The sequence below is a fragment of the Rhinoderma darwinii genome, chromosome 4 (genome assembly GCF_050947455.1).
Source record: "Rhinoderma darwinii isolate aRhiDar2 chromosome 4, aRhiDar2.hap1, whole genome shotgun sequence".
Lineage (NCBI taxonomy): Eukaryota > Metazoa > Chordata > Amphibia > Anura > Rhinodermatidae > Rhinoderma > Rhinoderma darwinii.
In genome coordinates this window covers 168,726,604-168,798,692 of record NC_134690.1, presented here as the reverse complement: position 1 = coordinate 168,798,692, position 72,089 = coordinate 168,726,604, and positions in this window count along the sequence as shown.

Below are 72,089 nucleotides of genomic sequence, written 5' to 3'. Positions count from 1 at the left end.
GGCATTGAGCCGGAAGCAGCGGGAGGAGTAACATAGAACAAGCAAGCTCCCCGTTGCCCGTGCTTTTAGAGATGGCAGAAGCCCTCATGTTAGAGCGGCTGCGTGCCGCTGCTGTGCACCACGGTCCCGGATGGCTAGAGGAGACCGTGGCTGCCATAACGAGGATCCCGGACGCCGTTTCGCCACGTCGGGCACGGTGTTCGGGGTCTGTTGAAAAGGACAGGCTCCCCTCCCCCGGCCCCCTTACGAGCATGGCTATGGCGGCGGGGGGGGAGTCGGCAACAACCGCTCCTGCGCTGGGCAGGCAGAGAGCGGTGCCAGGGGTGACGGCGACGCAGGCTGGGTCGACCCGTCCCTCTCGGCGGTCCCGACCTCCAGAGCGCCTCAGTCCGGAGGTAGTCCCGCGGACACGGCGTCGCAGAGGGAGCCCGATCCCGGACGCCGCAGGCCAGGCAGCTGGGAGGACCGCCCCTTCCCAGGCCCTGCGTCCTGGCAGGAATCCCAGGCCGCGACGGGGTCCGGCGGTAAGCAGGGAGTCGCAGGCTGGGCTCCCTGTCACCCCTCCCCCATCAGATGGAAGATTTGGAGGACAAGGTACGGCCGCCCCGCATGGTGATGTTCCGGCCAGGGGGCAGGCTTCGTCAGGATCGTCTAGACGGACGCCTAGATCTGCAGCGACGTCGAGGCAACAGGTCCGGTCGGAAGTCTGGGTCCCGGCGGTCGGGCGGCAGGTTGCCGGCCCATCGGTCAGCGCGTCCTCATCCCCGTTCCGAAGATGTCGTTGGGAGGGACAGTCGTCGGCGAGAGAAGAACTGGAGGAAGGTGAACTGGACGTGTATCGTCGAGGTCAGGATGGTCCGGCTGACGGGAACACAGCGCCTGTGCAGCCCGGTGAGTGTATAACTCCATCATTGTCTTATCCAGCGATTTTTATGTCGGGTGTCGGCGGGGGGGCTGCTAGCATTGTATCGGGGGCCGGTAGTGGCGCGGGCGGACGCGACGGAGCGGGTTTGGCAGACTTAGTGGGTTGCTTACGGGAGCTGGTGGGGCGCCTGGATAGGGCCGCGGCGCCGGTAGTAACGGAAGTGTCTCCTGCGGTAGTTTGGGAAGGCCCCAGGGACGTGGGATCGTTACAGGCGCGTCCTGTGGTGGCGGTTAGAGAGGCGGTCGCGGTGTCGGTACAGACCGAGGCACAGAAGGACGGCGATCGAGTGCGTATGGACGATCGTGCTCGGGGGGAGGTGTATGTTTGTTTTGAGGGTCCGTTGGGGGCGCATTTAAAGCAGGAGGTGCGTGATCGGATCTGGAAAGACGAATATGTTGACATTTTTTCTCTCTTGCCGCTGGCTAAATTTAATTTGGATAAGAGCAAGCGGGATGAGAGTAAAAAGGACGAGGAGGAACGGCGGCGGTATAGGCTGATCCCGCAGACGTTCGTTAATTGGTCGCAGGCATTCGCCATATTGGCTAGTGTGATAGGGGAAAAGGCGCCGGAAAATTGTTCGGCGTTGTTTTGTTATTTTGATGCCATTGGGGAGGCTCATAGGGCGTATGGGGGTCAGGCGTGGCTGAGATATGATGAGCAATTCCGTCAGCGGAAGGCGGTTCGGCCGGCGATTCGGTGGGACCAGAAGGATATTGCTCTCTGGTTACGGGTTACGGCTCCGGTTAGGCAGCCCTTTCCCGGGAGCAGTGGCCAGGGAGGCCAGTCTAGTCAGAGTGGACAAAGCAGCGGGGGAAAGGCTGGGTTTTGCTGGCAATTTAATGAAGGTCAGTGCAAGTTCGGGGCCACGTGCAAGTTCAAGCACGTGTGCTCCGAGTGTAATGGTGCATCACACGGGGCGGCAAAATGTCTGCGAAAAAAGAGGTCAGGGAACCAGCACGGGGCTGGTCAAGGGGGTGTCGCCGGTGAGGGTGGAAAGGATGGCCCCTTATCTAAATGAGTATCCGGATAGGGCGGCAGCTAAGTTGCTTTATGAAGGGTTTCGTGTTGGTTTTGTTATTCCTCCACCTCCTTATGAGGTTCCGGTTACGCGGAGGAATTTAAAATCGGCTTACTTGCATGCGGAAGTCGTGTCGGAAAAGTTGTTTAAAGAAGTTTCGTTGGGTCGCATGTCGGGGCCATTTGTTGAGTCGCCGGTAAAAGATTTAGTTGTGTCCCCTTTGGGTATTGTCCCTAAACGGGAGCACGGAAAGTTTCGTTTGATTCAACATTTATCGTATCCCAAAGGTTCGTCGGTAAATGACGGGATTGATCATGAGTTGTGTTCCGTAGTTTATACCTCATTCGATAAGGCGGTGGGGTTAGTGCGGGCTGCGGGTCCGGGGGCGCTGCTAGCAAAAACCGACATCGAGGCGGCGTTCAGGTTGTTGCCGGTCCATCCAGAAAGCCAACGGCTGTTGGGTTGTTTTTGGAATGGGGCCTTTTACGTGGATCGGTGCCTTCCGATGGGGTGTTCTCTTTCTTGTGCATACTTCGAGGCGTTTAGTAGCTTCGTGGAGTGGGTAACGAGGGGAGTATCCGAGGTCGATTCGTTGATCCATTACTTAGATGATTTTTTGTGCGTTGGCCCGGGGGGTTCGCCGGTTTGCGGTAATTTGCTTCATGCACTACAGAAGGTGGCGAGGGATTTTGGGATCCCTTTGGCGCCGGAGAAAACGGAGGGCCCGGTAGCGACGATTTGTTTCTTGGGAATCGAAATAGACTCGGTGGCGATGGAATGTCGGCTCCCGGCGGATAAGTTGGGTGCTTTGAGGCTGGAGGTTCGACGGGCTTGTAGAATGAAGAAAATAACGCTGAGGGAGCTTCAGTCGCTGCTGGGGAAGTTGAATTTCGCCTGCCGGATTATGCCGATGGGGAGGGTGTTTGGTAGGAGGTTGGCGGTGGCAACGGCGGGAGTGCGCGCGCCGCATCATTTTGTGCGGCTCAAGGAGGAGCACCGAGCTGATCTTCAGGTTTGGGATGACTTCTTGGGCCAGTACAATGGTCGCTCGCTATGGATGGCCCCTGCGCAGGATACGAGTGATTTGAATATTTTTACGGATGCGGCTGGGGCGGGTGGTTTTGGAGCTTACGGGGGAGGTCCGTGGTGCGCGGGTCAATGGCCGGCTAGCTGGGTGTCCAGTGGACTCACGCGGAATCTGGCCCTGCTCGAGCTGTTCCCCATCGTGGTGGCGGCTACCATTTGGGGGGACAGGCTCAGGGATAAGAAGGTCCGCTTTTACTGTGACAACATGGGGGTGGTGCTTGCCATTAATAACATCACGGCGTCCTCTCCTCCGGTAGTTCAATTGTTGCGACATTTAGTGTTGGTGTGTCTGTCATTGAACGCGTGGGTGGTGGCGGTGCATGTCCCGGGTGTTCGGAATTGTATCGCTGATGCTCTTTCTCGCTCGCAGTGGGACCGGTTTCGGCAATTGGCACCGGGAGCGGAACGTCTCGGTTTGGCTTGTCCGGAGCATCTTTGGGATCTGGTATCGGTCCCGTAGAGCAGCTGTTACAAAGGTCTTTGGCGCGCGCGACGTGGAGTGCGTATGCTGCTTGTTGGAGGCAGTGGGAGGAGTGGGTGAGAGAGTTGGGTGACGTCAATACGGATAGAGACAGGTTGGTGGCACTTTTGTACTGGTTAGGGGACACCTGGGAGGCGGGGTTTTCAGTAGCGAAGGTGAACCGGTTCATATCTGCAGTGGCGTTTGGGTTTAAGTTGCGGGGCTTTCGGGATGTATCGAAGGAATTTCTGGTATCGCAGGCTTTGAAGGGGTTGCGCCGAGGTAGGGTGGAGGCGGATAGTAGAAGGCCGGTGTCGTTTGCTTTGCTTAGCTCGTTGGGCGGTTCATTAGCATCGGTATGTCGTTCTTCAGATGAAATGGATTTGTTTCGATTGGCTTTTTCGTTAGCGTTCTTTGGAGCATTTCGAATAGGTGAGTTGGTGTCGCCAAGTACTAAACGGGCAGGGGGGCTGAGATCTGGGGAGGTGAGCCTATTTGCAGATCGGCTAGAGGTATGGTTGCGTCGATCTAAAACTGACCAAGTAGGGAAGGGTAAGCTGATAGTTTTGTTCGCTCTCCCGGGGTCGGTCATGTGCCCTGTAGAGTGCATGCGGGGTTTTACGCAAAACGGGGGGTCTCCAGATTTGCCTTTGTTACGTCATGTGGACGGGTCGTTTTTGTCCAGGTTTCAGTTTGGAGCTGTATTTAAAAAATGTTTGACGGCGGTTGGGGTTGCGGCAGGCTCATATTCATCTCATTCCTTCAGGATTGGCGCAGCAACGGAAGCGGGGCGCTGGGGGTTGGATGATGAAGGGGTGAGGCGTATTGGTCGTTGGGAGTCTAAAAGGTTTAAGTCCTATGTCCGCCCCCATATGTTATGATTGGGGTTGTTTACGCTTTACAAATGTTATATTGGTGGTGCCTAATTGTTTTTTCCGTTTCAGATTCGCCTCCTTGTCTGGTGTGGTTGATGGGTCATTCGTACGTGCACTGGGGGGCTTTGAGGGCGGACGTCCGCCCGGATGGTCGCCAGTTGCGCATTCCGCGACAGGATGCGGTTGTGCATTGGCTGGGTTTTAGAGGTATGTCGTGGAACAGGGTGTTGGCGGAATTCCAGACATATGTGCGGCTTGATAGGGTTCCGGAGGTTTTAGTGTTGCACGTGGGTGGGAATGACTTAGGAGTCCGCCCTTTTCGTGAGTTGGTGCGGGATATCAAACATGATATGTTGTGTTTGTGGGTATCTTATCCCAAGTTGGTGGTAGTGTGGTCGGACATAGTCCCAAGAAAGCATTGGCGGTTAGCTAGATCGGTGGAGAGAGTCAATAAGGCTCGCATAAAAGTTAACCGGGCGGTGTCCCGTTTTGTGGCAAAGAACGGGGGCATTTGCGTGAGGCATAGGGATTTGGAGTCAGGAGTGGGGAATTTCTGGAGAAGTGACGGGGTTCATCTGACCGAGGTTGGCATTGATCTTTGGAGCTTGGCGATAGCAGAAGGCATAGAAAGGGCGGTGGTGGTGTGGAGGAACTCACAGGCTTAAGGTGGTCAAGGCCTGTTTCGCTGTGGCGGGGGGAGTCCTTGAGGCCAGTCAGTACAAAATGGTGGGGGGGTCGCATCGGGGGTATGCGTCCCCCAAAAAAGGTACATGGTTGAAGACTTCATCGGGTGTTATCCCTTTGAAGTGGTCTTCTGGTAGAAGGTATATCACTTGAAGGCTTCATCGGGTGTTATCCCTTTGAAGTGGACTTCTAGTGGTCGGTATATCACTTGAGGGCTTCATCGGGTGTTATCCCCTTGAAGTGGACTTCTAGTGGTTGGAGCCATCTGCAGAGGTGAACGGTGCTTCCGAGCTGGTTTACGGCTGGAGGTAATTGGTGGTTTGCAGATGGCTAATTCGGTGTGTTCTTAAAAGGAACATCTGAAGGGGCTTCAAGGACTTCCTCTGCTCGGGTTAATGTTAACGTTTAATTGTTATTTATGATTCTGACCCATGTTGGGTCATGTGAATTATTAGGAGGAATTCTCTGGTGGATTCCTAACTAGTTATCCGAATGTTTCGGATTTAAATTGTTTTTATAAAACTGTGAAATTAATAAACGGCTGCTGTGGCCATTTCACATCCAACCTCGGTGTCATGTGTCTTTACTAAGTGGGGGTGGGGGGATAGTATGGTCTAAGGTTAACACACGACTCTACCTAGGCAGGTCATGTAGTACAACACTGGCTGCTGGGAGGCAGAACTACATCAACCATTAATTGGGTATTCTCCCGCTTAAAAAACCCTGAAATAAACACAGTTAGAAACATAAATACTTTTGCTGGATGGGGATTAGCCATAGCTTTTATTATTATTAACTCCACAAAATGAACCCAACATTATATGGCACATTTGATAGTTAAGCAAAACATTATAGCTATGACACGGTTTGCCGGCCGCTGGGCTCTCAACAGGCAAGTCTGCCTTCGAAGCTCTGCCTCGCATCACCAGAACATTCCCAGACTGCCGGCTTAAATTCAAGTTGACCTACTATAAAAATCACTACAAAAAGAGAGATTTGTAAAAAAATTAATAAATGTATTGAACATCATAAAATACCCAACAACAGTGTATTAAATTAAAGGAGAGAGGGAGGGATAGCTTGCCTCCAGGAGCCCAGAAGGAAGAAGCTAATGCCAGATGAGAGGGGGCATAAATACTCCCCTTAGGGAGGGGGGAGAGCACAATACTATTGGACAACCCACAAGGTCATTAACAAAGACATTAAAAATAATTAGGCCTAACACCGATCTTTGTGATACCTCACTGCTGACTTCAGCACATTTTCAGTAAGTACCATTTATAAAGACGCTTTGTTTTCTGTCCCTTAACCAATTCTTTAATGATCACCGGTTCAAAAAAAATTCTATATATATCTCAAAAGTAAAAAAAACAAAGACCTTTTCATATTTTTCCTTTTAAAGTAATGTAAAAAATAAACAAAATTGGTATAGTGGTGTCCATAAAAGTCCGAATGATTATAATTTACGGTGAATGTTGTAAAAAAAAAAATTAAAAAAAATTGTTGTTTGGTTAGCTTAGCTCACAAATTTTTTTTACTAAAAAGTGATGTGAAAGTTCTATGTACCAAAGATGTACCAGTAAAAACTAGAGCTTGTCCTGCAAAAAATGAACCCCCACACCACTAAATCGACCAAAAAATAAAAAGTTGTGTCTCTCAGAATGTGGTGAAACAAAACAATTTTTTTTTTTATTATTTTTTTAACAAATAGCTTTTTCTTTGTAAAACTAGCACTGTATGCATATAGCAACATATATATAACCTCTGGTAGTCTCCCTAAATACCCTCAAATAAATTAGCCACCGACACTTAAACTTCTTTGAAAATGGGGTTGACCCGGGGGTCGGCCACAGCTTTATTAACACAATATAAATTTAAAATAACATTTGACAAAAATATAAACTCTAAATGACCTTAACAAAGGTCAGTGAACAACCCATATGCCTGCCTATACCAAGGACATGTAGATAATTCCCCTTCTACTACCGCCATACGGTGAAGGTGTATTCCTCAACTACACGGCTCACCGACCCCCAACAAAAACAGAGTCTGCTCAACCTCGTCCTGCAACCCCGACAAGAAAATATCGAAACCAATGTCCGTCAGGTGCACCTCATCCGGCAGCAACAATCCCCTGTTGTCACCTTCCAACTCCCAATAACGAACCACCACACAACCTCTAGCTCGGACGAACCGAGACACCCTTGTATTTAAGAGCCGCCTCCCTCGTTCAATGGCATTCACATCCCAAGCCCCATGCCACACCAACCGAGGAACAATCTCTGACCACACTAGCACCAACCGGGGGAAAAAAGAAGCAAACCTCTCCAAATCCGACTGGATCAGCAAAATCAACTCCCCCAACCTAACTGAACACAAATCATTCCCACCCAAATTCACAACCAAAACTGTTGGTACCAGCCAATGCCGGCTGATGTCGAACACTTCGGGCAGCGCCTGCAACCAGCGCAGGCCTCTCCAGTAAAATTCGGCTTTTCCAAAGCCCATCGATCTTCCACCAGGGCAGCCCGACGCTCCGCCCAGAACACATATGAGTGCCCGACAAGCCACACCGAGGGTCTTGGACCTAAAATTAAATCTGAATTAATGCAAAATAAGATCAGGGTGAACATAACCAGCAAAACAATCCGACTTCCACCTACCAATGCGCCTCACTGCCGCATCAGATAACCCCAATTTACTGGCCATAGTGGCCGTCCCAATACCCACCTGAACCAGAGCCTTACAGAAAATAGAGGAAAACTGGAACCTAGTAAGCAGCTTACCATCCAAATGCGATAAAAAGTGAACCCCCAATCTACGCACCCCAAGGAAAGCCGATACCGCAGCAACCGGACAAGCCACACCCGGGACTGCCCGAAGCGAAACCCAACAACCCCGCCCGAACACATCCGTCTTAGATCGACGTATACGTAACCGAACCCCCACCAGAGAAACCACTACATCCTCGAAAAGAAGAACCCCGGCACGGGCCGCTCCCATCGGAACTAGCTCAGAAATACGCAGAGCCCCGAAAAAACACAACGAAAAAGCCACCGAAAATAAAACGGATTCGTAATGGCAAGAACAGATCGACGGTAGCACGACTATAAGTTCCTGCAATAAAGAAAAGGACACAGGACGACGCAACTCCCTCCTGGAGGCCAACTTCTTCCAACCCTTCAATGCTTGCAAAATAAAAAGGGACTTAGTAACATCCGGCCACCCCTGTAACTTAGAAAAGAAAGCAACCCCGGCCAGATGCCGCTGAGCTACCACCCCTGAAACACCACGCTCACGCAAAGCAGTCAAATTTTCAAGCGTTACAGTCGTTCGCAGCATCGGATCCTCCCCAACAAGTCTATCACCCGCACTGCTCAACCATTCCTTCCACGCATTACCGTAAGTAGTCCATGTAGAGGGCGCAAGGGACGACCTCACCAACGGCACTAACTCCGATCCAGCAGCCTCCACAAGAACTCCGGGCAGCAGGCCCACTCCAGATCCGCCTGCGGGCAAAGGGAGCGAAAAGCCTGCCAATGAAAACAAGATAAAGCATCAGCAACAACATTATGAACACCTGGAATATGCCGAGCTCGAAAATGGATGTTACACTGCAAGCAACGCAAAACACCAAATGACGGAGCAAAGCCAAAACCGGACCTAAGGAAGAAGTAAGTTGGTTAACCACAAAAACAACACTCATAATATCAGACCAAAACACCACAGACCTGTTGGAAAGGTGCGCCCCGCACAATTCAACGGCGACAACTATGGGAAAGAGCTCCAACAACGTCAAATTTGCACACCAACCCTTGTCCCGCCAGGAATCAGGCCAAGCTTTAGCGCACCACGCCAAACCCAGCAAGGCACCAAATCTCCCACCGCACCAGCCGCGTCCGTAAACAACTCCAGATCAACGCTGGAAATCGAAGGCGCCCTCCAAGACGTACGCCCATTATAATCCTCCAAGAAGGTGCGCCAGATGCGCAAATCCGCCTTAACAGAACTACAAATCCGAACATAATGAGAAGGCACCGAAACGCCCATTGTAGCTAAGGACAATCTCCTGGCAAACACCCGACCCATGGGCATAATACGACACGCAAAGACCAACAAACCCAACAAAGATTGAATCTGCCGCAACTCCAACTTCCGCACAGCCAAAGCCATATCGCAATTTCACCACCTTCTCTGCCGGTAGGGCGAAAGACCATAGCAACCGAATCGATTTTGATGCCCAGAAAACACAACACCGACACCAGGTCCTCCGTCTGCTCTTCAGAAAGGGGGACCCCAAAACGCTGAGCCAGAAATTTAAAAGACCTCAACAAAAACTGACACTACCCAGAGGAAACGGGCCCCACAAACAAAAATCATCCAGTTAATGAGTCACTGATCCCGAACCCGTGAGATCCCGCACTGACCATTCCAAAAATGAGCTAAACACCTCAAAATAATAACAAGAAATCGAACAGCCCATAGGCAAACACATGTCATAATAGAAAAATTCCTCCAAAGCGCAGCCCAACAAATGAAAACAATCCGCATGAACAGGCAACAAACGAAACGCGGACGCAATATCGGACTTGGCCATAAGGGCACCCAACCCCGCCCGACACACCAAGTTGACTACCCGATCAAAGGAAACATAGGAGATCTCGCCAACCCGCTGTCGATCCTGTCATTCACCGATCGCCCCTTCGGATGGGACAGATGATGAATCAGGGGCGACACCCTAATGGATGATTAGGAAAGGGCAAAGCAGAAAATGGGCTGGCCATCCAGCCAAGCTCCACTTCTTTTACCACCTTTTCCCTAATGGCATCTGGAAACTCCACAGTCGGCTTCAAATTCCGGGACATAACCGGGTCAGCCTGCGCCGTAAAAGGAATAAAGAAACCAAAACAAAAACCAACTCTAAGCAGGGCGGCTTCCGCCATCTTGGGATACCAGTTTAACCACGGGAGCATCGCGGACACGCGCACCGGCGTCCTCCCCTCGACCAACACCCGCAGGGCGGGCGACCGCCGCAACCCGACGGGATCACCTAACCGCTGCATGGGAGCCTCCACACAAGGAGCACTCGTGCCGGAATTTACAAGAGGCATAAAATCTACAGTATCCCTCATTAAAGAGCCAACAGGCCCCTGCTCTATGGACACCCACGACCCCCCCCCTGCTAACCCCACCCCCACTGGAAGGGGAAGAGGCGGGGCAGCGGGCTGAAAGGGCCACTGCGCCATCATCAAGCGCAACCAAACATCAGTGGCTTTGGTATCCCAACCAACCTCCGGCCTCTGAGCCAGCCACCTATGGAACTCCTCATCGTTCCGCCACCAAGCCGTGCCACCATGCGATTTATACGCACTAAAAATAGTGTTCAAATAAACAAACAATTGCACCGCACATTCAGGCGGAGCCTTACTAAACATCCCCCCAAAATAGCAAAGGCCTGCACCCAATTATTAAAAGACCGCACGACCTTAGGCTTCTCCAACACCCCCCGCTCGAGTCGACGCTCCTCATCGACCGTCGACGACTCCCCCGACAAAAGAGACCAAATGTCAATTTAATCATTCTTACCGATTTTCTCACGCACCTCATCAGACACATGAGCACCCAGGGGAGACACACTAGAAAAATAAGAATCTCCGAAAGCAGGGACCGAAGGAGTGGACATAGAAGTGGACGCCTCCGCTGTGGACCTCACAACCACGGCCTGCGACGACGGCAAAGAAACGGCCCCCGCCACCAGAGATTGCACAGCAGACAATAAATCAGTGACAGACATGTTATCAGCATTCCAAGCCCGAAGGCAGGCATACTCACCGTGTCCAGTAGAAGGCGCACCTCCCGGCGCGGATGGAACCACTTCGGCAGGCGTGGCAACTGGGACCACCGAAACCACAGCCGGCGTAGGGGGCGCGACCCCTGGCCCCCCGACCGAGGAACGGCGACTCCGAGTACCCCGGTCGGACCCATCGCAAAAACTCCTGCTACTGCTACTCACTGCCCCTCCAACTACCCCGGGAGACGTCCGATGAAAATGAGTCAGAAGGAGACCACCTATACCTCCGAGAGTGACGACACCGATGCCACCGCGACCTACTGCTACTAGACCCCTGGCGCTGACCCGATCCAGCCCTACTAGCCCCATGCCGGCTATGAGAGCGCTGTGTGTGAGGTGAACCGGCCTGCAAAGAAGAGCCCGGGCCACCACCGAATGCCTGGGCAGGATGGGCACCACATAAGCGGGAGGGGCCGCCGCCTGATGGGCCATCCGCCTGTGCGATTGTCCCGAGAAAAAGAGCTCCGAGTCTTCTTGGGAGCCCTCATCCTCAGTCTGGGGGAAGTCCTGCCAATCAGCACCATCTCCTCCGGCCCCCCCCCCCCCCACCGCCTCTCCTAGCTCCACTGCCCTGCCCTCTGAGGCAAAGATAAGCGGAACGCTAAATGCTGGAGAGGCCGCCGCCGCTGCTAAAATCGAGGCCGAGGCTAAGGCCTGTCCCACGGAGCTCCGACCATCCAGTGGGCGGGGCCTAAGACCCACCACACCTGTGGCACCCTGGGCCCCTTTGGCCGGAGGAACCACATCCCCCACAACAGCCCCCTGCACCCCCGCTAACGGAAGCATCGGGGCGGGAGGAGGAAGCATTGAAGGCGGGGGATGGTCAGCATCGCGTGCAGCACCGGAAGCCATCGCCGGCGGCCACAACCTACCAGAAGCAGAAGGAGAGAGACGAGCCGGCGGACGAGAGGTTCTGGCCAAACGCCGCCAACTATCCACGGGAGAGGGTGCCAAGACAGCCGTCTCCCAAAGGAGCAACTGCAGCCAGTCACTCCCTTTCGCAGCAATCGTGGCGCGCAGCTCCTGAAGAAGCTCCTGATGTTCCATCGCAGAAATTCCGGAAAAGAGGCCGACCATCAAGGTAAGCGACCCTATATACCCTAGTCGTATTGAGCTGCAGAATAAAGTTAAGTTGTCGTTTTTACCGCACGGTGAAAGCCGTAATACGAAAACCCAAAAAACAATGGAGGAATTTCAGTTTTGTCCAATTCCACACAACAAAGATTTTTTCAGGACATTATTTGGTACTTTAGATGGTGCCAACAGAAACTACAACTCCTTCCGCAATAAATAAGCCCTCACACCCCTGCATTGACAGAAAAATAAAAAAAGTTATGGCTGTTGGAAGGCGGGGAGTGAAAAACTTAAATGAAAAAGCAAAAATGGCTTTGTCCCGAAAGGGTTCAATTACTGTAGATTCTCATAATTAAAGGCTATGTAAACCTTTGAAAGGCAAATTTTATTTTATTTTTAATAAAAATGTGTATCAGTGTGTTTTGGGTAACTTTGTAAATACTTCTTATAAAAAATTTGTTTTACTTTTTGGGATATAGCTGCTCTGTAGTCTCTATACAGAGCAGCTGTATCTAGCGCTATTAAATTAATCCGCAGACCCGACGGGTTCAGTGTCAGCGGGTCCTGCGTGTCTCTGACACGCAGGATGCACCTGTAAATTATTAAATCTAAGAACTTACTTTTGCTGGATGGGCGTTAGCCACAGCTTTCATTATAAAACACCAAATTAACCCAACATTATAAAGCACATCTGATGATTAAGCAATATAGCTAATGAAACGGTATGCCTTCGAAGCTCCTTTTAACATTACCACAACATTCTAAGACCACCACAGAGGAGTACCTGTAATCCTACACAGGGTTCTGACCCCAACCCAGAAAAAACACAGTGCCTGCTCAATATTCTCCTGTAAACCTGAAAGACAAATATCCAAACCAATATCGGTGAGATGGACACCATCCGGTCTCATAAGCCAGCTGTTGAACCCCTCTAATTGACGGTGGCAGACCACCACTTCGGGGCGTGGGCAGACAAATCGAGATGTTACATCTTGTCCTCTCTACTGCCTCTGCATCCCTGGTACCCTGCCACAGCACATGAAGAATGATCTCTGACCAGACTAGAATCAGCTCTGTAAAAAATTAAGAGGATCTTTCCAAGTCTTAGTGCATGAGGTCATCAGCTTGGACATGCCCAAGAAGCAGAGATCATTGTCTCCAGCGTGAATAACGGAACTGTTGGCTTCCTTACTTATATCGCCCACCTCTGGAAGTAATTGTGACCATCTCAAACAACAAATGCCCCTCAAGAAAAACTCAGAACCCCAAAGTCTGGCTACTGGGTATGCATTCCGCCCACTCTGCAGACTAAAAGATGTGAGAGCATCCCAAGATCCAAACAGTAAGCTTGACAAAACCTAAAGAAAAGAAAACTAGAAAAAAAAATGTCACAATAATAAATCAAAGCTTATTTAACCAGTAAAAAAAGATGAACATCAGTGACCAATGCTCATCACCTCGGCCTTTGATGAACCCACCCTGGCGGCTAATATAACTGTGCTAATGCAGAAAGAATTAGTTCCGGCATAACGTCCGCTAATTCCAAGCAATGGTTAAAAATCATGTGGAATTGATACCTTCTAAACGGGAGAAGGAGGAAATTACTAGCTAATCCTGATGCACCAAAGATTGCCAGGCTAAAACTGACAGAAAATAGGGCAGACTCAAAAGGGGACATACATTCTCTACGTTCTGACATCCTGTAACTAACTGACACAGCAAGGGGTATTATATTGTGCGTCAGCACTCTCTTCTTCTAACCCTTGAGTGCTTGTCTCATTAAAGTTATATCCCCCAAACTAGCAGCTGAAAATATAAAGTGACGCCTGATAAGCGTAGTTCACATCACCGTTCGCTTTCCGTTCCGGGGTTCCGTCTGAGGTTTCCGTCGGGTGAACCCCGCAACGGAAAGTGAAAGCACAGCTTCCGTTTCAGTCACCATTGATATCAATGGTGACGGAAACATCGCTAATGGTTTCCATTCGTCACCATTCCGGCAGGTTTCCGGTTTTCCGACAGAATCAATAGCAGAGTCGACTACGCTATTGGTTCAGTCGGAAAATCGGAAACCTGCCGGAATGGTGACGAACGGAAACCATTAGCGATGTTTCCGTCACCATTGATATCAATGGTGACTGAAACGGAAGCTGTGGTTTCAATTTCACTTTCCATTGCGGGGTTCACCCGACAGAAACCTCCGACGGAACCCCGGAACGGAAAGCGAATGGTGATGTGAACTACGCTTATCAGGCGTATAATTCCGGAAACACCAGTTACTCATAGATGCAATAGAAAATCTCCTAAGACCTCCAAACGGGATGCTTCATGCGAAGCTATGTCCCTACTAACCACCAAAGCCAACTACTCGGCACACGACTTACAATGTTGTTGTCAAATAGCAAGAGTGACTGATGAACTGATGAAAGAAATTAAGTGGGGATAATCAAATCTCACAGGTGCATTGGGCAAGGCCATTTGCCATGGTTTTGTGATGCAGTAATTGGCCGCATGCGTTGTTTCATATACGGTTTTTAATCACTCCTCAACCGCTACATGTGCATTTTATATTTTACTACAGACTTTAAAGGCAATGCAAACATTTGAAGCCAATAATTGTTAATAAATCAATGTTTTATTTCATTTTAAACAGCTTTTTAATTGTTGTTTTGTTTTAAAAAAATTCTTACTTTTCAGATACAGCTTCTATGTATTCTGTATACATAGAAGAGGTATCTTGCCATTAAAGCTAAATCCGTCAGGTCTGCAGGACTGACAGCTTAAATGAACGCTGGCCGGGGTGTCTCTGACATGCAGGATCCAGCTGATAACATTCACATCTAAGTTTATAATTTATCTGTGTAATCAGGGCAACGATCCGCAAGTGCTCATTCATCGGCTAATTGGCTTGTTTACGCGGCCAATAAAATGGTCGCTACTCGACAGCACATCACCCTGTGTAAACAGGGAGATGTGCTGCCGACATAATGGAAATGTATGGGAATGAAATGTTGTAGTAACTATCGCTCATCCCCATACATTAAAAATTATTACTCCTTGTGTAAGGAGCAAAAGAACGCAGATCGACAAGCTGTTTCGTGGATCAGCACTCATTTTCATGGCCCATGTCGGGCCGTGTAAAAGGACCCTGGAGAAATGCATTAGTTGAAGGGGTTTCTATGTTTCTTTTCTGATAAATCTTGTATGTGCATAAAATGCATATGATACACTAACGTTGCTGTTTCCTGGCTGTTCCACCACTGATGGTTTTCTGTGTCCCCTGATGCTTCTTTATTTATAATCTGGGGTCACATCTGTCTTCTATAACACTGTCTCATCACGCTGTAGTAATGTGGGATTGTGAGGGACGATACTCAATGGTACTAGGTTATAAAAAAAAAAATAGCATCAGGGGACCCAGAAAACCATCAGTGGTGGAACAGCCAGGAAACAGCAATGTTAGTGTATGAGCTTTATAAAATAAAATGTGTGATCTCAGCATGAAAACTTTACCAAAAGGCTCTGTCGCCTTTTAATGACGGCTGTATATATTTTTTTCGTGGGGGGGTAAGCATATATCTTGGGGCTTGTGTCCCTGATCTTTTAAGACCCTAGCAACATCCCTGGTTGAGGTACTAATAGTGCAAGACTTAATGACGGAGCAAACTGAGGATGAGATAGGAAGGAGAAAGGCTGTTAATATAGTTAATAATGCTAAAGTTGTCAGTCCAAAAATGGAGCTGAGCGAATCGATTCTACACTAATCAAATTCGTTACAAATTTCTCCAAAAAATCGGATTTTAGTGACTCCAAAACTTGGAATCACTCAAACTGGCATCCGCCATTTTACAGGTCAGAAGAAGACAAGAGGACAGAGAAGAAGGATCACATGCAGGGATAGAGCTAAAGGCTCATGGGCCCCGATGCAAAGGTCCTTCTTGGGCCCCCCCAAACTTCTCATGGCCGACGACCCGCAGCTTTTAGCTGCATCGCTGGGTCTCCTAAGTGACCCAACGATGCAGCACTAGCAGCCAGGGGCATCACTAAGGTCTTGAAACGTCAGGCGAAATAGCCCCAATACATATACCCCCTCAAAAAAAATGTGTGTGCGTGTATGTATATGTGTATATAGGAGACAGCATATCTATAGCACCACGACCCTATAGCTATGGATTGGATTAGATGCATTGGCTCAGCAGACTTTATCACATATGATAGGCTTAGATACAGTGGCTCAGCAGACAGTATCATACATGATAGTATTAGATATAGGGCCCAGCTCACTGACATTGTGTCTCCAGCGCTGGATCCAGGAAAGGTAAGTATAAGAATTGTTTTGCTTTTTTATGAGTTACTAATTATTATTATGTGTTTGTGTTATTTTACAAGTTCGGTTTTTGGACTACTTTGGATTCGACGACTACAGCATTTTTTTTATTCTCAATAAAATGGTTAATGAGGGTTGTGTGGGATATTTATTTTAATAAAATATTTTTTCTATGTCTTTGAATTTTTCTAAACTTCATTACTACCACCTTAGTAATGGCCGCTGGCTGATTGACAACGTCCATTACTAAGGTGGGGCTCAACGTCAGATAAGAAGAGGGGTACCGGGAAGAGCTGGGTACGATCCAGTACCCGACCATCTGTAGTGATGGAGGCGTACTAGCGCGGCCGCAGGCTGGTATTATTAGGCTGGGAAAGCCCAAAATCAGTGGTCTTTCCCACCCTGGTTGTAAAGGATCTGCCAGGCACAACTTCTGTGTATACACCCATAGGTAATCAGTCTGCACTGTCAACATGATTGGGTCTCATTCATTCCCCTCGCCGAATTTTCCCTTAATAACCGGGTCAGTAACTCATCAGGGGTCTCCCCCTTTTTCTGTAATTTTGGGTTTAATCCACGGTTCTCCTCCGTTTCACCTGGTAGTTCCAACAATCCCGAGGTAGAGGTCGTTCATCGGGAACTGTGCACAGTCTGGGCCCAGATTCAGAAGAACCTAGAGGCGTCCCAGAGCGTACAAAAAACTCAGGCTGATAGAAGACTTTCTGCTAACCCCTTGTTTATGGTCGGGGATCTGGTGTGGTTATCGTCTAGGAACTTGCACCTTAAGGTCCCGTCCAAGAAGTTTGCTCCCCGGTTTATTGGGCCGTATAAGGTCATTGAAGTCCTCAATCCTGTCTCCTTCCGACTGGAGTTGCCCCCATCTTTTCGAATACACGACGTGTTTCATGCCTCCCTCCTTAAACGCTGCTCCCCGTCCTTGGCTCCCTCGAGGAAACCTCCTGTTCCCGTTCTCACCCCTGAGGGGGTGGAATTCGAGGTGGCCAAGATTGTGGACAGCAAGATGGTCCAAGGCTCCCTCCAGTACCTGGTCCATTGGAGAGGATACGGGCCTGAGGAGAGGACTTGGGTACCCGCCCGGGATGTTCACGCTGGGGTATTGGTCAGGAAGTTCCACCTTCGTTTCCCCAATAAACCAGGTCCACTTAGAAAGGGTCCGGTGGCCCCTCATAAAAGGGGGGGTACTGTAAAGGATCTGCCAGGCACAAATTCTGTGTATACGCCCATAGGTAATCAGTCTGCACCTGAGTCCATGTCTCTGAGACTGACTCCATCTTCCACCACTCTGGATGGCAGGCTTAGGAGTGGGAGAGCCTATCGCAGCCTGGCCAGACGGAGCTAGCTTCCGCCCTCTGTGTATTTATTCCTGCCTTTCCTGTTCCTCCTTTGCTTGTGATTCTTCTCGTGTGGTTTCCTGGCCCAGCTACAGCTTCTACTATTTGATCCTGCTCCATACTGACCCTGGCTTACTGACTACTCTCCTGCTCTGCGTTTGGTACCTCGTGCACTCCTGGTTTGACTCGGCTCGTTCACCACTCTTGTTGCTCACGGTGTTGCCGTGGGCAACTGCCCCATTTCCCTTAGCTTTGTGTACCCTTGTCTGTTAGTCTCGTGCACTTACTGAGCGTAAGGACCGCCGCCCAGTTGTACCCCGTCACCTAGGGTGGGTCGTTGCAAGTAGGCAGGGACAGAGTGGCGGGTAGATTAGGGCTCACTTGTCCGTTTCCCTACCCCCATCATTACATAATCACAAGCCCATATACCTAGTCTACCCTGGTCCCTGACACTACTATGGACCCCCTTGAGACCCTGGCCCAGCAAATGCAGGGTCTCTCCCTACAGGTCCAGGCCCTGGCTCAGAGGGTCAACCAGCCTGACGCTACCATGGTAGTGCCCCTCACCTCACCTCTTGAACCCCACCTCAAGTTGCCTGACTAGTTCTCAGGGGACCGGAGGACTTTTCTCTCCTTTCGGGAGAGTTGTAGGCTCTACTTTCGCTTAAAGCCTCACTCCTCAGGTTCTGAGAGCCAGCGGGTGGGTATAATTATGTCCCGGCTCCAGGAAGGGCCCCAAGAGTGGGCCTTCTCCTTGGCTCCTGACGCCCCTGAACTTTCCTCCGTTGATCGTTTCTTTTCTGCTCTCGGACTCATTTATGACGAGACTGACAGGACTGCCTTTGCCGAGAGTCAGCTGGTGACCTTACGTCAGGGTAAGAGACCTGTTGAGGAGTATTGTTCTGACTTTAGGAAGTGGTGCGTAACTTATCGGTCATCGCTAAGCCTCTTACGGACCTCACTCGCAAAGGTGCTGATCTCCTCCACTGGCCTCCTGAGGCTGTCCAGGCTTTTGAGGTCCTTAAGAAGTGCTTTATCTCGGCCCCTGTGCTGGTTCAGCCCAACCAAATGGAGCCATTTATCGTGGAAGTTGACGCATCCGAGGTGGGAGTGGGGGCTGTCTTGTCCCAGGGTACCAGGTCCCTCACCCATCTCCGTCCCTGTGCCTACTTCTCCAGGAAGTTTTCGCCCACTGAGAGTAACTATGATATTGGCAACCGCGAACTCTTAGCCATTAAATGGGCATTTGAAGAGTGGCGCCACTTCCTGGAGGGGGCTAGGCACCAGGTAACGGTCCTTACCGACCACAAGAATCTGGTTTTCCTAGAATCTGCCCGGAGGCTAAACCCGAGACAAGCTCGATGGGCGCTATTTTTTACCAGATTCAACTTTTTGGTTACCTATAGGGCTGGGTCTAAAAATATTAAGGCCGATGCACTGTCGCGTAGCTTCATGGCCAGCCCTCCTTCGGAGGAAGATCCTGCTTGTATTTTGCCTCCTGGTATAATCATTTATTCTATTGATTCTGATTTAGTCTCTGAAATTGCGGCTGATCAAGGTTCAGCTCCCGGGAACCTGCCTGAGGACAAGCTGTTTGTTCCCCTGCAATTCCGGCTAAGGGTACTTAGGGAAAATCATGACTCCGCACTATCTGGTCATCCAGGCGTCCTGGGTACCAAACACCTCATTGCCAGAAACTATTGGTGGCCTGGGTTGCTTAAAGACGTTAAGGCCTACGTCGCCACTTGTGAGGTTTGTGCTAGGTCCAAGACTCCCAGGTCCCGACCAGCGGGCTTACTACGTTCTTTGCCCATTCCCCAGAGACCTTGGACCCATATCTCCATGGATTTTATCACCGATTTGCCTCCATCTCAAGGCAAGTCGGTGGTGTGGGTTGTAGTAGACCGCTTCAGTAAGATGTGCCACTTTGTGCCCCTCAAGAAACTACCCAATGCCAAGATGTTAGCTACCTTGTTTGTCAAACACATCCTGCGTCTCCATGGGGTCCCTGTCAATATTGTTTCAGACAGAGGGGTACAATTTGTTTCATTGTTTTGGAGGGCCTTCTGTAAAAAGTTGGAGATTGATCTGTCCTTCTCCTCTGCCTTCCATCCTGAGACTAATGGCCAAACTGAGAGGACTAATCAATCTCTAGAACAATATCTAAGGTTTTTTATCTCTGACTGTCAACATGATTGGGTCTCATTCATTCCCCTCGCCGAATTTTCCCTTAATAACCGGGTCAGTAACTCGTCAGGGGTCTCCCCCTTTTTCTGTAATTTTTGGTTTAATCCACGGTTCTCCTCCGTTTCACCTGGTAGTTCCAACAATCCCGAGGTAGAGGTCATTCATCGGGAACTGTGCACAGTCTGGGCCCAGGTTCAGAAGAACCTAGAGGCGTCCCAGAGCGTACAAAAAACTCAGGCTGATAGAAGACTTTCTGCTAACCCCTTGTTTATGGTCGAGGATCTGGTGTGGTTATCGTCTAGGAACTTGCGCCTTAAGGTCCCGTTCAAGAAGTTTGCTCCCCGGTTTATTGGGCCGTATAAGGTCATTGAAGTCCTCAATCCTGTCTCCTTCCAACTGGAGTTGCCCCCATCTTTTCGAATACACGATGTGTTTCATGCCTCCCTCCTTAAACGCTGCTCCCCGTCCTTGGCTCCCTCGAGGAAACCCCCTGTTCCCGTTCTCACCCCTGAGGGGGTGGAATTCGAGGTGGCCAAGATTGTGGACAGCAAGATGGTCCAAGGCTCCCTCCAGTATCTGGTCCATTGGAGAGGATACGGGCCTGAGGAGAGGACTTGGGTACCCGCCCGGGATGTTCACGCTGGGGTATTGGTCAGGAAGTTCCACCTTCGTTTCCCCAATAAACCAGGTCCACTTAGAAAGGGTCCGGTGGCCCCTCATAAAAGGGGGGGTACTGTAAAGGATCTGCCAGGCACAAATTCTGTGTATACGCCCATAGGTAATCAGTCTGCACCTGAGTCCATGTCTCTGAGACTGACTCCATCTTCCACCACTCTGGATGGCAGGCTTAGGAGTGGGAGAGCCTATCGCAGCCTGGCCAGACGGAGCTAGCTTCCGCCCTCTGTCTATTTATTCCTGCCTTTCCTGTTCCTCCTTTGCTTGTGATTCTTCTCGTGTGGTTTCCTGGCCCAGCTACAGCTTCTACTATTTGATCCTGCTCCATACTGACCCTGGCTTACTGACTACTCTCCTGCTCTGCGTTTGATACCTCGTGCACTCCTGGTTTGACTCGGCTCGTTCACCACTCTTGTTGCTCACGGTATTGCCGTGGGCAACTGCCCCATTTCCCTTAGCTTTGTGTACCCTTGTCTGTTTGTCTCGTGCACTTACTGAGCGTAGGGACCGCCGCCCAGTTGTACCCCGTCACCTAGGGCGGGTTGTTGCAAGTAGGCAGGGACAGAGTGGCGGGTAGATTAGGGCTCAATTGTCCGTTTCCCTACCCCCATCATTACACTGGTAATGCTAGCCTGCTGCTATGTTGTATTTAGCTGCTTATAAAAATGGGGGAACCCCACATCGTACGTAAAATTACAAAATGATGTGGGGTCTGCCCCATTTTTCATAACCAGCCAGATACTACACAACAGCAGCAGCCTATCATTACCAGGGTGGGAAGGGCCACAGTGTTTGGCCTTTCCCAGCCTAATAATACCAGCCTGCGGCCACCCCAAGGCCCGACCATCACTGCAGATGGTCGGGTACTGGATCGTACCCGACACTCTTCCCAGTACCCAAGGGGTCGGTGGGTACCGGGGTAATAATGGGGGTTAGTGTTAGCCTTTTCACCAGCTAAGACTAAGCCCCGCCTTAGTAATGGACACTGTCAATCACTTAGCGGCCATTACTAAGGCGGTAGTAATAAAGTTTAAAAAAAATACAAAGACATAGAAAAAATAGGTTTATTGAAATAAAAAAACCCACACAACCCTCATTAACCATTTTATTAATAGTAAAAAAAAAAAAGCTGTCATCGAAGTAGTTCTCGAATCTGACGTAGTCCAACGACCAAACCAGTAAAAAAATATAAACACAAAAAAAACACATTAGTAAGGGCCTGTTCACATCACCGCTGCCCTTCCATTGAGGGGTTCCGTCTGAGGTTTCCATCGGGTAGCCCCTCAACGGAAAGGCAAACCGAAACCTCAGCTTCTGTTTCCTTAACCATTGATCTCAATGGTGAAGGAAATGTTTATAAAGGTTTCTGTTTGTCACCGTAGTGACAAGGTTCCGTTGTTCTTGATGCAACCAATATCGCAGTCAACTGCGCTATTGATTCAGTCAAAACAACAGAACCCTGTCACAACGGTGACAAACGGAAAGCTTTAGCAACGTTTCCGCCACCATTGAGATCAATGGTGAAGGAAACGGAAGCTGAGGTTACAGTTTGCCTTTCCGTTGAGGGTTTACACGACGGAAAAGTCAAACGGAACACCTCAACGGAAGGGCACCGGTGATGTGAACACAGCCTAACACATATGGTAGGCTTTGATACAAGGCCCATTTGCATGTGTGTTACTGTTTGTTGGACCCTGTATCTAAGCCTACCACATGGTAGGCTACTCATTGATGGCCTATCCTCGGGATAGGCTATCAATAGCTGATGGGTCGGGGTCCAACTCCCGGGACCCCCTGCCAATCAGCTGTTTTGAATTTCCCTTACTTTCTATCACTGTGAATCGCTGACACGTCCATGTCGGCAATTCACAGTGTGAGAAAGTGACCTGAGTGAAGAGGAAGTAGCGCTCGTACCCCTTTCAAAACAGCTGATTCGCGGGGGTCCCGGGAGTCGGACCTCAACCTATCAGCTCCAGCAGACAGTGGTATTAAACTTACCCTCCTCTTCGGCCGTAGAAGAGGTCCTGATTCCCTCCAGGGTCGGGATGTTGTGCGCAGCTCATAGCTTTGTGACGGCATGCGCTGCACACAGCGCTGTGATGTCAGGACCTCCGCTGCGCTCCAGAATGAGGAAGGCAAGTACTGTCAGTTACTATAGTAACGAGGGCCCGTATAGTTTATTACATAGGCCCCAGTTACTATAGTAACTTTTCATTGATGTGGTGCGGGTTGCCGCGGGCTCCCTGGCAATTGCGACCGCTGCGACCCCTATAGTTATGCCACTGATCACATCACCGCAGGCTGCGGCCTGGCGGACTACTCCACAATGTCTTGCAGGAAGGCAGCTCTCCCTCTAGCACAGCCAATCATGAGAGATATAGGTGTGAGTCACTTATGACCCAGTGGATGACAGTCTTATAATATAAATCATAGCCAACATAAATAGCCCAAAAAGAAAATGCTGCTGCTTTGTGGCTGGCGATACAGATAGGAGAGGCAGGATATCAGACAGAGAGTGTAAAACTCAGAATACAGATAGATAGTGGATTAGTGTCATAAGTGTGTTTCATAATAAGGAGAAGAGTATAGATAGCTAGATTTACATTATTTGACAGCAGGTTAGATTTTAGAGAGAGATAGAAGTCAGTCAGTGTGTTAGTTATACAGGTGAGGTAAGCCATTGCTGTGAGTGAGTGCTGTTGTAGCTATTTCTTACTTTCATTTGTGAATCATCAATCTTCATCATATCATTAACAAATCAATAATATCAATAATATTAAACTTGGTGCTGATAGCATGCCTTTGCCTTCTGAAATAGATGTCTTGGACATGACGTCACTCATTGTTTTGCATATATCTAATAGTGGCACCAAAAAATTGGCGTTTTGTTCTGCGTCAAGCAGTTATAAGCACCATTATACATCAGTCTGTGTCCAAGTGACAATAGTATTTCAAATAAATAGATTTGAATTTTAATTTAAATCCTGGTGCTGATAGTGTGCCACTGCCTGCTGATATAGACATCACATCGCTCAGTGTTTTGCATATGTCTAATAGTGGCACAAAAAATTGGCGAATTGGTTTGTGTCAAGAATTTGTACAACACGCTTATACTTCAAACCGTGTCCACGTGACAATTTTTTTTAAATAAATAGAGTAAAAAGCCATTGCTTCTTCAAAAAGAGAACGATCAGGCACATTGTCACTGGCACGTGCAGTGGTGGATAATATATCATATATATTTTTTCTTTAATATAACACCAAACCTGTTGCTACTACCCAAAAAGGGATAATTTGTGGACTGCTTGTTAAAAAGCCATTGCTTCTTCCAATACCACCGTGTGTGTATAAACACCGACATGCATCTACCCCACAAAGGGATCATTTTTGGAAACGTTTTTTTAATTTTAAAAAGCATGAAAAATGAGACAGTGCAGTGTGTTTTTAAACAGGATGTTTGTTACCACCATAGCCATATATGCTGATGTCAGTTTGACATTACTAATGCTGTCTTGGCGTTAAAGAGCTTGAAAGGGGTTGGATACATTCCTAGAGTACCTCATAGTGTCATATATGACTTTTCAGGACAATAGGGGCACTTTCGATATGCGACTAATTTATTCAGACCAGATTGAATCCGACGGCTATTTCGACCTAATTGCTCCTGAAACAAAATTTGGGAAATTCGCTCATCTTAACCAGGAACAAATATGCTGATTGGTTTCCTCAAATTTCAACAATAACAATTATAGGGAAAAGTTCTATCAATTGGCTGACCGTGTAATGCACGGACAAAACTAGTCCTCCAGAAGGGGAGCTGCTCTTTTTAGTGGATCTCACTGCTCTGGCTACATTCATTCTAAAGTATCCAAGGTAGTAGTTGAAGGATTAGAAACTTGCTAGAAACTCCAAATTACATCAAGTCAGGCACCAAGGCGCCGCATGCATCACTGTTCTGCCCATCAAATCTGATAGAATTTAAGACAGGTGCTTCAAATGAAGCCTTCTATGCAAATGTGAACGGAGCGAAGACAGTCACAATTTAACTCAGGCTGGATTCCCACAGTGCAGATTTGTTGCAGATTTTTCATGCGTTTTTTAAGCCAAAACCAGGAACAGCCTCTAAACAGAAGAAATATATTTTTTTTAAAAAGGGCCTTATAGGTCCGCTCTCCTGGATCCAATTCTGGTTTTGACTTACAAAATGAAGTCAAAATCTGTAGCAAATCTGCACTGTGGGAACCCAACCTAAGGCCTCATGCACACGACCGTAAAAACTCCCGTTATTACGGGTCGTAATTACGACCCGTAATAACGGGCTCATAGACTTCTATTGGCCACGGGTACCTTCCCGTTTTCTTAAGGGAAGGTGCCCGTGCCGTTAAAAAAGATAGAACATGTCCTATTTCAGGCCGTAATAACGGCACGGACAGTCCATAGAAGCCTATGGAGCTCCCGTAATGACGGGTGGCTACATGTGTGCACCCGTCATTACGGCAGCGTTGCTAAGCGACGTCAGTAAATAGTCACTGTCCAGGGAGCTGAAAGAGTTAACTGATCGGCAGTAACTCTTTCAGCACCCTGGACAGTGACTACCGATCAGAATAAAGAGCAACCTGTAAAAAATAAAAATAAAATACGTTCATACTTACCGAGAACTTCCTGCTTCCTCCAGTCCGGTCTCCCGGCCGTTGCCTTGGTGACGCGTCCCTCTCGACATCCGGCCCGATGTCCTGGCCGTCCCTGGATGACGTTTCAGCCCATGTGACCGCTGCAGCCAATCACAGGTCAATCACAGGCTGCAGCGGTCACATGGACTGCCGCGTCATCCAGGGATGTCGGGCTGGATGTGAAGAGAGGGACGCGTCACCAAGACAACGGCCGGGTAAGTATGAATTTCTTTAACTTTTATTACAGAAAGGGCTGTCCCTTCTCTCTATCCTGCACTGATAGAGAGAAGGGGCTGCCGATTAGTGCAGTGCTATTTTGCCGCCAAAAACGTGCCCGTAAATACGGGTGGAATACGGGTGACACCGGACCCATATTTACGGGCACGGGTCCGTAAATACTGGTGCAAAACGGGTCGAATACGTGTGACACCGGACCCGTATTTACGCCAGTATTTACGGGTGGGAAAAAATACGGTCGTGTGCATGAGGCCTTACTCTGATACAATGTTTTCTGCTCCCAAACTTCCCTGAATTTTTCTAAAAACAAACATTAGCAACTGCGGTAATGTAATTTCTCATCAGAGATTACACCAGGATTGCTCCCATTATGCTTTACAGATCATTCTGTGCTCCACTTTATACTTACAACATGTACAGACACTGTCACAGAGCAGAGGAATGATAAAGCTTTAGGCGAAATTGAGTTTTTCTCCCCAGATCTAAATAAATTAAATGGCTGTCAAGAAGCACATGGTAGAACAGCACATTTCTGAATGAGGGTTAGTAGAATCTTGATCCTTTTTTAAAAAGCCTAGGAACCTAATAAATCTAAATGAATGAAATGTAAATCACTGCATGTGAATGATTTCCCTGCCTAAAATGAAAATAATTATTCATGTATTTTACGCCCCAGAGATAGAGGAATATAGTTGTGACATGTACCAAAAGGCACATTGTGTGTACTGAAGTGAGAAAGGAAGTTACAGCATTAATGCAAAACTACAATGAGAGGAGGGCTATCTCTAGAAGCGGCTATATGGGAAGTGAGAGGGTGGCAATGTGACTGGCATGTGGGTAGAGATGAAGGAGCAGCTACAGGCAGCCTGCACACTAAGGGCATGGCCCCACGTAGCGGTTTTCCTCCGCAACTGTCTGCATCAATGCCGCACAGAATCTGCGTTGCAGATTCTGTGGCGGATCTGCCCAAAATGTGCAGTAAATTGATGCGGACTAGCTGCTGCGTATTGCGGTAAAAGTACTTCCCTTCTCTCTATCAGTGCAGGATAGAGAGAAGGGACAGCACTTTCCCTAGTGAAAGTAAAAGAATTTCATACTTATCGGCCGTTGTCTTGGTGACGCGTCCCTCTTTCGGCATCCAGCCCGACCTCCCTGGATGACGCGGCAGTCCATGTGACCGCTGCAGCCTGTGATTGGCTGCAGCCGTCACTTAGACTGAAACGTCATCCTGGGAAGCCGGACTGGAGAAAGACGCAGGGAGTTCTCGGTAAGTATGAACTTCAATTTTTTTTTACAGGTTGCTGTATATTGGGATCGGTAGTCACTGTCCAGGGTGCAGAAACAGTTACTGCCGATCGCTTAACTCTTTCAGCACCCTGAACAGTGACTATTTACTGACGTCGCCTAGCAACGCTCCCGTAATTACGGGTGCACACACATAGTCACCCGTAATTACGGGAGCCCCATTGACTTCCTCAGTCTGGCTGTAGACCTAGAAATACACAGGTCCAGCCAGAATGAAGAAATGTCATGTAAAAAAAGCAATACGCATCCGCAGCACACATAACATGTGCATGACATCTGCGGACTTCATTGCGGAATTTAGAATCTCCATTGAAGTCAATGGAGAACTTCCGCGATGAGTCCGCAACCAGTCCGCCACTGGTCCGCAACATCTATTGTATGCTGCGGACACCAAATTCCGCACCGCAGCCTATGCTCCGCAGCGGAATTTTCAGCCTCGTCTAAACGAAGCCTACTAAAAAGTAGTGGAAGGCAATGGAGAAACGGGTCCGCTGCGGATTAACGCTGCGGAGTGTCCGCAGCGGAATTCAAGAGCAATTCCGTAACGTGGGGCTTTGCCCTAAGGCTGGATTCACACGAGCATGTTCGGTCCGTAAAGGACGGAACGTATTTCGGCCGCAAGTCCCGGACTGAACACACTGCAGGGAGCCGGGCTCCTAGCATCATAGTTATGTACGACGCTAGGAGTCCCTACCTCGCTGCGGAACAACTGTCCCGTACTGTAATCATGTTTTCAGTACAGGACAATAGTTCCACGGAGAGGCAGGGACTCCTAGCATCGTACATAACTATGATGCTAGGAGCCCGGCTCCCTCCAGTGTGTTTGGTCCGGGACTTGCGGCCGAAATACGTTCCGTCCTTTACGGACCAAACATGCTCGTGTGAATCCAGCCTCAGGCTGAATTCACATGACCTGGTTAAGTAGAGTCGTGTGATATTGTACCTTCTTACCTTTTCTTCTATTCCCCTAACCCAAGAAAGACACGTGGCAACCGAGGTTGGATATGTATGGCCACAGCAGCTGTTTATTGATTTTACAACTTAAAAGCATGAAAATTGAATCCGAAACATTTGGATAAAACACAAGGAATTCTCCCAAAGAATTCCTCCAATAATTCACATGACCCTACACGGGTCAGTATGCAAATAAAACATCAATAATAATAACATAAATAATTAATTAATCATAAATAACATAAAGTACACCAGGGGAAGTCCTTGAAGTTATTTCCTGTTTACATCGAGTTAGCCATCTGCAACCACCACCTATTTACCTCCAGCCGTAAACCGGCTCGGAGGCACCGATCACCTCTACAGATGGCTCCGACCAGAAGTCCACTTCAAAGGGATAACACCCTATGAAGTCTTCCAAATATTATACCTTTTTGGGGGATGCATACCCCCGATGCGACCCCCCCACCAGTGTGTACTGACCAACCTCAAGGACTCCCCCCGCCAGCAGCCATGACACCACAACCCCCCCCAAGCATGAAAAAACACACAACCTCAACACTCGCACCAAACACACTGGTACAAGCACTAGCTAAAGCCAACTTCGCAATGCAAAAACAAAACATACGCAATGGAGGACCAGATAGAGCAAAACAAAACAAAAAATGGGCAGGAGGGTAGGAACTATTTTTATTTTTGCTCCTCCCACTGCTTCCTGCTCAATGCCGAAAACAGCGGGAAGATCACTATATGAAACCCATCACCCACTATGCTCCTCCTCCCAGCAGCTCCTCCTAGCCATCCTCTACTCTCCGTCTGCCACCATGCCACCGGAAGTGGAGAGGGGGCCGGGGGAGGGGAGCCTGTCCGGCCTTGACACCAACAGCAGAGCGCCTGGGCGTGTCTATGGGGAAGACCTGCAGAAGCAGGTAACTTGGCTAGAGCAGCGACCTGTTCCTCCAGCCATCCAGGTCCATGATTAGCGGCAGCAGATCGGAGCTGTTCTAGGGGACGGTCAGCAGACGCATAACACGGGAAGACAGGTAACAACTATTTTTCTTTTTGTTCCTTCCGCTGCTTCCTGCTCCTCCTCCCAGCGGCTCCTCCTAGCCATCCCCTACTCTGACCGCTCCATGACCTAATCCTATTAACCCTACTCCCTCCTATAATGGTCATGGGGGCTTCCCCTTATTTATTTTGGGCGGCAGTGAATAGATCGCATTACTTGTAAATAGATCGCATTACTTGTCTTATACTGTTTTCTCCCTTTATAGTTCAGAGCTGTATTCACAATTCTGGTTACAATGCTGAAATATACCAGCTTTCCTTGCTGGCTTAATGTCTGCACAAAGCTTTCTCTGGTGATTTGCATTTAGGTATTTCTTTCTAGGTTATTCTTTACACATGTTACTGTACAATGATCTGATGTAGGAAAAACTAACTGTTCCACTGCATTGCTGGAGCTCAGCTAAGCTTGTAAGGGTATGTGCACACGAGAAGTCGCTTTTATGTCTGAAAAACAGACTGTTTTCAGGAGAAAACAGCTGCGTCGTTTCAGACGTAAAAGCTCCTCCTCGCATTATGCGAGGCGTCTTTGACGCCCGTAATCTTGAGCTGCTCTTCATTGAATGCAATGAAGAACGGCTCAAATTACGTTGCAAAGAAGTGTCCTGCACTTCTTTGCCGAGGCAGTCAATTTACAGGTCATCGGCACAGTACATCGGCAAACCCATTCAAACGAATGGGCAGATGTTTGCCGACGTATTGTTGCCCTTTTTTCAGACGTAAAACGAGGCATAATACGCCTCGTTTACATCTGAAAATAGGTCGTGTGAACCCAGCCTTAGGCTCATGCATACTGCCGTATAAGCACACTGTTTTGTATGGAATCATAATAAGGCTGCTATAAATGTCCTCTACTGTTCCTTCGCATGCCTCCACTCTCATACAAAATTGTGGCATGCTCCATCGAACCCTTTATGTGCCTAGGTATTCCCCCCTAGAATAATTGCCGTATAGGCTCTGTGCACAGGGCTCTGCCATGTGAATGATCCCTTAGGCTGGGTTCACACGACCTATTTTCAGATGTAAACGAGGCGTATTATGCCTCGTTTTACGTCTGAAAATAGGGCTACAATACGTCGGCAAACATCTGCCCATTCATTTGAATGGGTTTGCCGACGTACTGTGCAGACGACCTGTCATTTACGCATCGTCGTTTGACAGCTGTCAAACGACGACGCGTAAAAATACAGCCTCGTCAAAAGAAGTGCAGGACACTTCTTTGGACGTTTTTGGAGCTGTTTTCTCATAGACTCCAATGAAAACAGCTCCAAAAATGGACGTAAAAAACGCTGCGAAAACGCAGCGAAAAACGCGAGTTGCTCAAAAAACGTCTGAAAATCAGGGGCTGTTTTCCCTTGAAAACAGCTCTGTATTTTCAGACGTTTTTGGTCACTACGTGTGCACATAACCTTAGGGATGTGTCTGATGACGAACTTGTTGATAGTTTACAATAGTAAACGGTAGATTTGTGAATGCATCTTTGAACTACAATACTGGTAAAATGTACTCAAAGGTAATTTATTTATTTAGAAGATAAAGTTGTTTTGTCAAAAAAAATGTAAAGAACAAATTTTGGAATATTAACCATATTGTGCATCAATTCCAGTTTTCTATATGCAGCCAGCATTAGAAGGAATTAATATTTATTTAATTAAGGTTGCTATGGCTACGTCCAGGGATATGTATAGATGTAAGCATGTAGGTATAACTTCTACTCTATTCAATTATTTCTGTAGTCAGTATCAGATATACTAATTTACGAATAAACTATATCAATGTAATACATTTAGTAAGAATATTGTGCATCTCCTTACAAAAAAAGAAATAAAAGTAGCAATATATACATATCTGTATAGCTGACCAGTAACTTTATGTTACACGATTAAGCAGCTTCATTGATGAAGAACCCATCAATCATTAACTATGCTTGTAAAAAATGCATTTAAAGGGGTTTTCCCATCAGGAACATATATAACACATCCACAGGATATGTCATAAATGTCAGATAGGTGCGGGTCCAACTATATGGTCAGGAGTTACGCTGTTTCTGGTGCTCTTATAGTAGTGAATGGCAGTCACGGAAGCAGCGTAGAATACGAGCTACGCTGTTTCCGTAACTGCCATTCAATTCTATGTGACTTACAGAAACAGCATAGCTCAGCAAGCTACGCTGTTTCTGTAATTCATGGTCGAAAATTACACAAGTCAGCCGGAGCACAGAGAGGTAGAACGGGGTTTAGGCAACCCCAGAGGTGTGACCTGCATCATCTTACATTTATGACATATCCTGTGGATATCAAGAAAAAAAGGATTTTTGAAGCAGCACTAATCCCGAGTATGATGCGGTGCACGCTGTCAAGCCAGGCAAACCCACTCCGGCACGATGTAAATTCAAAGAAGTAGTAGGACAACAGCACACGTCTTCAAATCATGAAAGTGGTTTTATTGTCAAGACATCCACAAAACGACAGGCCTGTCGTTTGTGGATGTCTTGACAATAAAACCACTTTGATGATTTGAAGACGTGTGCTGTTGTCCTACTTTTTCTTTGAATATCCTGTGGATATGTCATAAATGTCCCTGATGGGTAAACCCCTTTAATATATGAAACCTGGTATTTAAATTTAAGAAAGATTACTGGATTTCTTTTTTACTTTTGGATGAAGACGGTGATCGGCACTGTGGTTATGCTACTGAAGGAGTGTTTTCCTTTATAAAATATTCTCATCCCTAAGGGCATAGTGTCCATTCATTTTCTGAAGGGACATGAGAACGGATGTTACATTAAAAATAGATCTTTACAGAAAATTATCATATTATGTGAACTTCTCAGGCTGCAGACCCAACAACACATGCATTTCCTGCTAACCCTTAGCTTATTAACTATAAATGAAGAGACAAACAACATATTTAACTTTAAGGTGCGTTGGTGTAGATCACAGCTTTTATTTGCCAAGAATAAGGACCTTGCACTTTAAATGTCACAAATCTGAGTATACAAGGATGCCAGGCCACTGTTTGCACAGTGAGCGTGGCATAGTTAATCAGACTTTTTGACTCTGTTACCACTCTGATGTTCCTGGCTAAGGTCCTTCAAGGTGCCACAGGAGAATGGTGTAAGGATACACTGTACTTCTGCCCCCACAAGAAGTATCAAGAGACGGCCTGCTTAATGGCAGACGCGGCGCCATGGTAAGTATAGACTAATTTTTTTTTACTTGCCGTAGTGCTCCTTAAATCCTCGCAAGTGCTTCACCATCTGTTAACGCACCCTTCACATCGTTTTATCGTCCAACGTTTATCTTGTACGTCGGAAAAGCTTCAGACGTACACGATATATGTGTTCATAGGGCTCCATTATGTCCTTTTGGTCTCCATCGGGCTGCTATACTTCTTTTTTTAAGGATGGAATAGCATAGTAGACTATGCTATTTCATCCTGAGAGATCTGTAAACCAGAAAACATATACCGCTCCTGACAACACTAAATCAACAGTGATGTCAGGAGCTTCCCAATGCTGGAGTCCCCAGGCAGAGCATCACAAGCACTCTACCTGTGGACTTTGGCCCTGGGAATGCTCCTGACGTCTCTGCCCATTTATGGACAGTGACTTAAGGGGTTTCCCCAGGGCCATTCCTCAGTCGACGTATCCCATTGTATGCCATACAGTGAGATACGTTTTGGCTGAATTCAATAATCCAGCATATCAAAAACTGACTTGAATTGGAATCTAGTGAGAGATGAACTGTCCACATAGGTGAGAAAAACATCACCGTGCTCCCGAACGCCTACCAATTCGAGTACGATGGTACCTGGGCAAAAAACTTCCCCATATTGCTAACTGTCAGCCAGGAGCCCCTGCCATATATAAATCAGTCTTCCATCAAATTACCCTAATTTGATAACAATGACCTCACCTAGAAGAAGGTCACCCATGCTATTTCTCAAAGGAGGGACAACTTCGCCGAACCACAGCGTACAAAAGAAAGACAAAAAAAATGTGCACCTAAAAAGGCAGCACTCACAAGCCAACTTACAAATATCGGGTAAAACCTTGACTGAAAGCTGCAATAGCAAAAAGGAAACTGCGCATCGAATTTGGACAGCTCCTTTTTCCAACTTTTAGGCCCTGCAAAATCAAGAAATCCTTAGTGACATCAACACAGCCCCGTAACTTTAACAGGAAGGTTACCCCTGACAACTTTTTTCACACGGATGTCATGGTATAATCCTCCTCAAGCTATCCAAAAAGGAGAAAGTGACCTGCTTATCCACATAACGAGGCAATAAGGCGCACAAGGTGCTACACGCCTTACCATAAGAAGTGAACGTTGCAGCCAACACAGAATTCTGGACCAGAGGCATCAATTGTCCTCCACCAAGTTAAACAGGAAAACCGGGCACTGTAATCCCTCTCTGCCCGCCAGCGGGTGCAGATCCCTGAAATAATGCCACTGGAAAGGAGAGAGAGAGAGAATCAGCAACACAATTAACCTCAGCTGGTACATGTTTTGCCCTGAAAACAATATTATGCTGCAAGCACTGTAAAACAAGGTGTCTCAGTTACGACAAGGCAGAAAAGATTAAAATAGAGAAACTCGTTGCCAAAGAAAGTAGAAATAATTCAAAAATATTGTTTAAGTAATAAGAAACTCAAAACTAAAAAGTGTTGGCCCTTTCAAAAATAATCTGGGTGTAATGGTGGAGGAGGATGAGGAAAAGTCCAATCTATTAAACGCCTTTTTCTCTACTGTATTTACACATGAAAATCCAATGTCAGACGACATGATTAGGGATAAAGTAAATTCTCCATTAAATGTCACCTGCATAACCCAGCAATAAGTGCAGCGCCGCCTGAAAAACACTAAAATAGACAAATCACCGGGTCCAGATGGTATACACCCCCGCCTTCTGCAGGAATTAAGTACCGTGATAGACAGACCCTTATTTCTGATGTTTAAGGATTCTATCCTGGCAGGGTCTGTTCCACTGAACTGGCGCATAGCAAATGTGGTGCCAATATTCAAAAAGGGGTCAAAACGTGAGCCCGGAAACTATAGGCCTGTAAGTTAAACCTCCATTGTGGGTAAAATATTGAGGGTTTCCTAGGAGATGCTATTCTCGAGTATCTCAATGCAAATAAACCGTTAACGCAGCATCAGCATGGGTTTATGGGGGATCGGTCCTGTCAAACCAATCTGATCAGCTTCTATGAGGAGGTAAATTCTAGACTGGACCTAGGTAAGGCTGTGGATGTGGTGTATCTAAACTTTTCAAAGGCGTTTGATACTGTGCCGCATAAAAGGTTTTGTATATAAAATGAAAATGCTGGGACTGGGGGAAAATATGTGTAATTGGGTTAACAACTGGCTCAGTGATAGAAAACAGAGGGTGGTTATTAATGGTACATCCTCAGAGTGGGTAACAGTTACTAGTTGGGTTCCACAGGGGTCAGTATTCGGCCCCCTTTTTAATACGTTTATAAATGACCTTGTAAAGAGAGTTTACAGAGTATAATTTCAATATTTGCAGAGGATACTAAGCTCTGTAAAGTAATCAACACAGAGGAGGATAATGTAATACTACAGAGGGATTTGGGGAAGCTGGCGGTTTGGGCAGAGAAATGGCAAATTAAGTTTAATGTGGATAAATGTAAGGTTATGCACTTGGGCTGAGGAAACAGATTTGACAATTATGCATTAAATGGTAAAACTCTGGGTAAAACTACTACTGAAAAAGATCCATGGATATTGGTGGACAGTACATTTACCGTTAACAACCAGTGCCAGGCAGATGCTGCCAAGGGAAATAAAATCATGGGATGCATCAAAAGAGGCATAGATGCTCATGACAAGAACATAGTTTTCCTCTATACAAATCACTAGTCAGACAACATATGGAATATTGTGTACAATTTTGGGCACATGTGTATAAGAAGGACATGACTGAACTAGAACCGGTGCAAAGAAGGGCGACCAAGGTAATTATGGGAATGGGCAGATTGCAGTACGAAGAAAGGTTGTCAAACTTGGGGCTATTCAGTTTCTGAAAAAGACGGCTTAGGTGCGATCTAATTACAATGTACAAATATATAACGGACAGTACAGAGACCTTTCTAATGATCTTTTTACACCTAGGCCTGTAACAAGGACTAGGGGGCATCCTCTACGTCTAGAGGACGGAAAGGTTTCACCACCGTCACAGACAAGGATTCTTTACTGTGAGAGCAGTGAGACCGGAACTCTCCGCCACAGGATGATGTGATGGTTGATTCTTTGAACAAGTTCAAGAAGGGTCTTGATGCCTTTTTTGAAAAATGTTATATTACAAGTTATGAGTACTAGATTCTGGAGATGGGTCGTTGATCCAGGCATTTGTTCTGATTTCCATATTTGGAGTCAGCGAGGAATTTAAACCCTAATGAGTCAATCGGTATCAACCTCATGGGGGCTTTGCCTTCTTCTGGATTAATATGGTAGGATTATAGGTTGGACTTGATGGACCTGTGTCTTTTTTCAACCTTATCAACTATGTAACTATGTAACTATATAACAGTACTTTTATTATCAAAACCAGAATCTAATCCTCTTGTAAGCCATCCTTGAAGCCCAGAGCTCTATCAGAACCAATAGGAGGGGAAGGTCTAAGCCTAGCAGACAGGCGCAATGCATGCAAAGGGTGAGAGGAAGAGGGAGCCGGCTCAGAAGAGCTGCAGAGGAGACCAGCAGTGCCTACCTCCAGTAGAGGCGGCGTTTGCCAGGCCGTTTCTTCTCTTTCCATCTTGCTCTTCAGCAAAGCAAGGAGAGCTGCATTGTCTGCAATGGTGCAGGTAGAGACAAATACTGGGGGTACAAATGGCAATTGTACAGAGGCCTTGATCCAGCCTGGGGTAATGGTCCAAGAGAAAATTCTGCCATTTTATACATTATTAGCAGCTCCCTAGGCATGTGATGACAAGCTAACTATTGGCCAGTGCCCATGAGGAAGCCCTTGGCCTTTTAAAACAGTTAAACCTGTAAACCAGTCTCAGCTGCATTTAAAGGTACAAGGACCTGCATTGAAGAGCCCCCTGGCTTATAATCCAAGTGTGTTCACAGTCGCATTTTTCTTATTCACAAATAGGGAATGAATTTAAAAAAGAGCTTCCTATGGGGACTGTAAGGATTGCTTTTACAGACATTTTTCCTTTTTACAAACTTTGTAAAATGATTTATCAATATTTTAACACAGAATAAAAGAGCAATGCTTTCCATATACCTGATGGGAGAATATTTTGTTAACCTATTTTTATAAAAGGTTCTTTTATAAAGAAGATATAGTAATATGTATCTAACTTTTGCTCCTTTTTCCATAAAGTAACACATTTTCTGTACTTTCAAAGCTAATTAAATATCCACAGTTGCAAAAGGGGTTGTCCTCTCTTAGAAAAAAAAAGGTCTACATTTTATTTTTTTCCAGAAACAGTGCCACTCTTGTCCTTGAGCTGTTTCAGGTATTGCAGCTTATCCTCATTCATTTGAATGGGGCTGAGCTGCAATACCAGATACAGACTATCAGTTTAGTTGGGACACTATTTCAATAAAATATGGTGTTTAATTGTGGCATTAACAAACTAAGCACATTCTTCAAAAACAAATTTGTAGACAGCCACTGCTCTCCTTCAAGCTTCCCTGTCAGCCACTTGTGTGCAAGCTGACGCTACTCTTCTTAAAGGGCCAGTGTGTGCCACATTCACCCAGCTTTCCCAGGTACTTAAGGTACCCCTCCCCCCCCCCCCCCCATTGCTTTTTGTCTGAGCAATTAGGTTATTTTCTCTAGCTTGCTAGTACTGTTTTTCTGTGATTACTATTGGATTTACTGCTACTGACCCTGCTTGAACTTGACCAGCCCTGTCTTCTGCCTGCCCCGGCCTTTGACTCTGCTAACCGTGAGAGAATGTCTGCTGTCTGATATATTAGGGTATGTTCACACGCACTGTTTTCAGACGTAATTCGGGCGTATTACACCTCTAATTACTCCTGGAAAAACAGCTCCATTACGCCTACAAACATCTGCCCATTGCTTTCAATGTGTTTTACCATGTTCTGTTCCCACGAGGTGTTATTGTACGCCTCGCTGTCAAAAAACGGCACGTAAAAAGACGCCCGCGTCAAAGAAGTGCATGTCACTTCTTGGGACGTTTTTGGAGCCGTTTTTCATTGACTCCATTGCAAAACAGCTGCAATAACGTCTGTAAAATATGCAGTCGTTAAAAAACGTCTGAAAATCAGGAGCTGTTTTCAGGCAAAAACAGCTCCGTATTTTCAGACATATTTTGCCAATCCGTGTGAACATACCCTAAGTCCTCAGCATGTCAATTTCTGCTGCAGAATGGTGATAGATTTGTTGAGGATTTTCCCCATTGAATTTAATGTGAAAGTAAAATCCGCAACAAATGCCAAATTCTGCAGATCTGCATCTAAATCCATAAGTAAAAAAACAAAACACTATTTTTTTTTTAATCAAATACTTTTTATTGAACATTTTCAACAAATACAAAAACACACACATAAAAATCCCCCCACCCACCCCTCCCACTCGACCAGGCAGCCAGAAATAGCAAGGACAGGACCAAAACCTAGGTACAGGAAGTACTCGCCACGCAGGGTACATAGAAATATAGTTACATTATATAACATAATGCCATTAACTCCCCATTTGTGGGCAACTTGACAAAACACTATTTACAAAAAAACAAAATACTAAGGCTATGTTCACATCTGCGTTGTGCAATTCCATTGTTCTGCTCCGTCATAGGAGCATAACAAGGGAATAACGGAACCAACGGCCGGTTGCCGACTAAATCAATTGGCTTTAATGGGTTCCTTCGACTTTCCGTCAGGGTGTCCGTGATTTTACCAGACACAATAGCGCAGCATGCTGCGCTATTGTCTCTGGTAAACTCCGGCAAACCCCCTAACGGAGCCTCCGACGCAGATGTGAACAGAGCCTAACTTCCCCTGGTGCTTCCATAGTGACGTGTGATTGGTATCTGTACAGCTGTATATTCGGCCTCTTTTAATAAGCTTTATTAGATGTTACCGCTACAGCCAATCACAGGCTGCCGCAAGCACATATGATTAAACATTACTACAGGTAGCAGGATGTACAGGGATCAGTCGGGGAGCAAGGGCACATCGCCGCCGGAGCGTCAGAGGAGGTTAGTATGGTGGGGTTTTTTTTTTAGTTTTGCTATTTCATTAAGCTTTCCATAAATCCACAAGCAAATTGGCCCCAAAATCCGCACAATTTTGTGCTGATTTGCCGCTGTGGATTTAGCTTTTGCCTCCGTCCAGATATGCTGCGGAAATTTTCCGCAACAAATCCAACACATGTGGGCGTAACGTTAGTATTCCTGTATGTCTGTCTGGGTGTGTATACATATGCATACTTAGGTAGGTGTATATATGTATATATGTGCCTGCATGAGTGTGTATGTAATTTTTTGCCTTTTAAGCCGCGCCTCTAACCCGGCCCAGTCACCGCCCATACACCCCTAGTTCAACCCACACAGTATCATGCTCCCATAGTGCCTCCCCTCAGTATAATGCCCCTATAGCTGTTCCCACACAGTGTAATGCCCCATAGATACACCCATGCAGTATAAAGCCAACACTGATGCCTCCATAGAGTATAATGCCCACATACAGTATAATGCCCCCACAAATTCCCCCATACACTATAATGCCCCATAGCTGCCCCATACAGCAAAATGCCCTTGTAGATGCTCCCATACAGTATAATTCCCCCATAGCTGCCCCACACAGTATTATACCCACATACATACCCCCATACAAATGCCTCCATATAGTATAATGCCCCATAGCTGCCGCCATACGGTATAATGCACAATAGCTGCCCCAATACAGCATAATGCCCCCATAGGGGGTAGGGGTGTGTATACATGTATTCATGTGTACTTAGGTGTATGTGTGTCTGTATGGGTGTGTATACTGTATATTTGCACTTAGGTAGGTATATGTGTGTATCTGTATGGGTAGGCATATGGGTCTGTATGGGTAGGTGTGTGTATGTAACTGGATGTGTGCACGTTTGAACATGTTTATCAGCATATGCATGATAAAAATCAGTGTCAGGGCTTATTCACAGAATGCGGTTTTGTCTAGTTTTTTGTCCAGATTTTTTGCATTACTGCTGCAAAAAATCTGACAAAACCGTATTGTGTGAATAAGTCCTAGCACCTATTTTTGATAAAATATTAAAGTGGTATTCCTGTCATAGACATTTTTGGTATATCCACTAAAGAGCTATTCCGGTCTACGGTTATTTATTTTATTTTATTTTAAAAAGCAGCTTATTAAGCAAGTTATTATGCCCCTGTAAGCTCTCTAATGCAATGTGTTTGGCTGTTCTTCGATTCCCCTTTAGCTTATTTTGCTCTCCAGCAGCGTTGTGGTTTCTTCATCAAATATCATGACACCGCCGCTGTTACCATGTCACCTGATGTCCTACATTTCTCATCATACCCCGTGGCACAAATCAGTCTGTTTGCATGTTCACGAGATTCTCTGATCACTCATTGGTGGAGAGCAGAGAGTCTCGTGACCTGAACAGTTATGGGCATCCCCGGCATCCACAGCATCTCCTGCACCAGATAATAAAGATGCACTCAATGCACATGCTCGACCGGAGCCTAAAGGTTGTAGCTATTAGTATCGGAGGCCAAACAACAAGATCAGGGGACTATAAAGGTCATTTTGTACTAAGGGAACAATGCAAAATCGCTTATTATAACAAATTTGAGGCTTTTATATTGTGTAGAGATGTATGACAAAGGTCCATATTCAAGTAGCTGGAATACCCCTTTAAGTCTGATCGCTGGGATTTCTATTGACTGTGAGAACATGGGTCCATTTATGCCCATCGCATAGAAGGGACAGAGAGCCTATCACTTTTGTCGCAAGTATTAATGGGGAATGATAGAAACAGCTAAGTGACAGTGTTTCCATGACTCCTCATTGAATTCAATGAAAATAGCCATATGCATGCATGGCAAAAATGTCAATAACCCCCAAATGTCAATGACTCTTATCTTGTTCTGTTGTGATATCTGCTTCTGAGAAAGCTGGGTGATCATAATAACAAATTCCATAGGAGTATTCCTTAATCTTTCATTTACAGTGTCTGGTCTGGGGTGTGTATTATTTAGGGGTCTGGTCTAGGGTCTGTATTTATTTAGGGGTCTGGGGTTTGAATTTATATGTATTGACGGGAAACTCAGCAGTCATCAGGGAAAGTCGCCATGGCGATGTGGGCTGGATGAAATAGGAAAAGAATGAGAACGTCTTCAATTAAAGAAAACATCACCTGTAAGTCACAGGTTTTTGTAAAGGGGCTGTCATCTCTCCTGACATGTCTGTTATAGTAAATCCATATATTACCCATGAGATCTTCTATTCTGTGTTTCGACATTCCTATGTTATTTCTCTGGGAAATGTCTAGATAAAGCCTGGCCTACATGGAGATTTTTTGTGATGCAACTAATTAATTCTAACTTTAGAGCTACAGCTGCCACTTAACAGTTAAAACCAGTCAGTAGTGCTACAAAAAGTCTTCTTGTAGCCCAGGCCTAATTGACAACTAAGTGTTGTCAATAGGATGTGTCCGTACACGGTCTGATACTATCAGCGATGATTGGACACTGTAAGACTGTGTAGGGACATCCCTTTAAAAGGTGAAGGGCTGCAGTGTAGCCTGCCATGTCATAATACTCTGCAGAGCGCCGGTGTACTGCAGAACTGGTATCTGACCATTCTATTTTCACTATATGGTCAATGACCCTTATCTTGTTCTGTTGTGATATCTGCTTCTGAGAAAGCTGGGTGACCATAATAACAATTTCCATAGGAGTAGTTCTTAACCATTCATTTACAGTGTCTGGTCTGGGGTCTGTATTATTTAGGGGTCAGGTCTAGGATCTGTATTTATTTAGGGGTCTAGGGTCTGAATTTATTTGTGTTGCTATATATGCTGGGGATGGATGCGGAAGCGAGGGGCCAAAGATGTATTGACGGGAAACTCTGCAGTCATCAGTGAAAGTCGCCATGGCAGTGTGGGCTGGATGAAGTAGGAAAAGAATGAGTACGTCTTCAATTAAAGAAAACGTCACCTGTGAGTCACAGGTTTTATGAAGGAGCTTTCATCTCTCCTGACATGTCTGTTATAGTAAATCCATATATTACCCATGAGATCATCTATTCTGTGTTTCGACATTCCTATGTTATTTCTCTGGGAAATGTCTAAATAAAGCCTGGCCTACATGGAGATTTTTGTGATGCAACTAATTAATTCTAACTTTAGAGCTACAGCTGTCACTTAACAGTTAAAACCAATCAGTACTGCTACAAAAAGTCTTCTTGTAGCCCAGGCTTAATTGACAACTGAGTGTTGTCAATAGGATGTGTCCGTACACGGTCTGATACTGTCAGTGATGATTGGACACTGTCAGACTGTGTAGGGACACAGCCCTTTAAAAGGCGAAGTGCTGCAATATAGTCTGCAGTGTGATAAAACTCTGCAGAGCGCCGATATTCTACAAAACTGGTATCTAAACAGTATTTACAGGGCCATATTTGACACTAGGAGTGTGCTGTGTGCAGTGCCTAGGGCGTCCAGCAAGGAGGGGGGCGGCTACAGAATAATGTTGTTTTGTTTTTTTTTGTTATTGTTTTTTTAGAATTGAACTTGTGACCTGACCGACCAGCAGTCTGGTCACTAACAGGGCAGGGGGACAGGGTGCGCTTCACCAGCGCTCCTCAGACTTTAAGACACGCCCTCTGTTATTGGATTTGCCAGAGCAGCCGTGGCCAATCCGAGAACAGTGGGCGTGTCTTAGACTCATAGTCTAAGTAGCTCTGTGGAGAACGGACGGCAGAGCACCCTGGGGTGCCGTGAGAACCCTCCAGGGGCGCCGCAACACTCCTCTGAACCACTGCCATGGCCATGTTTTCTCTCCTCCTCACAGCGCAAAGTGCATATGAGGAGTAGGAGATTTTTTGCAGCCCTCTTGTAGATAGCACCCCCCCCCCCTTCCTGTACATAGCGCCGTTCCCCCTCGTTCCTGTGCGTTCCTGAAGGAGCGGAGTCCCCCTGTGGCTGGGGATTCCGCTTCTGGTCATAGCGCTTGATGTTTCTCTCTATATGGACAGTGACATCAGGGGCAACTCCTGAAGTGGAATCCGTGTCCACAGCGTTGCCGGCGTGGTCACCGGTGATTCTGCTCCAGGAGAAGCCCCTGGCGTCACTGTTCATAAATGGACTGCGATATTAGGGGCTTCTCCTGGAGTGGAATCCCCGGTCACAGTGTCGGCAAAGCTGTGGATGGGGATTCCACTTCAGGGGTGCCGCTGATCTCACTGTTCATACATGGACAGAGACATCATGCGCTACGACCAGGAGCGGAATCCCCGGCCACAGTGGGATTCCGCTCCTTCAGGGAGCTACAGTGGTGCTATGTACAGGAAGGGGGGGCACTATCTACAAGGGGGCTGTGTGGCACTACCTACAAGAGGGCTGGGTGGCACTACCTACAATGGGGCTGTGTGACACTACCTACAAGGCATCTGTGTGGCATTACCTACAGGGGGGCTGTGTGTGGCACTACCTACAAGGGGGCTGTGTGTGGTACTACCTACAAGGGGGTTGTGTGGCACTACTTACAAGGGGGTTGTGTGGCACTACCTACAAGGGGCCTGTGTGGCACTACCTACAAGGGGGCTGTGTGGCACTACCTACAAGGGGGATGTGTGGCACTACCTACAAGGGGGCTGTGTGGCACTACCTACAAGGGGGCTGTGTGGCACTACCTACAAGGGGCCTGTGTGACACTACCTACAAGGGGGCTGTGTGGCACTACCTACAAGGGGGATGTGTGGCACTACCTACAAGGGGGCTGTGTGGCACTACCTACAAGGGGGCTGTGTGGCACTACCTACAAGGGGCCTGTGTGGCACTACCTACAATGGGGCTGTGTGGCATAACCTACAGGGGGCTGTGTGGCACTATCTAAAGAAGGCTAATGGTCATTTTACTGTGAGAGGGGGGCTGATGGTCATTTTACTGTGAGAGGGGGGCTGATGGTCATTTTACTGTGAGTGGGGGGCTGATGGTCTTCAAGTGGTTTCCACCTCTGACCTGCAATTTAAATTAATAGGAGGCAGAAAATACCTACGGCGCTCGTTTGGAGTGCTTTTTTGCCAAAGAAACGCACAAAAAATTGTCAAATAACGCTGTAAATTCAAAATCTGCCTCAAAATTCCTGAAATCAATGGGAGGCGGAGGCTTTTTTTTTCCCGCGAGCGGAAAAAATGCTAGCGGCAAAAAGAAGCGTCATGCTCTTTCTTCAGGCATTTCCGTCTCTGACCACTTTTGGCAGAGAAAGTGATTTTCGCTGCGTTTTTGGCCCTTAATGGCCGTGGCTGAAAAATAAAAATTCTGCCTGTATACAACTCTGTGTGGAAATACCCTTAAAATGGATTTGCTTTTTTAGTTATTAGTGTTACTAATTTTATTTTTTTGTGTGTGTTTTCTCACAGGTTCGGTCATACGTCGGATTCGAGGACTACTTAGATGACGCCGTTTTTATTTTCAATAAATTGGTTAAAGAGGGTTATGTGGGGGGGTTTTATTTCAATAAAATATTTTTTCTTTGTGTCTGTGGTTTTTATAACTTTATTACTACTGCCTTAATAATGGCAGCTGTCTGCTAGACAGCATCCATTACTAAGGCGGGGCTTAGTGTTAGCTGGTGAAAAGGCTAGCACTAACCTCCTATTATTACCCCAATACCCACCACTACAAGGGGTGCCGGGAAGAGCCGGGTACAATCCAGTACCCGATCATCTGAAGTGATGGTCGTTCACTGGGGCGGCCACAGGCTGTTATTATTAGGCTGGGAATGCCCAAACACAGTGGCCCTTCCCACCCTGGTAATGCTAGGCTGCGGCTGCTTTATTGTATCTGACTGGTTATGAAAAGTGGGTGGGACCCAACGTCGTTTTAAAAAAAAAAATAGTAATAATAATAATTGAAAAAATCCACATGGCCCCCATTTTCCATAACCAGCTTGATACAATGAAACCGCTGCAGCCTGGCTTGTACCCGGCTCTTCCCAGCACCCCTGGGGGCGATGGGTACCGGGATAATAATTGAGAGGGTTAGTGTTAGCCTCTTCCCCGGCTAAGCCCTGCCTTATTAATGGACGCTGTCTATCAGACAGCCGCCATTACTAAGGCAGTAGTAATAAAGTAAAAAAAAAACATAGACACAAAGAATTTTTTTAAATTGAAATGAAACCCCTGAAACAACCCTCGTTAACTAATTTATTGAAAATAAAAACGCTGTAATTGAAGAGGTCCTCGAATCCGAAGTAGTCCAATGACCGAACCTGTAAAAAAACACCTGTAAATAAAACATTAGTAACACTAATAACTTAAAAAGCAAAACTATTAGTTACTTACCTTCCTGGGTCTGTGACAGTAAACTAAACAGTGGCAGCTCTAAGCTGTCCATTGGTTAGTTTACATCACATGATCCAAGGTTACCTCAGTTCATTGGCCTACTTTTAAAAGTAGGACAATGAACTGATGTAACCGGCGGGGTGTAATTTGCTCTAGTCGGGAAGGGAGTGTTTTGTGTTTTTTTTAAATAATAAACTGTGACCTAATCATTAATAGGGGAAATGGGCCCCAGTGTTCATGTTGGGGGCAGGGGAGGGAATGTTAACAGGGTAGCACTGAGCATTTCTTTTAAGGTCAGTTCCCACGTTACGTAAACACTGAAGATTTTTCGCAACGGATTTAATTGGGAAAAATTTAGAGCACAATACAGTAGCAGCAGAGTGGATGAGATTTGAACAAATCTCATCCACACGCTGCATAAAAAACACGCCAAAAAAAGGTTCATAAATTGACCTGCGGTGCGTTTTTTTAGCATGTCAATTTATGCTGTGGGATCGCTGGTTCTCTGTTGCGGGTTTTCCCCATTGAATTCATTGGGGAGGTAAAACCTGCAGATTAGCACATGTTGCGATTTTTGCGGCTGACAAGCTGCGTTATCAGGTGTGTCAGCACTAAAAGTGCCTAGGGCAGCACCAACTCCAAATATGGCCCTGAGTATATATTCACTATATGGTCACTGCAGTTTTATTTTGGTGCTTGAATTGTAGTAGCATACTGTTGTCCCTGACTGAAAAAATGACTGTACTCCTGACCCTGACTGTATAATTTGGTGTTTTTATGTTCAGCTTTCTTTTCCTTGTGTCGATGGTGTGGATAGCCTATTTAAGCAGTGGAGAGGGGCATGACCAAATAAAGAAAGCATGTTGCGTATTACGTGTCGCGCATTGACTGCTGCTATTATTTGCAATGTTAGGTGGCCAGGGTGATTTTGTATGTGGGCTGGTAGGATTTACGTGCCATGGCTTTTTAGACCCCGTCTTGCCCTGTTTATACATGTGTACTTAGGTGTATGTGTGTCTGTATGGACGTTTGCTTACATAGTATATCACCACCTGGTGTTCAAAGTGTCTAGCAATGTTCATGTCCACCTTTTGAGCTGAGTGCTGGTAAACATGCATACTTAATCACTTTCCCCACAGTCAGTTCTCTTCATAGGGATGCTCTGTTCACTGCAGAACAGCCGATAGAATCAGCATGGCAGTATACCCATACCTTCCAACCATCCTGGATTTAGCTGGACAGTCCCGGATTCCAGGCGGTGTCCCGCTGTCCCGGGTGGCCAGTGGTATGTCCCGGGGTCAATTGTATCTGTTATGGTTCCAAAGGCTGCTGGAGTCTGCCAGGAGAGAGCGTGCACGTAAAACCGCAACATCATATCCGCTGCTCTAAGATGTTTTCCTGAGCCGACCGCAAGGTGGGATGGTCTTTGCTGCTTAGAACCCAGTGTCACGATCTCTGTGTGTGTGGACCTACTGGGCCGCACTGCCGTAGCGGGATGGCAGCTGGCCAAACTACAGTGTACCAAGTCATTATATATAGTCCAAGCACAAGGGTACCTGTGATAGTCCAGACAGTAGCAACGGCTAGGCAAAGATGGGATCTTGATGGCAGGTGATGCAGACGAGACAGATGACACCAGACGTGGTGTAACACAGCAGATGTGGCAGAACTAGACTTCAACACTATAGCGGGCACAGGAACAACTACAAAACGGGATACAGGATACAGGTAGCAGGGCACGGGAACAACGGGAACAGGATAACACTAAGGAACCATTTGCAAGACTAACAGAGGAATATGAACAACGCTCAGGCAAAGAGCAAAGGGGAAAGGCCCTTCTTATAGTCCAGGATGATCATGGGCTAATTAATGATGTTTTACATGTGCGCACACTGGCCCTTTAAGGATGGGTGCGAGCGTGCATGTGCACCCTACGAGACACAGCAAGGTGGAGCGGAAATGAGCGTTGGTGTCTCCTTTGTAGGAGATTTGTAGGACCATGCGGCCGTCGAGGGGTGAGTAATCCCAATGGTCCGCGGCCATGGACGTTACACCCAGGTTGTTTTAGCAGAGTACTGTGTTGGTTTAGAGGTGCAATGCAGGCAAATCTGATCTGGGAACCGGACAGCCAGAGGGTTAACTGAAAGTCCAAAACTTGAACAACGGGTGATCAGGCAAAGCAAAGGTCAAAACCAGCCGGGAGCAGATAATCAGAATCGGTAAGCAGAGGGTAAAAGAGAGACAAGCCGAGGTCAGTATTCACGTTGTCTAGAAGTCAGAACACCAGAAGATAGGAGAATCACAAGTAAGGGAGAGGTGGAAGAAGGTGAGATTAAATACTAATCCACACCTGCCAGGCAAAAGGACAGACAAAAGAGATAGCAAACAAAAATGGACAGAGGCAGAACTTCCAAAGCTAACAGCTTTTTATTCACCCATGCGATGTGTCAGTCTGACTGGACCTTTCTCAAGCATAATACACACATCAAGTAGTAGGTATATAAAAACTCACAGAGTCAAATAGTAATCAAACAGTGATCAAGACAATAAACAGTTTAAATGAATCTACATACTGTAAAAAATGCAATCTAAAAATCAATAGTGTATTAATGATTAATAACTCACCCAAGAGTGCGTGTAATAAAAATGATTGCAGAATATCATCTGCAGAGACCGGATGGACAAGCTCCTCATGGATTACTGCGCCCATGTGTGCATACTGCGCATGTCACACATGTGAAAAGAGAGAGAAACTAATTCAAGAGTTTACTGCATCACAACATCCCGCAAGATTACATTAGATACTTCCCGCGCATGCGTGGTATGTAACTCACTGCACAGTGGCCATCTTGGGAGATTACATAGGATACTTCCCGTGCATGCGTGGTACGTAACTCAATCCAAAGGTAAAAGATCCCCATCTTTAACTTACTATACGGCGACCATCTAGGGAAGTGGCAAAAATAGGTATCAAAAGGGGAGGCGATCGCCATCTATATATGAGACTTTATAAGATCCGCTATTAATATAGGAAATAATCAATGAAAAAAAGAACAATATGTATCACTATAATCATCATCCTAACATACAGTGAAGGAAATAAGTATTTGATCCCTTGCTGATTTTGTAAGTTTGCCCACTGTCAAAGATATGAACAGTCTAGAATTTTTAGGCTAGGTTAATTTTACCAGTGAGAGATAGATTATATAAAATAAAAAAAAGAAAATCACATAGTCAAAATTATATATATTTATTTGCATTGTGCACAGAGAAATAAGTATTTGATCCCCTACCAACCATTTGATCCCTTTGGCAAACAAGACTTAATACTTGGTGGCAAAACCCTTGTTGGCAAGCACAGCAGTCAGACATTTTGTGTAGTTGATGATGAGGTTTGCACACATGTTAGATGGAATTTTGGCCCACTCCTCTTTGCAGATCATCTGTAAATCATTAAGATTTCGAGGCTGTCGCTTGGCAACTCGGATCTACAGCTCCCTCCATAAGTTTTCGATGGGATTAAGGTCTGGAGACTGGCTAGGCCACTCCATGACCTTAATGTGCTTCTTTTTGAGCCACTCCTTTGTTGCCTTGGCTGTATGTTTCGGGTCATTGTCGTGCTGGAAGACCCAGCCACGAGCCATTTTTAATGCCCTGGTGGAGGGAAGGAGGTTGTCACTCAGGATTTGACGGTACATGGCTCCATCCATTTTCCCATTGATGCAGTGAAGTAGTCCTCTGCCCTTAGCAGAGAAACACCCCCAAAACATAATGTTTCCACCTCAATGCTTGACAGTGGGGACGGTGTTCTTTGGGTCATAGGCAGCATTTCTCTTCCTCCAAACACGGCGAGTTGAGTTAATGCCAAAGAGCTCAATTTTAGTCTCATCTGACCACAGCACCTTCTCCCAATCACTCTCAGAATCATCCAGATGTTCATTTGAAAACTTCAGACGGGCCTGTACATGTGCCTTCTTGAGCAGGGGAACCTTGCGGGCACTGCAGGATTTTAATCCATTACGGCGTAATGTGTTACCAATGGTTTTCTTGGTGACTGTGGTCCCAGCTGCCTTGAGATCATTAACAAGTTCCCCACGTGTAGTTTTCGGCTGAGCTCTCACCTTCCTCAGGATCAAGGATACCCCACGAGGTGAGATTTTGCATGGAGCCCCAGATCGATGTCGATTGACAGTCATTTTGTATGTCTTCGATTTTCTTACTATTGCACCAACAGTTGTCTCCTTCTCACCCAGCGTCTCACTTATGGTTTTGTAGCCCATTCCAGCCTTGTGCAGGTCTATGATTTTGCCCCTGATATCTTTGAAAGCTCTTTGGTCTTGCCCATGTTGTAGAGGTTAGAGTCAGACTGATTAATTGAGTCTGTGGACAGGAGTCTTTTATACAGGTGACCATTTAAGACAGCTGTCTTTAATGCAGGCACCAAGTTGAATTAGAGCGTGTAACTGGTCTGGAGGAGGCTGAACTCTTAATGGTTGGTAGGGGATCAAATACTTATTTCTCTGTGCACAATGCAAATAAATATATATAATTTTGACTATGTGATTTTCTTTTTTTTTTTTTATATATAATCTATCTCTCACTGGTAAAAATAACCTAGCCTAAAAATTCTAGACTGTTCATGTCTTTGACAGTGGGCAAACTTACAAAATCAGCAAGGGATCAAATACTTATTTCCTTCACTGTATAGTCAGGATTAATGCACACAGTCTGATGCGGACAACATATAAGGACAACACAAGGCACATAATGGGAAAAAAAAATCACAATCCGTGATCCCATAAGTTAATGACCGCACCAACCTTAAAGAGGCTCTGTCACCAGATTTTGCAACCCCTATCTGCTATTGCAGCAGATAGGCGCTGCAATGTAGATTACAGTAACGTTTTTATTTTTAAAAAACGAGCATTTTTGGCCAAGTTATGACCATTTTTGTATTTATGCAAAAGTACAACTGGGCGTGTTTACAGTAAAAGTCCAACTGGGCGTGTATTATGTGCGTACATCGGGGCGTTTTTACTTCTTTTACTAGCTGGGCATTAGGAATTGGAGAGTATGATGCTGACGAATCAGCATCATCCACTTCTGTTCGTTAACACCCAGCTTCTGGCAGTGCAGACACACAGCGTGTTCTCGAGAGATCACGCTGAGACGTCAATCACTTCCTGCCCCAGGTCCTGCATCGTGTCGGCACCAGAGGCACCAGAGGCTACAGTTGATTCTGCAGCAGCATCAGCGTTTGCAGGTAAGTAGCTACATCGACTTACCTGCAAACGCCGATGCTGCTGCAGAATCAACTGTAGCCTCTGGTGCCGATGTGTCCTCGCTCGTCCGACACGATGCAGGACCTGGGGCAGGAAGTGAGTGATCTCTCGAGAACACGCTGTGTCTGTGCACTGCCAGAAGCTGGGCGTTGTGAAGAGAAGTGGATGATACTTCTCGTCAGAATGCCCAGCTAGTAAAAGAAGTAAACACGCCCAGGTGTAACACACATAATACACGCCCAGTTGGACTTTTACTTTAAACACGCCCAGTTGTACTTTTGCAAGCCTCATTTGCATAAATACAAAAATGGTCATAACTTGGCCAAAAATGCTCGTTTTTTTAAAATAAAAACGTTACTCTTATCTACATTGCAATAGCAGATAGGGGTTGCAAAATCTGGTGACAGAGCCTCTTTAAGTCAACATTGAGACCCTGTGGATATAGAAAATTCAACCTGTAGATCTAGTGGCGGATTAAGTAGACGATGGGCCCTGGGCTGTTACCCAAACTTGGGCCCCCATTGCGCACCGCTGCCCTGCCGCGCTGTAACAATTTTTAACACTACCTTTTTGGGTAAGCATTAACAAATGGGTGTTATGATTCCCCTTGTCACAGCGCTGTGTTCCTACATACTGACAGTATCACACTTTGCAGGGACACATCCTCCTGACAAGGGGAATTGTCCTTCAGTCCGGAACTGCAGAAAGACTTTTTGTGAAATACAAGGATTTCTTATAATAAAAATGTCAGGAGAGGTGACAGATTCTCTATAAATCTGGTGATTCACATGTGACGACGTCTCAGATTCTACTAGTTTTTTTCCTCTTTTCTTCTCCATCCCGTCCAGAGCACATGACGACTTCTCCCGGCCATGACTGATTTTTGCAGAAATTGCCACTCAGATGTCTTCGACTCCTCACTTTTCCAAAATTTCCACACCTATAAACGAAAAGTTATCATGCTGCCACATACTGTACCCCTAAATATAATAGCACCAAACACTGCGCGCCTGAATATAATAATACCACACACTGTAAAACACCACATACACACAGCCCCCTGTACATAGTGCCACACACAGCCCCCTGTACATAGTGCCACACACAGCCCCCTGTACATAGTGCCACACACAGCCCCTGTAGATATTACACCCCCCCCATAGCGCCACACACAGCCCCCTGTACATAGTGCCAAACACAGCCCCCTGTACATAGTGTCACACACAGCCCCCTGTACATAGTGCCACACACAGCCCCCTGTACATAGTGCCACAAAAAGCCCCCTGTAGATATTACACAGCCCCCATAGATAGCGCCACACACAGCCCCCTGTACATAGTGCCACACACAACCCCTGTGCATATTACACCCCCCCCCCATACAAAAGCGCCACACACAGCCCCCTGTAGATATCACACATCCCCCCCCCCCCCGTAGAGAGCGTTACACACAGCCCCCTATAGATACAAATGAATATCCCCCAAACTGAAAACTTTAGCAAAGTTTCCATCACCATTGAGATCAATGGTGATGCAAACAGAAGTTAAGGTTTCCATTTGCCTTTCCGTTGAGGGGTTAACCAGACAGAACCCCTCAACTGAAGGGCAGCAGTGATGTGAACAGGGCCTTAGATACAGGGCCCTAGATACAGGGCCCATGTTCATGTGTGATACTGTTTGTTGGACCCTGTATGCAGGGCCGCCATCAGGAATTTCAGGGCCCCCTACAGCTACATTTTCTGGGCCCCCCTACCGTGGCACCGCCTGTTAACGGTACTCCGTCCAGTACTATATCATGGTACCCAGGGCCGCCATCAGGGCGGGTATTAGGGGTACTGATGTGAGAGGCCCGGCCAAACCTAATTGAAAGGGGGGCCCGGCAAACTGCCGCGACTTGCCTTTGGTAGAAAAAAAACAGGCCCCTGCAATGGGGCCCGTTTTTTTCACCAAAAGAATGTCATGAGCTGCGGGCCCCCCTTTCAATTAGGTTTGGCCGGGCCTCTCACATCAGTACCCCTAATACCCCCCCTGATGGCGGCCCTGGGTAGCATGGGGGCCGTCAAACACCGCCGCCCGTGCGACCGATCACGCGCACCCGCAAACTCCCGCGCATGCGCACCGGCGACCGCCTGGAACCGCGCACCGAATTTTGAGGCAGATTTTGACCTGCCCACACTATCTTGCCGCGTTTTTTGCCTGCGGCGATTGAGGACAGCAGACAAAAAACGCAGCGAAAAATGCATTTTCTGCCTCCCATTGATTTCGATGGGAGGTCAGAGGCAGAACCGCGGCAAGAAAGGACGTGCTGCTTTTCCTTTTTTCCGCGACTGGCTCCCATTGATTTCAGATTAAATCAATGGGGCGCGGTTTTTTGAAGTTCTTTGGTGCTGATTCTGACGCAGCGTCAGAGTCAATATCAAGGCCCAAAAACTCTGTGAACTGGGCCTTATTGTTAGGGCTTATTCAGACGAACGTGTAATACATCCGTGCAACGTGCGTGATTTTCACGCGCCTCGCACGGACCTATGTTACTCTATGGGGCCGTGCAGACTGTCAGTGATTTTCATGAAGCGTGTGTCCGTGTGTCCGCTGCGTAAAACTCACGACATGTCCGATATTTGTGCATTGTTCGCGCATCACGCACCCATTGAAGTCAATGGGTGCGTGAAATTCCCGCCCAGCACTTCCGCAGCCGTATAAACTATAAATGAAAACAGAAAAGCACCACGTGCTACAAACATACAAACAGAGTGTCATAATGATGGCGGCTGCGGGAAAATCACACAGCCGCGCATCATACGCTGCTGACACACGGAGCTGTTATGGACCTTTTGCAAGCGCAAAACGCCACGTTTTTGCGCGCGCAAAAAGCACACGCTTGTGTAAATCCGGCCTTAGGGTAGGAACACACTAGGCATGAACACTGCGGATTTTATGCAACACATTTTATTGTGGAAAATCCGCAGCGTATCACAGTCGCAGCAGAGTGGGCGAGATGTGAACAAATCTCATCCACACGCTGCAAAAATAATGGACCTGCAGTGTGGCTTTTTGGCTTTTTAAGTCGCAGCGTGTCAATGTATATTCTGTGGAATCGCCGCTCCTCTGTTGCAGAAATGCTGCGGTTCTGCCGCAAAAATCACAAATGAGAAAAAAAAAAAAGGCACTTTTTTAAATTTATAAAAAAGTTTAGACTTTCCCCGGCCGTAGTCCTGGTGACGCGATCCTCTATTCTTAGCGCAGCCCGGCCTCCTGTCATGACGTTTCATTCCATGTGACTGCTGCAGCGGTCACATGGTCTACAGCGTCATCCCAGGAGGCGGGGCTACGTTCAGAAGAGAGAGATGCGTCACTTAAACTACGGCCGGGGCAAGTCTAAACTTTTTTTTCCCTGCAGGATTCCCGCAGCGGACATGCCTCACGTGCGCCACTATTTGGTGCGGTTTTGCTGGCGGAATTCCCTGCGGCTACCGGGGGCGGATAAGCTGTGTAGTTTTACTCAGCATATCCGCCTAGTGTGTCCCTTATGATGTCGCTCCTGGAGCTGCTGCCGGTCTCTAAATAGGCAGTTGGTCCAGTAGAATTTGGAATTATTTTTTTTTGTGAACCAGCTTAAAAAAATACAAAACTTTGATGTGAACAGGCCCTAACACAACTGTTCGCTTCCGCTCCGGGGTTCCTTCTGAGGTTTCTGTCGGGTGAACCCCGCAACGGAAAGTGAAAGTGATAGCACAGCTTCCGTTTCCATCACCATTAGCGCAGTCGACTGCGCTATTGATTCCGTCCGAAAACCAGCCGGAATGGTGACGAACGGAAACCATTAGAGATCAATGGTGACTGAAAAACGGAAGCTGTGCTGTCACTTTCACTTTCCGTTGCGGGGTTCACCCGACAGAAACCTCAGACGGAACCCCGGAGCGGAAGTGAACGGTGATGTGAACAGGCCCTAACACAAAAGTTTTGTATTTTTTTAAGCTGGTTCACAAAAAGAAACAATTCCAAATTCTACTGGACCAACTGCCTATTTAGAGACCGGCAGCAGCTCCAGGAGCGACATCATAAGGGACACACTAGGCGGATATGCTGAGTAAAACTACACAGCTTATCCGCCCCGGTAGCCGCAGGGAATTCTGCCAGCAAAACCGCACCAAATAGTGGCGCAGGTTTCGGGAGGCATGTCCGCTGCGGGAATCCTGCAGGGAAAAAAAAGTTTAGACTTGCCCTGGCCGTAGTTTAGGGCGACGCGTCTCTCTCTTCTGAACGTAGCCCCGCCTCCTGGGATGACGCTGTAGACCATGTGACCGCTGCAGCAGTCACATGGGATGAAACGTCATGACAGGAGGCCGGGCTGCGCTAAGAATAGAGGATCGCGTCACCAGGACTACGGCCGGGGCAAGTCTAAACTTTATCAATTTCAAAAAGTGCCTTTTTTTTCTTCTCTTGTGTGATTTTTGCGGCAGAACCGCAGCATTTCCGCAACAGAGGAGCGGCGATTCCACAGAATACATTGACACGCTGCGGCTTAAAAAGCCAAAAGCCACACTGCAGGTCCATTATTTTTGCAGCGCGTGGATGAGATTTGTTCAAACCTCATCCCCTCGGCTGCGACTGTAATACGCTACGGATTTTCCACAATAAAATGTGTTGCATAAAATCCACAGTGTTCATGCCTAGTGTGTTCCTACCCTAAGGCCGGATTTACACGAGCGTGTGCTTTTTGCACGCGCAAAAAACGTGGCGTTTTGCGCATGCAAAAGGTCCATAACAGCTCCGTGTGTCAGCAGCATATGATGCGTGGCTGCGTGATTTTCGCGCAGCCGCCATCATTATGACACTCTGTTTGTATGTTTGTAGCACGAGGTGCTTTTCTGTTTTCATTCATAGTTTATACGGCTGCGGAAGTGCTGGGCGTGATTTTCACGCACCCATTGACTTCAATGGGTGCGTGATGCGCGAACAATGCACAAATATCGGACATGTCGTGAGTTTTACGCAGCGGACACACGGACACACGCTGCGTGAAAATCACTGACAGTCTGCACGGCCCCATAGAGTAACATAGGTCCGTGCGAGGCACGTGAAAATCACGCACGTTGCACGGATGTATTACACGTTCATCTGAATAAGCCCTAACAATAAGGCCCAGTTCACAGAGTTTTTGGGCTTTGATATTGACTCGGACACTGCGTCAGAATCAGCACCAAACAACTTCCAAAACCGCCTCCCATTGATTTAATCTGAAATCAATGGGAGCCAGTCGCGGAAAAAGAAAAAGCAGCACGTCCTTTCTTGCCGCGGTTCCGCCTCTGACCTCCCATCGAAATCAATGGGAGGCAGAAAATGCATTTTTCGCTGCGTTTTTTGTCTGCTGTCCTCAATCGCCGCGAGCAAAAAACGCAGCAAAAAAACGCGGCAACATAGTGTGGGCAGGTCAAAATCTGCCTCAAAATTCTTTAAGGAATTTTGAGGCAGATTTTTTTTTGCCTGCAAAATACTGTGTGAACAGGGCCATACATGGTCAGCACTTTGAGATAATTTACTCACTGTGTCAGAAGAGCTGCTCCCACTCCAGTCCTCTTCCGGCGATGTCTTCCAGGGGAGGTCTTCGGTCCAAACGTCCAGTCCTTCACCTCCAGCCAGGCTCCAGGTAAGTTTTGTCCATGTGTGTCCGCGGCTGCGCGCGCTTCGTTCGCGGGTGCGCGCGCGGCCGATCGCGGATGCGGTCTCCAGTGCGGGCGTTCGTGGATGCGCGCTCGCGAGTGCGCACGCGCGGGAGTTTCCTTGTGCGCGCGATCGGGTGCACGCGCGTGGGCGGACGGTTTGACGGCCCCCCATGACGAGGGGAGGGGGCCCGCAGCAGCAGCAGCTCACGACATTCTTTTGGTGAAAAAAACGGGCCCCATTGCAGGGGCCCGTTTTTTCCTACCAAAAGAATGTCGAGGCAGTTGCCGGGCCCCCCTTTCAATTAGGTTTGGCCGGGCCCCTCACACCACTACCCCTAATACCCCCCTGATGGCGGCCCTGCCTGTATGTAAGCCTAATGTAGGCTTAGATACAGGGTCCAGCAGACAGTATTCTTATGCAGTATAAGCTGGGGCCCTGTATCTAAGCCTAACACATGGTAGGCTTTAAAGGTTGTCCAGTCCCTAAACATTGATGGCCTATCCTCAGTATAGGCCATCAATAGCTGATGGGTTGGGGTCAGACACCCGGGACCCTCGCCAATCAGCTGTTTTGAAGGGGGTGCAGAGCTCGTACCAGTGCTGCTTCCCCTTCATTTTCCTAATTTGCTCACACTGTGAATCGCTGACACGTCCGTGTCGGCGATTCAGTGTGAGAAAGTGACCGGAATGAAGGGGAAGTAGCGCTCGTTCGAGCGGCTGCAACCCCTTCAAAACAGCTGATTGGTGGGGGTCCCGGGTGTCTGACCCCAACCCATCAGCAAGACAATAAAATTAAACATACCTCCTATTCGGCCGCTGGTCCTCACTCCATCAACTGTCGGGACTCTGTGCGCGGCGCATAGCATCGTGACGTTGTGCGCAGCGCATAGCATCGTGACGTTATGCGCTGCACACAGCGCTGTGATGTCAGAACCTCCGATGCGCTCCAGGAAGAGGAGGGGTAAGTACTGTCAGTTAATATAGTAACAGGGACCCGTGTAGTTTATTACATAGGCCCTAGTTACTATAGTAACTTTTCATTGATGTGTGAATGTGGCTGCCGCTGGCACCTGGGCCCCCTCCGGTGCTAGCGACGCCACACTGGGCATGAGGGGGGCAGTACGATCATGTGTGGTTCGGTCGGCCATGGGCCTCCCAGGAGCCTTGGGCCCCGGGCGGCCGCCCGAACTTCCCTAAGGACAATCCGCCACTGTGTAGATCCACTAAAGCTCCCTACGTTTGAATCTAGTGACTCTATCCCCACCCCTCCGATGTATAGGTATGTGGTCAATATCCAAAATCTCAGGTCACTGACGACATGCCCCACCGAGACAAAGTGTGCCGAAACCAGGAGGTCAAGTTTTTTCATTCTGATAGTGGATCTATGTTTGTTTAAACGTGCACCACATTCCTGAGTGGTTTCCCCCACATATATCAATTATCAGGGACACTAGTACATACACAACATGGGATGACGCACCGGTCAAAAAGTGTTTGATATGGAAGACCTTGCCATTAACCGGATGTACAAATGTGTTTCCTTTCACCATGCTGTTGCAATTTATGCAATTTAAAGGGAACCTGTCACCAGCATTTCACCTATTAAAGCAGCAATACCTGGTGGTAGTGGGTGAAAAATCATTTCTATATAACCTATAATTGTCTTCTTAGTCGGCTCTGTAGCTTTAGTATTCAGTTTTTTAGTGTTCCCACACCGTATGCTAATGAGCATAAAAGAGTCAGATCTTCGTTTGAAAAGAGTCAGATCTTCATTCCTCAAGTCTTTCCGAGTTTACACCGCCTCCTTACTTTTGATTGACATCTCCTCGTTTTCCCTCAGCACACAAAATTCTGCGCTTGTGCATTGATGTCCTCTTCTGGGGTGTGCGCACGAAGGGACAACGGATTATTACGATAAAAGGCGCAAAATTTTTGCAGACCATTATTTACAGTCAGAGGAGGAGTTCAGGAGAGGGGATAGCGGCAATTAACTTCTGATAGCAGCGGCCAGTGAGGGATAAGTAAAGTTCAATAGGTGAAGTGCTGGTGACAGGTTCCCTTTAAACACGGAAAACACCCCAATTTTTTGGGGCCGGAGTTAACTGGCGGTTCGTGTGTAAAGATCCCATGTCTGCATGTACAAGTTGGTCCCTTCAATTTTTTTGGTGTCTAAAGGCCATCATCTGAGTACAAATAAATTCAGGCACAGCAACAGACAGATTTCTAAGAATATGCCACTCTTGGCGTATAATGTTCGAGACCCTACAACTAATATCAGAATACGTAGAAACAAACGCTAATCTATTTGAAGGCCCTTTTTTACGTGGTGTTAATAACTGTTCCCTTGTGACAGTTTCATCCTTGTCCCTCTGTTTCTGTAGGATGGCTAATGGGTACCTACGCTGGGCGAAGTTATCACTCTTATCGTCCAAACGTAGTGTAAGATGTTGAAGTTCTGCTACTATACGTTTGACTCTCAACATTTGGCTAAAAGGTAAAGACTCCACCATCTGACGGGGATGTTGACTGTCATAACGCAACAAACTGTTGCGATCAGTAGCCTTATGGTAGAGATCGGTAACTGGCTTGGCCCCGACCCTATATACAAGGGTATCCAAAAAATGTAAACATGTAGTCGAGGATTCCATCGTGAATTTGATGTCCTCATTGATGGAATGGAGAAACCCCCAAAATATCCGCAAGCTGTAACATGGTGCCAGTCCAAATGACAAACACATCGTCTATGTATCTTCACCACCTCAGCACATGACTGAAGTGGTGGGATACATAGACGTGGCGCTCTTGTAGAGCCGCCATGAACATGTTGCCATATGTGGGACCCACATTTGAGCCCATGGAGGTCTCCCTCCTTTGAATGTAAAAGGAGTCAGCGAACAAAAAATAATTCTCTGTAAGTACCACCTCCAATAGGTCCATCAAAAATTGTATGCCTACTCTTGAATAATCTGACCCACCTAGGACTTCACTTACTACACTAAGCCCCCTACTATGGTTGATTGAAGTGTAAAGACTACAGATGTCAAAAGACTCCCGAACTATATCGCTAGTCAAGGATATGTGTGATAACGTCACTATGAAGTCGGTCGTGTCCTGAATGTGTGATGATGCAGATATGGCATAACCCCTAAGTATTTTATCAAGGAACACTGCTATGGGATTAAAGATGGAGTCCCTCCCTGATACAATGGGGCGTCCCGGTGGTTTATTAAGACATTTGTGTATCTTAGGGAGACAATAAATGACAGGGGTGACCGGATGTGCCACAACAAGGAACTCAGACAAATCCTTGTCTATGATCCCCACTGCTAAAGCCTTTTGAAGGATGTGTGCAATCCTATGTTGGATCCTAAATTTAGGATTACCAGACACCTTTTCATTAACATTGACATCATTGACTTGACTTTTGATTTCATCAAGATATAGCGATGTATCCATGACAACCAAGGCTCCACCTTTATCGGCTGGCTTGATCGTCAGGGACACATCACCAGACAAATCCTTAAGAGCACTCAACTCAGCACTAGTCAAATTGGGATATAATAATGATGATTCCCCTAGTTCCTCCCTTAATTTGTGTACGTTCTGTTTAACAATAGTTACGAATACTTCTATGATAGGTTCGCAGACATGTGGTTGCCACCCTGATTTTTTAAAGAGACCCCCTTTGCCTGAAGTAAATTCACAGGATGCTATATTATCCTGAGACACAGTGTGATCACAAAAAAAAACATTTTCATTTTAGCCTGCAAAAAAAAGCATGGAGATCTGATTCCAATTCAAACCAGTGAATTTTAGAAGCCGGACAGAATGTCACTTCCTTATTCAATAATTGAGGAGATATTTACCACAAGTTGTTCTAGTTGACTCTCCTTTCTTTGCCACGTACCGACTGCCAATGGTGTCTGGTTCTCTCTGGTCTTGGATTTAAACCGCCTTCTGTGTTAACGGCCTACTTGCCTAGTACGTCCCCCCTAAAAAAGAATCTGAAATGTCCGTGGGGGCACCCACTGCAGGTTAAGGACATCTCTTGTTCAACGGTGCTCCTTTGCCATATGTAGCACGCTTCACAACATTGGGTTCTTTCTGCCAATTGTATATATGACCATCCACATAGTCCTCGACATCGCGTAACCATTTTTGGCGCTTGGTATTTTCCAGATGTATTCTGAATTTCCCAAATGACTCCTTGGCACCATCCTTATATTTATGTAGATCATCCATCGGTAGCAGGGATGTAAGTGATTCCTCGAGATCATGAATCCGGGCATTCACACTCCGTAACTCAATTTGCAAAAACTCAATATTGAGAAGCATGTAGGGGAATCATCATTATTACATCCCAATTTGACTAGTGCTGAGTTGAGTGCTCTTAAGGATTTGTCTGCTGATTTGTCCCTGACGATCAAGCCAGCCGATAAAGGTGGAGCCTTGGTCGTCATGGATACATCGCTATATCTTGATGAAATCAAAAGTCAAGTCAATGATGTCAATGTTTATGAAAAGGTGTCCGGTGATCCTAAATGTAGGATCCAACATAGGATTGCACACATCCTTCAAAAGGCTTTAGCAGTAGGGATCATAGACAAGGATTTGTCTGAGTTCCTTGCTGTGGCACATCTGGTCACCCCCGTCATTTATTGTCTCCCAGGGATACACAAACTTCTTAATAAAAGACCGGGATGCCCAATTGTATCAGGGAGGGACTCCATCTTTAATCCCATAGCAGTGTTCCTTGACAAAATACTTAGGGGTTATGCCATTTCTGCATCATCACACATTCAGGACATGACCGCCTTTATAGTAAAGTTATCACACCTATCCTTGACTAGCGATATCGTTCTGGCGTCTTTTGATGTTTGTAGTCTTTACACTTCCATCAACCTTGGTAGGGGGCTTAATGTAGTAAGTGAAGTTCTAGGTGGGTCAGATTATTCAAGTGTAGGCATACAATTTTTGATGGACCTATTGGAGCTGGTACTTAAAGAGAATTATTTTCTGTTCGCTGACTCCTTTTACATTCAAAGGTGGGGGACCGCCATGGGCTCAAATGTGGCTCCCACATATGGCAACATGTTCATGGTGTTCCTCGAAGAGCACCACATCTATGTATCCCACCACTTCAGTCATGTACTGAGGTGGTGGAGATACATAGATAATGTGTTTGTCATTTGGACTGGCACCATGTTGCAGCCTGAGGATTTTTTTTGGTTTCTCAATTAAATCGATGAGGACATCAAAATCACGATGGAATCCTCGACTACATGTTTACATTTTTTGGATAACCTTGTATATAGGGTGGGTGACAAGCTAGTTACCGATCTCTACCATAAGGCTACTGATCGCAACTGTTTGTTGCATTATGACCGTCAACATCCCCGTCGGATTGTGGAGTCTTTACCTTTTAGGCAAATGTTGAGAGTCAAACGTATAGTAGCAGAACCTCAATATCTTACACTACGTTTGGACGATAAGAGTGATAACTTCGCCCAGCGTAGGTACCCATTAGCCCTCCTAAAGAAACAGGGGGACAAGGTGGAAACTGTCACAAGGGAACAGTTATTAACACCATGTAAAAAAGGGCCTTCAAATAGATTAGCGTTTGTTTCTACGTATTCTGATATTAGTTGTAGGGTTTCGAACATTATACGCCAAGAGTGGCATATTCTTAGGAATCTGTCTGTTGCTGTGCCTGAATTTGGTTGCCCTCCAATGATGGCCTTTAGGCACCCAAAAAATTTAAGGGACCAACTTGTACATGCAGACGTGGGATCTTTACATACGAACCGTCAGTTAACTCTGGCCCAAAAAAATTGGGCTGTTTTCCGTGTTTAAATTGCATGAATTGCAACAGCATGGTGAAAGGGAACACATTTGTACATCCGGTTAATGGCAAGGTCTTCCATATCAAGCATTTTTTGACCGGTGCGTAATCCCATGTTGTGTATGTACTACAGTGTCCCTGTAAATTGATATATTTGGGGGAAACCACTCAGAAATGTCATGCACGTTTAACAAACATAGATCCACTATCAGAACGAAAAAACTTGACCTCCCGGTTTCGGTACACTTTGTCTCGGCGGGGCATGTCGTCAGTCACCTGAGATTTTGGATCATTGACCACATACCTATACATCGGAGGGGTGGGGATAGAGTCTCTAGACTCAAACGTAGGGAGCTTGAGTGGATCTACAGGTTGGATTCTCTATATCCACAGGGTCTCAATGTTGACTTTAAGGTTAGTGCGGTCATTAACTGATGGGATCACGGATTGTGATTTTTTGTTCCCCTTATGTGCCTTGTGTTGTCCTTATATGTTGTCCGCTTGTGTAGGTGAATCTGAACACATCTAGAACGATGACATGTTTACTGTAAAGTATAGATTTTTAATATTCATATATCTCCCTATTTTGTCATTTGCAGATTCTTTTTGCGGATTGGACTATCTCCTCTATCTTTCGGAGTCACAACATATTTGTTCTATCTGTTCACGTTCGTGGCATCCTCTATAAATTGTAAATTTTTTTATACTGATATTTAGCCCTCCAGTAATTGGGGCATCATATCTGGAGATACAGGTTAACATTATTTTTGCGCCACCAAAAATAAAAATAGATTTTCTTGGGGACAATACACTCTATATTGCGATTGTATGTAGGAATAAAGGGAGAGGGAAATACTTCCACTCTATTAATGCTGCACCTATTTAGATGTTTACACATCAGACTGTGTGCATTAATGCTGACTATATGTTAGGATGATGATTATAGTGATACATATTGTTCCTTTTTTCATTGATTATTTCCTATATTAATAGCGGATCTCATAAAGTCTCATATATAGATTGCGATCGCCTCCCCTTTTGATGCCTATTTTTGCGAGTTCCCTAGATGGTCACCGTATAGTAAGTTAAAAATGGGGATCTTTTACCTTTAGATTGATCTATTGCCAGCTCCCAAGATGGCCACCGTGCAGCGAGTTACATAACACGCATGCGCGGGAAGTATCCTATGTAATCTCCCAAGATGGCCGCTGCACAATGAGTTACATACCACGCATGCGCGGGAAGTATCTAACGTAATATAGGGGGATGTTGTGATGCAGTGAACTCTTGAATTAGTTTCTCTCTCTTTTCACATGTGTGTCATGCACAGTATGCACACATGGACGCAGTAATCCATGAGGAGCTTGTCCATCCGGTCTCTACAGATGATATTCTGCAATCATTTTTATTACACGCACTCTTGGGTGAGTTATTAATCATTAATACACTATTGATATTTGGACTGCCTATTGCTTTACCAGTCCCTTAATACTTTTATACATGCATGCATTATCACCTTTATTTATTCCTTGTGTTTTTAGATTGCATTTTTTACAGTATGTAGATACATTAAGGGTATGTTCACACGCACTAATTACGGACGTAATTCGGGCGTTTTTGCCCCGAATTACGTCCGAAAATAGCGCCTCAATAGCGCTGACAAACATCTGCCCATTGAAAGCAATGGGCAGACGTTTGTCTGTTCACACGAGGCGTAATTTACGCGCCGCTGTCAAATGACGGCGCGTAAATAGACGCCCGCGTCAAAGAAGTGACCTGTCACTTCTTTTGCCATAATTGGAGCCGTTATTCATTGACTCCAATGAATAGCAGCGCCAATTACGTCCATAATGGACGCGGCGTTCAAGCGCCTGCACATGCCGTTACGGCTGAAATTACGGGGATGTTTTCAGGCTGAAACATCCCCTGTAATTTCAGCCGTTACGGACGCCCTCGTGTGAACATACCCTTAAACTGTTTATTGTCTTGATGACTGTTTGATTACTATTTGACTCTGTGAGTCTTTATATACCTTCTACTTGATATGTGTATTATGCTTGAGAAAGGTCCAGTCGTACTGAAACGTCGCATGGGTGAATGAAAAGCTGTTATCTTTGGAAGTGCTGTCTCTGTCCATTTCTGTTTGATTGATATTGAGGACCTTGGACCAGGTCCAGTTGAGGCGTGCACCCATCTGCGGTCCATTGCTGTGGAACCTCTTTTCTTTGTGAGACAAAAGAGATAGGCTGGATTCACACGAGCATGTTGGGTCCGTAATGGACAGAACGTATTTCGGCCGCAAGTCGCGGACCGAACACACTGCAGGGAGCCGGGCTCCTAGCATCATAGTTATGTACGACGCTATGAGTCCTTGCCTCGCTGCGGGACAACTGCCCCGTACTGTAATCATGTTTTCAGTACGTGAAAGTAGTTCCATGAAGAGGCAGGGACTCCTAGCCCGGCTCCCTGCAGTGTGTTCGGTCCGGGACTTGCGGCCGAAATACGTTCCCTCCTTTACGGACCGAACATGCTCGTGTGAATCCAGCCATAGGTTCAAAGTAAAACAGACACGTCCAGAAGCGAGAACCAAAGTCATGGTAATCTTAAGGGAACAGGCATTTCCTAACAGTATCTGCCTCCTCAGGATGCAGATACGGTTGAATCCAATGCAGAAGCAAGGAACCGGCAGCTCCCTGCTTCAGCATTCACTGTCCACTCGTCGAGGGCTCCCGGGCACAGCGCTACTTTAAGCGTTGAGCCCGGGGAATCCTTTAGCATCACTCTCCATATTTGAACATTGATGTCGGGCTTTCATCTATGGAGTCCCCAGCCATAGCAATTAAAGCTGTCTGGCAGGGGATTCCGGTCTTGGTAAAGCCCTGGGTGTCACTGTCCATATGTGGACAGTGACGTCAGTAGCTTCTCCAGGGGCGGAATCCCCAGCTAGAGCCTTGCCGACGCTCTGGCCGAGGATTCTGCTCCTAGAGGAGCAGCTATGAGGCATTATTCTGTATCGGGTAGCTATCAGGGCATTATGCAGTATGGGGCAGCTATGGGGGCATTATACTGTATGGGGGCAGCTATAGAGCCTTTATGCTGTATGGGGGCAGCTATGAAGAATATATGGACAGTGACGTCAGGAGCTCCTCCTGGAGCGGAATCCCCAGCCACATCATGGCCGATGCTCTGGCTGGGGATTCCACCCCTAGAGGGAGCCCCAATTATGCTATCTACAGGGAGTAGTGCTATTTTCAAGGGGGTGTAGCACTAGCTACATGTGCACTGTGGCACTATATGGGCACTATCTACAGGGGACACTGTTGCGATATCTACATGGGCGCAGTGTGTGGCATTATCTACATGGGCACTATGTTACTAAGTGGGCACTGGCACTTTTTATGTGGGCACTGGCACTAGGGGTAGCTAAGGGGGCACTATGCTGTATAGGGGCACCTGAGGCAGCATTATACTGTATGGGGCAGCTATGAGGAATTATACTGTATGAGGCAGCTAAGGGGGCATTATACTGTATAGTAGCAGCTAAGGAGACATTATAGAAAAAAGGAAATGGAGAGGAATCCTCCAGCTCACCTGACACAATGTTGGTGTCGCTGTTAGCGCCCGGGTCCTCGTGTCGGCACACGATGTATATAGCAGAGGTAACAGACAGGTTGGATCCAGCGCTCTGGGAAAAATAAAATGGAAGCGGTTTCCAAGTTTAATGGTCTTGGTTAAAAAGGTCCAATAATGTGGAGTCCTGGTGTGCAAGAATATGGGATATTGATCCTATGAGCCTACGCGTTTCTGACGACTCTGGCGTCCTTAGACTTGGCTGTAGTGTCTTGGCTGTAAACTTGGAAACCGCTTCCATTTTATTTTTCCCAGAGCGCTGGATCCAACCTCTCTGTTACCTCTGCCCAAGGAGACATTATACTTTATGGTGGCAGCTAAGTGGACATTATACTGTATGTGAACAGCTATGAGGGCTTTATACTGTATGGGGCAAGGGGCAGCTATTGGCATTATGCTGTATGGGGAGATATGGGGGCATTATGCTCTATGGGGGCAGCTATCTGGGCATTATACTGTATGGGGGCATCAGTGTGTGGGTATCTGTGTGGGCATTATGCTGTATGGGGGCATCAGTGTGTGGGTATTATACTGTATGGGGCAGCTAAAGGGGCATTATGCTGTATGTGGCAACTATGGGGGCATTATACTGTATGGAGCAGCTATGGGGCATTATACTGTATGGGGGAATTTGTGTGGGCATTATTCTGTAGGCGGGCATCTGTGTGGACTTTATACTGTATGGGGGCAGTTATGAGGGTATTATACTGTATGGGGACATCTGCGTGGGCATTATATTGTATGGGGCATCTGTGTTGGCATTTTACTCTATGGGACAGGTAAGCAGGCAGTATACTGTATGGGGCAGCTATGTGGACATTATACTGTATGGGGGCAGCTATGGGGACATTATGCTGTATGGGGTCAGCTATAGGGCATTATATTGTATGGGGGCATCTATGGGGGCATTATACTATATGGGCGAATTTGTGTTTGCATTATACTGTGTGGGGCTTCTGTGTGGGCATTATACTGTTTGAAGCATCTGTGTAGGCATTATACTGTATGGGGGCATCTATGGGGGCATTATACTGTATGGGGCAGCTATGGGGACATTATACTGTGTGGGAGGCACTATGGGGCATTATACTGTGTGAGGGCAGTTATTTGGCACTATACTGTGTAGGAGGCACTATGGGGTATTATAACGGGGTGGGGGCAGCTATAGGGGCATTATACTCTGTGGGGGGTTCTATGGGGGTATTATACTGTGGGGAGGCACTATGGGAGCATGATACTGTGTGGGCTGAACCAGGTGTTTGTGGGCATGGTTAGAGGCATGGCTTAAAATGCAGAGAAAATTGTCCCTCTTTGCGATACTTCAAAGTTGGGAGATGTGAGTATACCTCACTTAGTTACATAGTTACATAGGTTGAAAAAAGACACAGGTCCATCAAGCTCAATCTTTCTGAATAAATTATAGGTCATTCATTGCTTGATTAATTATAACCCTCAATGCCATTCGTCAATAAATAAGCATCTAGCCTTTTTATAAATGCTGACATAGTATCTGCCATCACTACCTCTTGGGGTAGGGCAGTCCATAGTTTGACCACTCTAACTCTAAAGAATCCTTTCCCATATTGATGTCTGAAACGTCTTTCTTCCACATGCAATAAAAAATACCACATGCAATGAATGTCCCTGGTCCTTAGTAAAGTCCTTGGAAATAACAGATCATGTGCTAGTTCTCTGCATTGACCACACATATATATATATATATATATATATACATACATGTTAATAAGATCACCTTTAAGATGTCTTTTTTCCAAGCTAAACGATCCCAATCGACCTAGCTTTTCATTGTAAGCGACACCTTCCATCGCATTTAATAATCTAGTTGCCCGCCTTTGAACCCTCTCCAGTTCTCCTATGTCCTTTTTACAATGTGGAGCCTAAAACTGAGTTCCATATTCAAGATGTGGCCTTACAAGGGATTTATAGAGGAGTAATATTACATTTGAATCACAGGTTTTTATCTCTCTTTTTATACACCCTAAAATTTTATTTGCTTTTGATCCTTCTTCTCAGCTTGTTAGGACCATAAACCTTTGCATCCTGACAGCAGATATTTAGCCCTGCACATACTCACTCATTTATTGTTTTATTCCAGTATATTTAAATTACTTTCTAAGGGAGTGCATATCGTAGATGTCACACAGCATATATTTTAACTACTTTGGATGCCATGGTACCTATCTGTAGGTTAAGTTAACCCCTTAAGGACGCAGCCTAGTTTGGGCCTTAAGGCTCAGAGCCCATTTTTCAAATCTGACATATTTCACTTTATGTGGTAATAACGTCGGAATGCTTAAACCTATCCAAGCGATTCTGAGATTGTTTTCTCGTGACACTTTGGGCTTCATGTTCGTGGTAAAATTTGGTCGATATATTCAGTCTTTATTTGTGAAAAATTGCAAAATTTAGAGAAAATTTACAAAAAATAGCATTTTTCAGAATTTAAATGCATCTGCTTGAAAAACAGACGGTTATACCACCCAAAATAGTTACTAGTTCACATTTCCCATATGTCTACTTTTGATTGGCATCGTTTTTTGAACATTCTTTTATTTTTCTTGGACGTTACAAGGCTTAGAACATAAACAGCAATTTCTCATATTCTTAAGAAAATTTCAAAAGCCTTTTTTTGAAGGTGCCAGTTCAGTTCTGAAGTGGATTTGAGGGGACTATGTGTTAGAAACCCCCATAAAACACCCCATTTTAAAAACTAGACCCCTCAAAGTATTCAAAACAGCATATAGAAAGTTTTTTAACCCTTCAGGCATTTCACAGGAATTAAAGCAAAGTGGAAATTAAATTTGCAAATTTCATTTTTTCTGCTGAATTTCAATTTTATTCAATTTTTTTTTAGTAACAGAGAAGGTTTTACCAGAGAAACACTACTAAATATGTATTGTCCAGATTCTGCAGTTTTTAGAAATGTCCCACATGTGGCCCTACTGCGCTCGTGGACTAAAACACAAGCCCTAGAAGCAAAGAAGCACCTAGTGCATTTTGAGGCCTCTTTTTTATTAGAATATATTTTAGGCAGCATGCCAGGTTTGAAGAGGCGTTGAGGTATCAAAACAATGGAAACCCACCAGAAGTGACCCCATTTTGGAAATTACACCCCTCAAGGAATTCATTTATGGTTTTTGTTATCATTTTGACCGCACAGTTTTTTCACAGCACCTATTTGAATTGGGCTGTGAAATGAAAAAAATGATACTTTTTCCAATAAAATGTCATTTTTGATCAAATTTTCTTATTTTCACAGGGAACAACATACCCCATTTTGTTGCCCAATTTGTCCTTAGTGCGGCAATACCCCATTTGTGGTGATAAACTGCCGTTTGGGCCCATGGGAGGGCTCAGAAGGAAAGGAGCGCTATGTGTTTGTTGGAGTCCAGATTTTGCTGGATTGGTTTTCGGGTGCCATGTTGCATTTGCAGAGCCCCAGAGGTATCAAAGCAATGGAAACCCACCAGAAGTGACCCCATTTTGGAAACTACACCCCTCAAGGAATTCATTTATGGTTTTTGTTATCATTTTGACCGCACAGGTTTTTCACAGCACCTATTTGAATTGGGCTGTGAAATGAAAAAAATGATATTTTTTCCAATAAGATGTCATTTTTGATCAAAATTTCTTATTTTCACAAGGAACAACATACCCCATTTTGTTGCCCAATTTGTCCTTAGTGCGGCAATACCCCATTTGTGGTGATAAACTGCCCTTTGGGCCCATGGGAGGGCTCAGAAGGAAAGGACCACCATTTGGCCTACTGGAGCTTTTCTGGTGCTAAGTCATGTGTGCAGAAGCCCCTGAGGTACCAGTACAGTTGAAACCCCCGAGAAGTGACCCCATTTTAAAAACTACACCCCTTAAGACATTCATCTAGAGGTGTAGTGAGCATTTTGACCCCACAGGTACTGTGTAAAAGATAATGCGCAGCAGATGGTGCAGTGTGAGATTTGCAATTTTATATATGTATATGCCATTTCAGTGTCCAATATAGTGTGCCCAGCATGCGCCACCGGAGATATACACCCCTTAAATTGTAATGTGGGTTCTCCTGGGTACGACAATACCCTACATGTGGCTGTTATCAGCTGCCTGGGCATACGGCAGGGCTCAGAAGGGAAAGATGAGGGGGGTAAGCTGTGCGGAGTGCATCAGGGTAAATTGAAAATCAAGGGATGTATGATACATTTTAAAACAATCTTTTATACAGAGCCCTGGTTTTTCGGGACACGTGTCACATTGGTATATTGTGTTCTTCCTTATCCCCCTCTTATAGCAGACTCTGCACCTCTTTTGACTCTTTCCCTTTCCACCGGTTTGGGGACCTTCTCCTGGAAAGTGTTGCCCTGGTACGATGCGCCCCCCCCTTCCTGGACCCTAAAGATTAGATCTTGAAATTCCAGGAAAGTTCCCCTCTGGCCTGCACATCGACGTAGCACATACGCATTGTACAAAGCCATCTGTATGATGTGCCCGGCCAGCTTCTTATACCTCACCGCATGGCGCTGTAGGGCTTCAGGACTTGATTTGACAAGTCCATCCCTCCCATGTACCTATTGTAGTCCAGGATGCAGTCTGGTTTGGGGGTGGCCTTTCCTTCATATATCCTAAATCTGTAGGTATACCCTGATGCACTCTCGCAGCTTATACATCTTCACGCCATACCTTGCCCTCTTACCTGGCAGGTACTGGCGGAATTGAACCCTCCCTTTAAAATGTACCAGGGACTCATCAATAGAAAAACACTTCTCGGGGGTGTATGCTTGGGAAAACCGGGCACTGGAACGGTCTAATAGGGGTCTCCGTTTATACAAACGGTCAAAACTGGGGTCATCTCGGAGTGGGCACGGCTCATTATCAGTATAATGTAAGAAGCGAAGTATTGCCTCATTTATTTATTTTTTTAGGTTCCAGTTCATTTCTGAAGTTGCTTTGAGGGGCCCATATATTAGAAACCCCTATCAAACACCCCATTTTAGAAACTAGACCCCTCAAAGTATTCACAACAGCATTTAGAAAGTTTATGAACCCTTTAGGTGTTTCACAGAAATTTAGAGCAAAGTAGAGGTGACATTTACTCTTTTTATACCATTTTTTTTATAACACAAAAGGATTTATCAGAGAAACGCAACTCTTTACTTCTTGCCCAGATTCTGCAGTTTAGAGAAATATCCCACATGTGGCCCTCGGGCGGTAATGGACTGAAGCACCGGCCTCCGAAGCAAAGGAGCACCTAGCGGATTTTGAGCCCTCTTTTTTATTAGGCACCATGTCCGGTTTGAAGAGGTCTTGTGGTGCCAAAACATTGGAAACCCCCCAAAAGTGACCCCAATTTGGAAACTAGACCCCTTGAGGAATCCATTGTAGTTTTCATGGGGTGCATGCGGCTTTTTGATCAGTTTTTATTCCATTTTTAGGTGGCGTGGTGACTAATAAACAGCAATTCTACTATTGTTTTTGTATACTTTTTTTTTTACAGCGTTCACCGTGCGCTATAAATGATATATTAACTTTATTCGGCGGGGCGATACGATCACGGCGATACCAGATGTTTATAGTTTTTTTTTATGTCTTATGGCGTTTGCACAATAAAATACGTTTTGTAAACAATCATTCACTTTTTGTGTTACCTTATTCTAAGAGCCATAACGTTTTTATTTTTCAATCAATAAAGCCGTGCGAGGACTTATTTTTTGCGTAACGAACTGTATTTTCCATCAGTACCATTTTTAGGTACATGCGACTTTTTGATCTCTTTTTATTCCATTTTTTGGGAGGTGAAGTGACCAAACAATTGTGATTGTGGTACGGTTTATTAATTTTTTTTTTTACGGCGTTCACCGTGCGGGATAAATAACAAAATAATTTTGTAGTTCAGGCCGTTACGGACGCGGCGATACCAATTATGTATAGTTTATTTGTTTGTTTATATATTTTTATTAATAATAAAGGACTGATAAGGGAAAAAGTGGGACTTTTACTTTTATTACTTTTAAAACTTTTATTTTCTTATTTTTACACATCTTTTTTTAACTTTTTTTTTACTTTATTACTTTGTCCCACTAGGGGACATGAGGGCAGGAGGCCCTGATCGCTATTCTAATACACTGCACTACATGCGTAGTGCAGTGTATTAGAACTGTCAGCTACTCACTGACAGCAAGCATAGTGGGTCCTGACGTTGTCAGGACCCACTAGGCTTCCGTCTATGGCATAGCCGGACGCCATTGTTTGGTGTCCGGTTGCCATAGTCACCATCGCCGGCCGCTATCGCGTAGCAGGCCGGCGATGGCAGCTTAACCCCTAAAAAGCCGCGATCTCTATAGAACGCGGCTTTTAAGGGGTTAATCAGCGGGGACACAGCGATCGGTCCCCGCTGTAGGAGCTGTGACAGCTGCTGAACAAGACAGCAGCGTCACAGCTCCTGTATGTGTCGGGAGGACGGCCGAAACGGCCGTTACTCCCGAGACGTACTATTACGGCATGGAGCGCGAACGATACAGCTGCCATGACGTAATAGTACGTCAAGGAGCGGGAAGGGGTTAAGGCCCCTTTACATGGGCCAATTATCCGGCAAATGAGCGTTCACAGAACATTTGCTCCCAATCATTTCCCTGTGTAAACAAGGCAACGATCAGCCGATGAACGAGCAAATGATTGTATCATTTATGCTGCAGAAAATATTATCGTTGTCAGCAGCACATCTCCCTGGGTAACCAGGGAGACGTGCTGCCGACATGATAGAAATGTATTTGGACGAACGATCGTAGTAATGAGCGCTCATCCCCATACATAGCCCCTTGGGAAAGGGGCAAACGAGCGCCGATCAACAAGCTGTCTCATTGATCGGCGCTCGTTTACACAGCCCACGTAGGGCCGTGTAAGAGGACCCTAAGAATTGACTATTGTCAGATGCCAGAGGGGGAAATAGACTGATTCTGCTCAGAGCCCCACCCCCATCAGCACAGATTAGCAGCACCAGGGGGGGCACAGGAATGCAGGAAAAAAAAAAAAAGAGAATGTTATTTTATATGCTAGAAACACTGCAAAATACTTTAAAATCACAATTAACTACTACTGGACTTTTGGTATGAAAATTATTAATGGGATAACCCCCTTTTACTCAGAATTCACTAATAGGGTACATGAAAATTGGGTTTTCTAAACTGGATGACCCCTTTAAGGCATTCCTATGAAAGTGACATTATGGCTGAAGCATAGTACACACCAAGAACTTTTAACTCGTGTTTCACCCTTGTTTCCTTATAGATTTTAAGGTCTTGTAGGAGCGCGCTCACTGCTCTTGTCTGAATTTTTAATTACTTGTCATGTTGTAATATCGGATTTTATTTGTTTATGTACCTTCTGAATTGTAAGTGCTACGGAATA